The sequence below is a fragment of the Nomascus leucogenys genome, chromosome 20 (genome assembly GCF_006542625.1).
Source record: "Nomascus leucogenys isolate Asia chromosome 20, Asia_NLE_v1, whole genome shotgun sequence".
NCBI classification, from domain to species: domain Eukaryota; kingdom Metazoa; phylum Chordata; class Mammalia; order Primates; family Hylobatidae; genus Nomascus; species Nomascus leucogenys.
In genome coordinates this window covers 13,913,524-13,985,612 of record NC_044400.1, presented here as the reverse complement: position 1 = coordinate 13,985,612, position 72,089 = coordinate 13,913,524, and the positions used below count along the sequence as shown (strand labels likewise).

The following is a 72,089-nucleotide window of genomic DNA, read 5'->3' as shown; positions in this document are numbered from 1 at the left end:
TAACTCAGGAGAGAGATATGGGCTTAAATTACCAAGGTCTAACAGGATGGGAGACATGAGGCTTGTTGAATAAAATAAAAAAAAGGAGTAATTCAACATACATGATGGGATTTGAAGATTTTAATTCATGTCAGAATTCTTTCTGGATTCCAGCTTTGGCTGCAAATTTCATAAGAAATCGTTAAAGTATAGATATTTGTAGTTAAAGGATCTCGACGGACAAGACATACTGTGGTCTTTAACCCCTGTGCTCCAGAAACTTAGATCCCTGGTGTTCCAGGCCAGTGTTCTTTTTATCCTGTTTTATCCCTGCTTAGGCCTGCAAAATCGAGAATAAACAGGGTTTCTTCCTTCAGTGGAAACAGGGTCACAAGCCACCAGGTGGCAGTGGTCGTTAAAAGTGGATATGAGTTACAGGACAAGAATATTCTGTACTCCTTCCTCTTTTCATTCTGGCCATATTGGAAAAGTTTTTCATGTTCTAAAATTTCATGAACATCTCCAGCTGGATCCTACTTTTCTACCTACTTTTCTATGGGCAATGCCATTCTTTCAGTTTCTCAAGTTCGTGTATTATTTACCTTTCTCATTATTTATTTTTTAATCCAATTACTCTGCTTCTTAACTAACGCATTGTTTTTATCACATGAATTTTCTCAAATACTTGCAATGGCTTCTTAGCACTACTTTGTTCTGGTAAAGTTGCTGTGAAGTTGTTAACAATTGCTTTGTAGTTAAGTAGTTTTCAAGCTCTTCAGGCTAATAACCAAAGCTCATACAACCTAGACCAATCCACCTTTACATAAGCATAGAATCGTGTACTGTTGTACATTGAAAGTACTTAGTAAAATTTTTAGAAATTATAAACTTACAAATTTGTAGTAAAATAATCACTACACATAAAATAATAAAATATGTAAATATTATTCAAATCTATCAAAATATATATTTAAAATATCAATCATTGAAATGGCATATAATTGATATTTGTAATTATAAATATACAAATTTATAGAAATGAAAATATAAGGGTTTTGGCCCTTATATTTTTTAACACCAATAAGTCACTTAAAGCTGTCGACTGAAAAGTGAAATAACAGGCACTAAAACTTACAGAAATTATGGTTAGGTTTATTTTGAGCCAAGTTTGGGGTCCTAAGCCTGGAAACACAGACTCAGTGCAGACTGAGAATGAGCCTCCAAAGTAGGTTCCATGAGGCACAGTATATAATTTCCTAACAGAAGGATGCAGGTGGTACAGAAGGTGGGAGAAGCAGGGTCAGGAAGCAGCAGTTACATTCCTGTGATTCTGAACGGTGCTCAGTGACACTATCCATAGGTGATATATATACATAAGGTGCACATGCAGTTGAGCGGGTAGGGAGTAAGGTTAGGCATCTGAGGGTCTGGTACAGGGTGAGTGATTCCATCTTGTCTTTGTTCTACCTCTGATACACATGTTTATAACCTGTACCTGTTGGTGAAATACTTAACAAACTCCAGTTACACAGGTAAGAGGTCAAATTTAGTTTATAGGCCTAGGTTTTATTACCCATGTGCCTGACTGCAACCATCACGGCCACTGTTAAAATTTTCTTTTGATTTTTTTTTTTTTTTTTTCTGACAAAGCCTATAGGCCCTTGAGGTTTAAAGATTACACCTTATAAAATTTCAGCCAGGTACAGTGGCTCACGCCTGTAATCCTAGAGCTTTGGGAGGCTGAGGTGGAAGTATGGTGGGAGGCCAGGAGTTCAAGACTAGCCTGGGCAACATTGAGAGACCCCATGTCTAAGAAAATAAAATAAAATAAAATATGTCAGTGTCATATCAGAATTTAACCACAGAGCTGTGGTATAAAACAATACATCATCCTGTGACAAGAGCTAGCTGTTTTTACATAGAATAGACTAGCTTGATTCATTCACATCCAGGAAACAAGCTCACCAACTGATTTAAGATTTTATGCTGACTGTAATAGTTATAATAGTTTCATCTTGTATGTATAGAATAATTTATAAAGGGATAAGGTGATACTTATTAGATCATTTGAGCCTCACAGGTGTCATATGAGGTTGACAGAAGAGTATTATTCCTGTTCTATTTTACAGAGAGAAGAATTTAAGTTCAGCAGAAGTAAGGTATTTGTCCAAGAAGAGATGACTAAGAAGTGGCAGAAATCAGATCTACACTGGGTCTCCAGGATCCAGGTAACAAATAGAAGCAGGACCAGCTTTGGCGGCTGAGGAGACAGTAGACAACTGCTAGGGCCCTTTACTACTAGATCTTCCATGGGAACCTGGAGGACTTGGGGCTGGCAGGTTCTGTCTTGGTAACCAGAGAAAGTCTAGAAAAATTCAACAAGTTTAGTAAAGATAAAATAACTTCTTTCCTGCCACCCACATGTAGTTTCCAAACTTTTTTTTTTTTTTTTTTTTTTGGCATAGCAGAAATCCTTTTTCATGGGAAAACTAAGTTGATCTGCTCTGGTTGCAGGAGAACCCAGGGAGCTGTTGGCTTGGGTTGACTGTACCTTCTCCACATGGCTCCTGAGAGACCTGCAGAATGGAAAGGTTCCAAGAAATACGGTCAGAAAAAAATGGTTTAAAAACACTTGTAGTATTCAGGATCCCTCTTTATAAGCAATAGAAACAGATGCTAGCCCACCTAGGCAAAGAAGGTATTTATCTGAATCCTCTGAATGGTTTTGCTTCACTCATAGCATCACGGGGAGGCCTGGAGAAGTGGACCTGCTGCTCGCCGAACAGAAGCCTGAAAGAGCACCTGGAATAGGTGTGGTGAGGAAAACTCTGTTTCATGTCTTGTGCTCTATTGGGCCTTGGTGCTTTGAGCCCATCCATATCTCTCCCGTGAGTTACTGAGTAATAGAAGACATGGCAAGCACCGTAGCTAAGAAAAGGGGAAGTAATAGGTGGACAGAGTCTCCGTGAGAAGGATAGGAAAAATGAGCAGCCTAAAATATTTCAAGGAATAACTTAAAGAACTGTATTTTTCTGAAGCAACATGGTGACATAGATACATAGTGGCTATTGAGCTTGATTCTGAGAATAAACCTTTCTTCTCACAGCCAACATTCCATCATCTATAATTTCTTATCATTTCCCAAGAGCAACAGGCTTTTTTTTTTTTTTTTTTTTTTTTTTTTTTTTAGACAGAGCCTTGCTCTGTTGCCCAGGCTGGAGTGCAGTCGAGCAATCTCGGCTTACTGCAACCCCCACCTCCTGGGTTCGAGCGATTCTCCTGCCTCATCCTCAAGAGTAGCTGGGATTACAGGTGTGTGCCATCACACCTGGCTAATTTTTGTATTTTCAGTAGAGATGCGGTTTCACCATATTGGCCAGGCTGGTCTTCAACTCCTGACCACAAGTGATCCACCCGCCTTGGCCTCCCGAAGTGCTGGGATTACAGGCATGAGCCACTGCACCTGGCCTAAAATTTCTTAATGTCTTTATATTTTAAATGTTTTTAAAATTTCAATAGCTTTTGGGATACAAGTGGGTTTTGGTTACACGGATGAATTGTATAGTGGTGAAGTCTGAAATTGCAGTGCATCTGTCACCCGAGTAGTGTACACTGTACCCAATATGTAGTTTTTTAATCTCTCACCCTCCTCCCACCCTTCCACTTCTGAGTCTCCAATGTCCATTATACTACTGCATGCCTTTGTGTACCTATAGCTTAGCTCCCACTTATAAGTGAGAACATGTAGTATTTGATTTTCCATTCCTGAGTTACTTCACTTAGGATAATGACCTCCAGCTCCATTCAAGTTGCTGCAAAAGACATTACTTTGTTCTTTTTCATGGCTGAGTAGTATTCCATGGTGTATATATACCACATTTTCTTTATCCAATCATTGGGAGATAGACACTTAGGTTGGTTCCATATCTTTGCAATTGTGAATTATGCTTAATAAACATGTGTGTGCAGGTGTCTTTTTGCTATAATGATTTCTTTTCCTTTGAGCAGATACCCAGTAGTGGGATTGCTGGATCAAATGGTAGGACTACTTTTAGTTCTTTAAGAAATCTCCATACTGTTTTCCATAGAGGTTGTACCAAATTACATTCCCACCAGCAGTGTGTTAGCATTCCTTTTTCACCACATCCTCACCAATGTCTGTTGTTTTTTAACTTTTTAAGTAAAAAAACATTCTTGCAGGAGTGAGATGGTATCTCTTGATGCCTTTCTTAATGCCTTCTGCTGCTTGGAAATTCGACCCTGCCACCTACACATTTCTTTCAGAAACTCTTAGCTCAGAGGTTACCCATGGTGAAAAGCATGATTCATACCTCAAGTCAAACTTCCACATCCTAGTTCCGCGACCAGTGGCAATTCACTGTTCTGGGCCATGGTCTCTTCATCTGGAAAATGCAGGCCATGCAGGTTGATGGAGTATTAAAGAAGTTAATTGAAGATGACCATAAACTATAACACAGTTTACAAATATAAGGTATGATTATTATAATATCCTTCTCTTCTTCTCTCTCTTTAGACTCACAGGGTTCTTGCAAAAAATAAAAAAGAGTGAAAGTATGCCCCTCTCCCACCCACACACACTTTCCCTATGATCCTTTTCCATCAGCACATTCTCCTGACTTTTGGAACATTCCTTCTCAGGTCTGAATTCTTTAATCACCATGATTAATCTGAGGCCTTGGCTCTCAAAGTTGGTGTTTTTCTGTTTGTTTTGTTTGTTTGTTTGGTGTGTGTGCAAAGGAAGAGAAGTCAGGAAATCCTAGCAAAATTTAAGGAAGTGGGAAACTGAGGAGAGGTGGGAAGAAGGAATTAGGGAGGCGGAGGGCTCAGGTTAAACGTCAAGTCTACTGATGAGCATGTCTAACCTAAAGCAAAACTGACACACTTTTTCAAAGTTTCCAAGTTGACAACGTTCATTTTTTAATTCTTAAAAATTTACATACAGTAAAATCCATTCTTTTTGGTGTACAGTTCTAGGAGTTCTGACAAATGCCACTGAGATGAGAAGTCTTCTCCCGATCGAAGGTCTTTTCTCGATCCAATGGTTCGTGGTCTCACGGGCTTCAAGGCACGAAGCCGTGGACTGCAGCGGTGAGTGTTACAGCTCGATGAGAGAAACATGTGGATCCAAAGAGTGTGCGGCCGCAAGATTTATTAAAGTGAAAGCGAAAGTAAAGCTTCCACGTGGTGGAAGCGGACCTGGAAGGCTTGCCGTTTCTGGCTTGGGTGTCTTATGCTTATATCCCCTTATGACCCCTCCTTTTTTCCTTTTTTGGTCCTATAGAATTAGCTTATTTTCTATCCACTTGTGTATTGGCGGGCTTGATTAGTTAAAAACATCAGGCTGCAGCTAGAACTTAAACTCCCTATATGATTGGTTGAAGTTTCAATCCCTTAGCTTGCAGCTATGACTCATTTTGGCTTAGGGGAAAGTCCCCTTAGGGAAGTCCCTATTGACCCAGGAAGTCCAGCCAGCTTAGCCAATTAGTCCCTCATCACCATTATTTTCAGAATGCAGAATGGTGCTATCTCTTCATACAAACTCCCTCTTGCTGCTCCTTTGTAGCTCACCCTCCCACAGCCTTTAATCCCTGAAAGCCACTGATCTGCTCTAGTTCTCTCTTGGAATTTAAAAATTGGAAATGAAAATTTTTTACCTGAGCAGCAGATGTGATTTACCTCTTACCTCAGTATTGCCTGTGCTCTGGATTTTTGTCGTATGTACTTATAGTAATAAAGTATGTACTTATAGTAATAAAGTTTAGAGAAGAGCTATTGTCTTCAGAGCATTCCTATCATTATTTTGGCAAATGCTCTTCTGTCTGGGTGCTAAAGGAAGGTCCTGAGGGCAGGGAGGATATATTGTGTCTGCAAAAATGAACAAGATCTCATAGAAAGGCCATTTTTGGCACAGAATTGCAACCCTGGTCTAAAATTAAAATTGCTTCTCCATGAGAAACAACCTTTATTAAAGTAAGTACAAATTCTTTCAGGAGGATCCCAGGTTTGATATAATTTTTAATTAAATTTCTCAAAAGCTGGAGCTCATTTATTCTTCCCTCTGTCTGCCACCTAGCAGCAAGCTGCAACACCCTGTATTCATGGGGATCTTGCTTTGAATTCTAATTTCAAGTTGAGTTTTCGTACATAATTTTGGCTCATTCCAAATTTACTGAAATTATTTTCTTGAATATCATCAATATCTACTTCCGGCTCACATTTTCACTATGGAAGTCTCCCTGGATATGACTATTAAGAAGTTTGAGCTATATCTCCTTTCAATACTGGATTGCAGTTAGTATTTTAAAACAAATTAAACAAAATGAATTCCCCCCAAAAATTAAATTCCAATATGCATTAATTTCCTATCCTGACTAGAGTTAAAAGGTGATAAAAATGAAACTTAGAAAAATGATTCTAGCAGCAATATTATGAAAAACATGAGCTTTTCACTGTTTATCTGACTAGTAAAAGACCAAATATGTACTGTGAAAAGTTTTAATCAACTTTGACATTTTGTTCCTGGTCCAAACTGAGGGTCGGGCAGCTATCTCTTGTGGGCCAATAATGAGATGCAGATGAATTGGGGAGAAACAGAGTTTTTATTTCTGCAACCAGTCACAGGGAGAAGGCCTGGATCACCAGACCAACTCAAAATTACAGTTTTCCAGAGCTTATATACCTTCTAAGCTATATGTCCACATGTAAGTGTGCATTCATCTAATGTTGTAAGTGATTAACTTCTTTTAATCTGTAACTAAGGCCTGAGTCCTGAAGACCTCTGGAGCCTCAGTAAATTTACTTCATGTAAATGGGTCCAGGTGCTGGGGTGATTACCCTTATTTTGTCTCCTGCAAAATCATGGAGGTTTGGGGAGTTCCCACAGACCTCCAATAGACTTGTTTGTGGAGGCCTGGGGAGTTGCTTCAGACCCACAATAAAACTTTTTTAATCCTGAATAGGTTCTGTTAAGAGTTCCTTTGTTATTTTGTCATGTTTTAAGGCCCAGGAAAGGCCTAAGCAAAACTCTTGGTGGGCGTTTGTTACATTCCAGCCTTTGTATAAGGGTACCGGCTTTTAATATTTAACTTAACCACTCAGTCAGTACTGAAACAGTTGTTACGGAGGCCTGCGTTAGTGAGACCTGGCCTGCCACAATTTCAACCAGCATTTCATTAGGCACCATAACTAGAAACACAGTCTAAAACGGAGCACACATTTGTGAGAGGCAAAAATCACTGTACTTTTAAAAATTGTCTTTTCTTCCTTTTTTTTTGTTTTAATAGTATGGAGTTTTGGAGACAAGATAATCCACAGATCAATTCAGAATTATCAAAAAGCAAATTTTCAAAAATTATTGAGTTGATCTCCATAAACCTTCACCATCTTTGACCCAATCTGCATTTCACTGCTGCTAGAACTACACCAATGGAAGTATTAATTTGGAGTAGTAGAGCAGAGAGGCTTTAAGTACTTTTGGGAACATTATGCCTCTGTTTTTAACCATGTGTTTATTAACTACAAATTTCACTTGATGGCACAAAATGTGTGCCAAATTGATAACCCTGAAATGTATTTTGCCAGAGATCATCTTTGAGCTACTTGAACTGACTGACACCCCATGCATAATGTCTGATTATACAACATCCTGGGAAAGGAGCTACTTCTTCTATAGGCATTGACTATATTTAAAAAGAACTGCTTTGGGAGGCCAACGCAGGAGGATTGGTTGAGGCCAGGAGTTCAAGACCAGACTGGGCAACACAGTGAGACTTCCCAACTCTACAAAAAAAAAAAAAAAAATTTAAAGTAGCCAGGCATGGTGTGTTATGCCTGTAGTCCTAGCTACTTGGGAGGCTTAGGCAAGGGGATTGCTTGAACTCAGGAGTTCAAGGCTGCAGTGCGTGGTGATGGCGCCACTGTACTCAGCCTGGGTGACTGAGTGAGACCCTGTCCCTAAAGACAACAACAACAACAACTCTTAGAGTCCTATGTAGGAAATAATAAAATAAACATTGAATTCATATGCATTTTGTTTTTAATTAGCCATATTGATAAACAGACTTTAATTATTTTCTACTGCCTGAGAACATATGGGTAATTACTTTGATCCCCTTATGTTTTCCAAATTGTTAGTGCATCACAATAGTGTAATCTATGCTTAGAAATGCAAAGTAGCTTTGAATTTGTATTAGGGAAGGAGGAGCACCAAAGAGTCAGAGAATGAGACACATCGAGTGCCAAATGTCTTACAAATGGCATCCTAATTCCAGCCTGAAATATGAGCTGTGTCTCTGATTAACAGGTGTAAACTCAAGTAGTCTTAGAATTTTAGAACTGGAAGTGAATGATGGCATCTAGTTCTCTACATTTGAAGAAATTCAAGGCAACTGAATTAAGTGCTTGCTCAAAGTCACACAGGGAGTTAGTAAGCAGTGTAACATGGAGAGAAGCAGGAGCAGGAGTCGCCCATTAGTCCATCCCTGATGCCCTGTGAGCACAGGAGGAGAAAGGGACAGACAGCTCTGAAATTTTCAGATCTGAAAAGGAATCCCATCATCATGGGACTCCTAATGACCTCCCATTATCGGGTGCCTGCTGATGAGTTTCCCAAAACCCTGATAGATTCCCAAGAAATAGTTTTCAGCCAAATACCCTCATCAAACAAAGTCAGTCTTCTTAAAGAGTTCATGAGTACTAGCCCTCATTGACCTGTAGCTATCATAACAGACATCTTTTGTTTTCACTATTTTATCTGGCATTCAGTGAGTACTTAATACATTCTAGGTATTTTGCTTTATGCTTTTTTTTTTCTTTTTCCACTCACAACAAATTAATTTACTATAGTTGGTGCTTGTTCTGGTTATTGCCTGTTTGATGCTAGATACATTTCTGGTCCTTCCCATCCTCTACTAAGTACTTTAAAAAGTTGAATCCTACAAGTCATATCACCCATGCTTCCTTGCCAACTGGTTTTCAGCTAGTTTTAGTAAAGTGGGAAAATTGGTAGAGATGAGGGGTCAGGAAGAGGAGACACTGGGTACTTCTGGCCATGTCCTGATGTTTCAGGCAGCATCCTCAAGAGTGCTTGTTCTACCTCCCACTATGCAGCTTGAGCTCCAGAACTTTGGTAACACCTGCTCCTACAAGTGGTACAGGTGGCAAGGGCATCCTGTCCTGAGGGCTTGCTCACCTTCCTTGTTTGCTTTTCAGTTCTTCCAACACCTTTATCATGAGCTACACATATTCAAAATTATCTCTGGAATCCTGGACAGAGTTTTTGCCATTTGTATTGAAACCTGACTAATATAGCAATATTGTGTTCATCCCATAAATGAAGGAACTGAAAGTTAAAGAAGTCAACCTCACACCAGAGAGTTTATTACATGCCAGGCACTAGGCTGAAAACTTGATACACATTATTTCTTTTAATCCTCACAAATTTTTATGAGGTAGGAATTATTATCTCTATTTCACAGGTAAGAAAATAAGGCTCAGCCAAACCATATTACAAGGCATCTCAGATAGGAGAATGTTCTAGCCCTGGGATTTGATAGACTATCTATATTTTTTGGTATATGGATCACATACTTCTTCACCAGATGCCAGAGAAGTTTGCTTACCAGAACCCCTCTATTTATAACATTCCTTTTACATGAAGCTTTTCCCTTCACCAGATCCCCACCTCCACACTGGTGCTACCCCTTACGGTGGTCACTGAAGTTTGCATCATCTGTAACATGGACAGTAAGGCAAAAGCTCATTTCATGAATTGTATTATTGTATTTTGGTTTGATTTTTTGTTTTGATAGCTGTCCAGTTCTTGCTCATTTTCCAGGTTCTAAATACTTACTGACCTTTACCTTTGAGAGGAGATCTAGTACTTTCAAGGCGACAAAATTTTTTTTTGATTATTAAATGGAAAATTAGTTCACAGACTCTTTCTTTTTTGTTGTGCCTTATTCTTTGTTCACATCCTTAAATATTTCATATAAGCTTTATATCTCTATAATTTCACTGATTACTCTTTATGTCTTTTAACAGGATTTGTCTGTCCATCTGCTCTCTTCCTTCTCAATTAATTATCCTCCAAGTATTTCGTCTCTATCACAAGATGGTTTGGTTTGTCCCTGATTGGGTATTTTGGGCCTTTCCTTTCTTGTTTTAAGTTAATTAAAACAAAACTATTATAAACTCCACATTAATAAAGTATAATTGAAACAACTAAGTCATTAATAGTAACAAGATATATGGCATTATTACCAGCTGTGTGACCTTCAGCAACTCACACTGGTACATTTGCCTAAAACCATGAAGTCAAGGGGCTGCTTACCCAGAGACTATCTTTAGGTTATCATTTATGATTTATTGACAACCTTTAGATACAGTGGCTCTACTAGCTATGAATATATATACAACTACTTTTAGTTTCACAAGCCCACAAAAATTTATCTTTTTAGAAGACGGAAGGCATTTAACTAGAACTTCAAGAAAACTTAAAGATCATCTCACCTCTCTCATCTTTCCACATTTTTTTATATATGGAAGAAAAAGTTTAGAGCAGATTTACCTAGTAAGATGCTAGGCTTGTATAGCATTCCATTTTCTTGCTTCTTATTTCCATACTTATGAGAAACTTACCTAAGTCTCCTGTGGAATGTACGATTCCTGATGCCTACTATATTTGGCTGAAATTACCAGTCTAATCAAGCTCTAAAATTTTATGTGCTATAATTCCAATCCTTCCTTTGAGACCACAGTTGGGTCAATCTTCCTGATAACTTTCAAATAAGCTAGCAGATCAAGTAAATCAACGAATTTGTATAAAATACTGTCTTCCTACATTCTTGTCAAGTGAAAAGAAAATGTGATTCTTTGACCTATTTGACTAAGATATTTCAACAATATTGCTGTTAACATATACCTATGTAGTGTGCTACTTAGATGATGGGACATAAGAATAAGAAGTTAGACCAATGAGCATGGTGTTCAGAAGACTAAAGACCAGGATGAATAGAAATATCTGAACAATGCTGTGTAGAAGAAAATGGGTCCTGAAGACTTTGCTACTGTTTTTTCGTCTCTTTTGTTCATTTGTTTATTTTTTGGTATACCACATACAGAGGAAGAAGAATGAACAAGGGAAAGCCTTTGTCTTTTGACCTAGCACAGATGGTGTTCTATTTAAAGGTGATAGAAATAACACAGAATTATTCCACTTTCTCTTTGCTCCTATCTTTGGAACATGGAAAATAATCTTCATATTGGAAAGACACAGAGTGGTGAGAGGTAATATGGCATAATTTTTTAAATGAGCCTTGGAATCAAACATTAATTTGGACTGAGGCTCTTCTCTTAGGAGTTATGTGGTCTTAAACTATTTATCTGCTCTGAGTCTCACTTGATGGTGTCAATAGTTCCATCCCCCAGAGTGTTAGAAGTATATAAGGTGCTTTGACACAGTAACAGCTTAATAATTGATATATAATAGGGGATAGATGCCCAAAACAGGTAAGAAAATAAATAAGAATTTTAAATTAGGCAATAATTTAAGGTCTAAAAAAATTACATTTCAATGTGCTGAAAGAACTTATAAAAGTAATACTGATGTCATTGCTGGTAACTTTTGAAAAGTCATGGCAAATGATAGATGTCATAGATTGTTGCTTTAATTTTCCAAAAAAAAGGGAAAAAAAGATTTTCAAGATTCAGTAATTCCAACCAGCCAGCTAGAAGGAAATTCCAGATGCAGTATGGATTATGAAACAGATATTCTATATGCAATTTTAAAAGGAAGTTGTGATTGCTGAAACCAGCACTTAATCAAACACAAATCATGCTGAAAGCAACAAGATTTCTTCTTTTTTTTTCTTTTGAGGGGCTGCAAGACTAATCAGAGAAATGTCATCGCCATGATATATTTGCATCTGAAGAGGACATGTGACAAAGGTTTTATGAATCTTTAATATACTAATGTGCATTATGAATATCCAGAGGAAGCTACTGAATTCAGCACTTTTTAAATTATTTGACCATGGAACCCATTTTTTGCAGAGTAAAATCTGAAAGAAGTTGGGTTGGGCAGAACTTTGGGAAACACTAGTGTATGCCTGGAAAATAAATCTCCACTTTTTATGTAGCTTTGGGGATATTGCATTTATTTTCAAACATCACCTTTTAAAGGAACCCAGACAAACTAGAATCTTTCCAAAGGAGGGGCCAGAGTAATGAATTATATAATGCTATATTGTAGAATAAATAATTAGGAACTATGAAAGAGACACCTTGGGGAGTAAGGTTGTCCTGACAGTTGATTTCAAGTTTCTTAATGGTTGTTAGATGGAGAAAGAACTGGATTACTTCTGTTTAGTTTAAGCAACCAGAAATAGGAGTAGTATCTAAGAATTACAGGGCAGCAGGTTTTGGCTGAATACAAAAATTGTTGTGAGAGTGCTAGTCCTGGGGTTTGACAGACTATAATTCAACACCAGTCCTGCAGTTTTTGGCTACGTGGCTTAATCTCTCAGAAACTTGGTTTTCTCATTTGTAATAGGGGGAAGCTGATGGAGGTACCACAAAAAGTAAATCCTACATTAAATTTGAAAAGATCCATATAATTCCTGGCACATAGTAAGTGCTCAATAAATGGAATTCTGGTGTTATTGGTAACATATAGAGCTACTCAATAATGAAAAGGATGGAGGACATCTGATAGCAGAGAACAACTCAGTACTGTAAATGTTCAAGCATATTCTTAATTATTTAAAAAAGAACTGAAAGTCTACTTTGGGCAACACATCAGGGGAAGTAACTGTGACTCAGTTCCTGTCTTTATGAGCTAAGTCACATGGGGACAAGCAGGGGAGTTAAGGCAAATATGTTAAACAACAATAACACAAGGATGAATGCTTGCAAGAATCTCAGAAATTACGAGTGTGAGTGCTGATTATTTTGAGGGAAATATGGAAGGCTATATGAAAGTGGTAGCATATGAAGAATAGAAAATTTTTCAATGGATGCAGTAAGAAAGGAAGCAGCATGTTACGGAAGGGACTATTATGAGGAGATGCTGTAGGCAAAAAAGCATAGGAATGTATCCAGAGAAGCAGCACAATTTGAAGGGGATATAAATGCAAAACTAGAGGTAAATGAGACACAATTCTGTATAATTACTGGGGGGACTGAAGAATGGATCTTGTACTTGACGTGGGGGTCAGTGGGGAGACTAAATATTATGAGAGAAAGAAAAGAATGTCTTTATCCAAACTTACTCAAAAAAAAAAAAAAAAAACCTTGAAGTTGACAGTGGCAATAAAATCAGTTAGGATCTGTGTGATTCCTAAAGCAGGAAAGCCAATAAAAAAATAACACACTATAGGATAACTGGCCAGCCAAATACAGAAGGTTGAAACTGCATCCCTTCTTTACACCATATATAAAAATTAACTCAAGATGGATTAAAGACTTAAATATAAAACCCAAAACTATAGAAACTCTGGAACACAGCCTAGGCAATACCATGCAGGACATACACATGGACAAAGATTTCATGATGAAGACACCAAAAGCAATTGCAACAAAAGCAAAAGTTGACAAATGAGATCTAATTACACTAAGGATCTTCTCCATAGCAAAAGAAACTATGAACAGAATAAATAACCTACAGAATGGGGGAAATTTTTGCAAACTATGCACCTGACAAAGATCTAGTATCCATCATCTATAAGGAACTTAAACAAATTTACAAGAATAAAAAAAACCATTAAAAAGTGGACAGAGGACATGAATAGACACTTTTCAAAAGAAGACATACATGCAGCCAACAATCATATGAAAAAAAGCTCAACATCACTGATCATTAGAGAAATCCAAATAAAAACTACAATGAGATACCATCTCATACCAGTCACAGTGGCTATTATGAAAAAGTAAAAAAATAACAGGTGCTGGCAAAGTTGTGGAGAAAAGGAAACACTTATGCCCTGTTGGTCAGAGTGTATATTAGTTCAACTATTGTGGAAGACAGTGTGGCAATTCCTCAAAGACCAAAAGACAGAAATCCCATTCAACCCAGCAATCCCATTACTGGGTATATACCCAAAGGAATATAAATTGTTCTGTTATAAAGACACATGCATGTGAATGTTTATTGCAGCACTATATGCAATAACAAAGACATGTAATCAACCTAAATGCTCATCAATGATAGACTGGACAAAGAAAATGTGACATAAGTATACTATGGAATACTATGCAGCCATAAAAAAGAATGGGGTCATGTCTTTTGTGGGGACATGGATGGAACTGGAGGCCATTATCCTTAGCAAACTAATGCAGGAACAGAAAACCAAATACTGCATATTATCACTTATAAGTGGGAGCTAAATAATGAGAAAATATGGAAACATTAGATGGGAACAACACACACTGGGGCCTATTGAAGGTGGGGTGTGGGAAGAGGGAGAGAATCAGGAAAAGTAACTAAAGGGTACTAGGCTTAATACCTGGGTGGTGACATAATCTGTAAAGCAAACCCCAATGAAACATGTTTACCTATGTAACAAATCTGTGCATGTACCCTTGAACTTAATTTTTTTTTGTTAAATAGCACAATAAGTGAAAAATAAAGAGAATCTCAAGTAAGGTGGAAACAGTGGAAATGGAAAGGAAGTCCTCACTGGGATCCACATGAAGAACTAGCTCTGTTGGAGAATATTTGACAGCAGGCAAGGGAGGTGATGGTCTCAGAAGACCAAGTTTCAGTTAAGGGAGGTCTTAGCAGCAGCTTTCCAAGAGAAAGTCACGTCAGGAGTATTCCTCAGCAGAATAGCAAATAGCGACTCTTACTAAACTTTTATTCAATAGGTGAATACATTATTGGCCATTTTTGGTTTTGGTTAAAATGAAACAAAAACAGATAGATGTACACATGAATGAATGAATGATTTGGGTTGAGCTCTAAAGAGAAAAATGGAAGATGGTAATAGAAGCAAAAGTTTGTCAGAGCCAATCTGAGGAGAGGGAAGGCTGGTTGGATAGAGATGTGAGTAAAGAACTAGCAAAGACCTTATCTAAGGATGAGTGAAAGGCAGAGGAGCTAAATCAGGGCTTGGCCAAATAGGGCCTGTGGCCAAACCCAGTCCTACCCACCCGATTTGTGCAGCCCATGAGCTACCAATAACTTTTATGTTTTTAAATGGTTAAAGTAAATTCAAAGACAGATAATATTTCATGACATGTGAAAATGATATGAATCTCAAATTTCAATGTCCGTGAATAAAGTGACGATTGTTTTTGTCATTTTATATATATATATATATATATATTTTTTTTTTGCAGAAGGCACTAGTTTGCACTTTTCAAACATTAGTTATATTATTCTCAGTACAACCCTATGAGATAAAATTCGTTGTTCCAATTTTACTGATGAGCAAACTGCAGCTTATGTTTCAGCCAAAGTCAGACAGCTCATTAAAGGCAGAGTCATCCATGACAATCTGCCTGTCCAGATATTCCACTTTCCCCCAGGGTAAAAACACTGGCTCTCAGAATAGTGAGAACAAAACATAACTTATAAAAGGGAGTTGGGGGCTGGGCATGGTGGCTCACACCTGTAATCCCAGCACTTTGGGAGGCCGAGGCGGGTGGATCACTTGAGGTCAGGAGTTCGAGACCAGCCTGGCCAACATGGTGAAACCCTGTCTCTACTAGAAGTACAAAAATTAGCCAGGAGTGGTGGCAGGTGCCTGTAATCCCAGTTATTCAGGAGGCTGAGACAGGAGAATCACTTGAGCCCAGGAAGCGGAGGTTGCAGTGAGTGGAGATCGCACCATTGCACTCCAGGCTGGGCGATAGAGCAATACTCCGTCTCAAAAAAAAAAAAAAAAAAAAAAAAAACAAAGGGAGTTGGGGAGTGTTTTGAATGCTTAGAGGGCAGCTTGGAAACTCAATTAGAAGAAGGGATGGTTTAAGCAGACGTATTTCTAAGAGACTTGTATGAGTTAACTCATTTGATCCTCACTATTCCTCCATGAGTTGGATGCTATTATTAACAAACCAATATTAGATAAAGGATGACCTTCTTAAAGACCACTTCCCAGGAAAAAGACTGTGTGTGGGTACTCTGAAGCTTTGGCTCTTCTGGTGGGGACACCACTGGGTTTCCAAAGGCTCATCCAGCCAAGCGAAGTATCTATGACCTCGTCTTGTTCGGCGTGCTTAGGGAAGGATTCTATGGACTGGACTTTTACCCTGGCGTCCTGCATTCTTGCTCCAAGACTTCTCTCACCACTTTCATTCCCCTAAATGCAGCTTCTGACACCTTCTAGCTATGAGTTCTTGGGCTCCTCCTCCATGACTTCCTCTTAAGATAATTTCTGAGTTACAACAAATCAGCATTTGAAGAAATGCAGCAGATAAGTTGAAAATTCAAGTGCTGAGGGATGTAAAGGCCCAAAACAATCCCGTAGAAAGCACAGAGGCAGATGACAGTCTTTCGTTAAAGATTTCACTGCTGTAGATTTCTGAGAGTGCTGAGTAGCTATCCTCTTTATCCTGGTGTTTGCCACTTCGAACAGCCACTTTCCCACTTGGAACTTACTTGTGGCTCTGCTGACAAAACAGGAAGTGATTTGAATACAGTTTGTTTTTATGACCTTTCAACCTCAGGAATTTGAAAAGTTTTGGCAGTGGATTTACAGCCTTGCTTAATGCTTCTATTTCTTACAAAACAACCGTGTAGGGGTTAAAGTATCAGTGCAAAGTCCTGTTCAAATACTGACTCAGTAATGAGCTCTGCACGCCAGCCTTTGTGGCATGTTAAATTCAAAACAAGCTTAGCATTTTTTTTTTTTTTTGATAGAAACTGGTGGGGGTGGGGAAAGAAAGAGGGAACTGGGAAGAGAAGGAGGGGAACTTAAACCTTGCTTCCTGCTCTCTTTCTCAGAAAACCAAATATGGCATCTTCCATGAGGAGCTTGTTTTCTGACCACGGGAAATATGTTGAATCTTTCCGGAGGTTTCTCAACCATTCCACGGAACACCAGTGCATGCAGGAATTCATGGACAAGAAGCTGCCAGGCATAATAGCAAGGTAACAAAAGGGACGTTGTTGTCAAAGGGACAAGCCTCAGACTGGCTGTGCGTCAGTGATAGATGGGTCTCGCTCAGCCTCGCAGGCTGGGCACAGGGATAAGGGCGAATTACTGATAGCAGCTCCCCCTCGTCCCCTCCTCTCTGCCCTGCCCTGCCTTTCTCCTGCAGTGCTTTGGTTCCACGTTTGCTTTAAACACTCAAAGGCTCCCATTTGTGCTGTATTTCCAGCTGCATAGAGATAAGCGTTAACTATTTGAAGGCACAAATCCATGTTCATTTGGGAAAAGATAAGATGCTAATCTTCGAACTCAGATTTTTCAGCCCTCCTCCAAATTTTACATCCCAAAAAAGTCCCAGAGGGAGTCTGGTATGCTTTTCATTAGAATCAAATATAAATAATTGCCAAAGTACGATTTGCCCTGAGGATTGAGTGCCTCGGTTCTCATAATATCCATTTAAATTAATTTTCCTTATCCATTGTTATAGTTATCACTCTCTTCCCCAAAATTGTCTTTTTCTTTCAACTTAATATTAGCAATGTGTTCCTTAAAAAAAGAACCATTTTCCCATTATCAGTGAAACTCACTGGTTCCTATCCTTCTTGCAGAGTTCTTTTTCTTGGGTGATTAATGTGTTCAATTTGTGCCAGAGCTGATAAGCATTATGAGAGTAACAGATTCTACATGCTAAAGATAATCAAATCACCTATCTGGGGGTGATTTGCTGTAACTCACTCTACTTCAGGAAATAATAATGGAAAACTGGGAAGAAATGACTATGGATCCAATTTGCAAACAGCAAAGGAAAGTGGTATTTTATCTTTTGCTGAATTTCTCTATTGTAGGGCTGAAATTCTTTCACCAGGGCAGTACCTATGTCTGACCAGAGCAGGCATGATTAGATGTATGTAAAATTTTATTTCCTTTTCTATGAACATGATTCAGATTTTAAATGTTAGCTTTCAAAAAATAGGATATTATATATTAAAAATTAATATGTAATAGGATACGGATGCAAACATCAAAGCAAACAGCGAATATAGGTAACTTCTTACCTAGGAACTAATTATAGTTAACGTCTTTGGGTTTCTTTGCTCATTTCTAAAGTTAAAGGTAATGAGTTAATTTCTCAATTCTTTTTCAGTACTAAAAGTATTTGCTCATGTCTGTAGCTTACCAGATCCTTGGTTTTCTTCAGCCATACACAGTTTGGTTTGAAGAGGTACCGTGGATGGAGATAACATAATCGATGATGAATGATCCCTTCCTTATCTTCAAAGTTTAAATCTAACTGGAAATGTTATAAAATCTGTGAAAGACTGAAGAATTTTTAAGGGCATTTTAACCTTATGTTATAATTTTTAAGGGCATTTTAACCTTATGTTATAAGGGTTTGTCTTATAACAGTAGTATATAGTTAGGAATGATCAGACTCAGTGTCATTTATTTAAAAAGTAATTTTTTTCCTGAAGGTAGTGTTTGAAATAAGATTTAGCTGAAGGACCTTTAAAATTGTTACTTACAGTTGTCTATAAGTTATGAAGTACCAAAATGTGATTAGGATACTCTTTGTGTATGTTAGGTTTGAAATCTTTTAGTTATTTATGGAATTTTCTTTTGTAATTCAAAATAACATGTTATTGTTCTATTTCTTCATTTTGCTGTATTAAAATAGCTAAGTAAGCATGCATATTTCCCACCCTATCATGTCACTATATGTAGTCAAAATTTTGGTTAAATAATTTGAGTGTTTATGTTATTTTGCCTACGTACATATTCTTAATAATTGAGCAATATATTAGACTATGCTTACATTTCCTTTTATGTACAACTTTTTGTTTTCCCTAGAGTTGACTACTGCCTTGATTTTGGTTTCTTTTCTTAGTTCTCTATGTACATATTACTATTTTGATCCCCAAGCAGATATATTAATCTCCTCTCAATACATACAAACATATCAAGGAATCTGTTTATTTTACCCCAAGGGAACAACTTTTCTGAAGCCCTCTGTTCTTTTTTTCAGTTCAGGAAGATCTGTTTTGGCCTGCTATACAACTATTAAGGAGGGAGTTTATTTCACTTTCTGAGAATCATTTTTTTTCTCCAGTATTTGATTCCCTGATTCTGTATCTCATGCCTTTCTTTTCTTTGTTTCCTCGGTCCTTTGTTTCCTGAAGAATTCTTTAAGAGCTTTAAGAGTGAACGAGAGGTAAACTTTTTGAGACTTTGTATGTTTAAAAATCCCTTGGTTCTATGTTCATCGTTTGACTGGATATAGAACTCTATACTGAAAATGGTTTTGTATCATAGATCTAAAGGTACTTTTCCACTGTCTTTTAGATACCAGAATTGCTGTTAACAAATAAAATACTGGCCAGATGTGTTGGTTCACGCCTGTAATCCCAGCACTTTGGGAGGCTGAGGCAGGAGGATTACTTGAGCCTAGGAGTTTGAGACCAGCCTGGGCAACATAGCAAGATCCCATCTCTACACAAAAGTGAAAAAATTAATTAGCTGAACAAGGTGGCATGCACATGCTACTCCAGACGCTGAAGTGGGAAGATTACTTAAGTCTGTGAGATCAAGGCTTCAGTGAGATATGATTGAGACACTGCACTCAGCCTGGATGACAGAGTGAGATCCAGTCTCAATAAGAGAAAAAAATACATCAAATACTACTCAGAATTCTCATCCTTGGCATGTGGAATAATTTTTACATTGTTATGTGTTTTGTTTTCCCTATTTTGAACTTTTTAGAATCTCCTTATGTCTAGTATTCTGAAATTTTAAAATACTGAGTTGTGAAATGGTTCCTTTTTACCCATTTTGTGGGTACTCCCTAGCTATTTCAATTGAGATTCAGATCCTTCAGTTATGAGGAACTTTGGTAATCATTCTTCCCCACTCTTTTCTTTTTCTGGAACTTTTATTCATCAAATACTTCCTGGATTGATTACCTAATTTCCTTATATTTCCAGTTTGCTACAACTTTCCTCTTTCAGCCCATCTATTAATTTTTTACCATTATATTTTTAATTTCCAAGCATGTTTTCTATAGCATTCTTTTCATCATTCCCAGATGTAATACCTTCTTATTCATTACAAAATGTTCCTCTGCTCTCTCTGCCTCTTTCCATCTCTGTTTCTTATGTTAGAGGGCTCCCCAACCACCTAATAAGCCTTGGTTTTCTATTCAATCGAATAATGAGGCACTAAAAGGTAGTCAGATTCTCTTTGTGTAAGTCTGGGCAGGATTTGTTGAGTGAGTAGCTCACTGATGAATCAAGTGTGGACTCAGCTCTTTCCTGGGAGATCCTCAGATATAAAATCATGTTAACTTTATCACTGAGATGATTTGTTTCCTTATAGAGGAATTCTTCAATCCCCTATTTGGGGGTAGATGGTGGGGCAGGGCTTGGGGGCAGGAAAAATTACAGTATATAACTATAAATAGTAAAGTTGGTTATTGTTGTTGCATATAAAACATTTAAATCCTTGGCTAGAAAATAGTAAGTTTTCAATAATTATTTGACATCATTATAATAGGTGAAATGGGATGAATAATAGTATCTAACTCATAGAGGAATTTTAAGGATTCAAAGAGTTAATTCACATAAATCACTTACATGTGCCTAGAATCATAATAATTGCTAATATATGTGGAGTGCTTGTCATGTGCAGATACATTTCTAAGAGATTTACATGAATTAAATAATTGAATCCTCACAACTTCTCCATGAATTAGAAACAGTTATTAATAATCCTAGAAGAGAGATGATATTATTATCTTATTTCACAGAGATGTCAAATAACTTGCTCAAGGTAACATATCAGTAACCTGGGATTTCAACTTGGGTGCTCTGCTTCGTAGCCTCCCTATGCTGTCATAGATGTAAGCATTTTAAAGAATGAACAAAAGGTGTAGATAGAAATGGATGTGTTAGGACTCAGGATTATGAGTTGGAGGATAATTAGAACTGAAGAAGGCAAATCATTTATAGGTGTTCTTGACCCTAGACTTTGCAAGATTCCTTTAGAACCTTACTTCAACCTTTGTTCCCATCCTATGACTGTGCAGGCTTTTGCACTGTAGACAAAACACAGTTTTGTTTACCATCCCAAAGTCCAAAGAAACAAACACCATCCTTTTCCCTTCATGGTTCCCCTATAACAGTCATCTCTTTTCCTTCTCTTTCTTTCATCCTGTTTCAATAGACTCTAGATCTGCTTCCTCATTTTTGAGCTCACTTTTAATCCCATTGCCATCTGACTTCAGTCCTCAATCTTCTTTTAAAACTGCTATTATTAAAGACACTCGTATTGCCAAATTCGATGGAGATTTTTCCTTTTTTAAGTAGTACACTCTGCTGTTTTTGCCATGACGATGGGCTTTCTCTGCCTCCAATTACTCTAGTACCTCTCTGTGCTTTATTTCTTTTCTTCTCTGTCTTCTTTGTATATTCTTCACAATCCAGTGATCTTTAGAAGTTGGTATTGCATCACCATCCACTACTACTCCAACTCTGCAATATCTTTGGGTGAGGGAATCTACTCTTCTAGCGTTGACCATTACTTTATGATGATGATTCTCTAGAATACATCATGGACCCTGATTTCTCTCCTCCCCACTTAAATCTTGCAAATCCAAATGTCTGCTGAATTCATATTTATTTTTTTAAAAGCCCTGACAAAACATAAGCTTGCTGCCAAACTATATTTCTCAGCTTCCTTTTTGGCATCACCCTTTGCCCAGTCATCCAAGCCTGAAACAGGGAAGTCATTGCGCATTCATATTTTTTTCTGACCTCTTCACATCAATCTAACAGCAAGTCCTACTGGCTTATTTCCCAATCTGTCCACTCCACTCTATTGCTAGCACCTGAGTGATAATTCGGGCTTTATTATCTCACATTTCATTTTGAGAGCAAAGTGATATCTGTTTTTTTAATGCCTAGGATAGAATACACATAATGCATGTTTAATAAACACTTGTTCATTAAAAGGAAGGTTAAAAAAAGGAGGAGGAAAGAAGGCAGACATTATAGATGGTGCGAACCACCTGAGCCTTTCCTTTATCTACGATGAGTGGCTTATTATATGACTAGACTCAAAACTCCACTTTTTCTACTCTTGTTCTCCAAACCATATCCAAACAAATGGCATTTTCTACCTCTGAGATATACATACTGCCATTTCCAAGTCTCCCAATTCAAGATTGTTAATGAATAAAACCTATATTTTGAAATATACTCTAAAGATGGCAATATAACTGATATAATTGGGACATTTCACGTTGGCCTAGTTTTCATTCATTGTATTTTTAGTCTGTTCAACTAGACTAGATAATCAGATTTCACAAAGCACCTAACACATTTTTCTAAAACTGCATAATTTTTTTCTTTCAGGATTGGAGACACAAAATCAGAAATTAAGATTCTAAGCATAGGCGGAGGTGCAGGTATGAATAATATATTTTTAAAGTTCATATTTCACTTCAAACATTATGCTGTGTGATGACAATATTGTTCATTTTTTAGGAAGGCCTTTTTTTTTTTTTTTTTTTTTTTGCTTTTGGAAGAGATTGGCTTATTAAAACTAGCAATATTACTTCAACTAACATTAATGCCCCCATAGATTTACAGAGTTTAGGACATTAGCCTTCATTACTATCTCTATTGTGAATAAGGGATGTGACTTGTTCTTTTGATAGATGAAAAATCAAATAGGATAACTTTAAGGATAACTCTTATCCAAAATGATTAAAATACTCACAGAAAAGGAAAATCTCATAATAAGCTTCTTAAGTTTGTGCCACTTAAAGCCTTGTTCATGGACTGGTTACTGTTTTTCAAACTGTTATTGGTCCATGTGAAGATTTGATATGTGCACTGGAGGCTGGGCACGGTGGCTCACGCCTGTAATCCCAGCACTTTGGGAGGCCGAGGTGGGTGGATCACGAGGTCAGGAGATCGAGACCATCCTGGCTAATGCGGTGAAACCCTGTCTCTATTACAAATACAAAAAATTAGCCGGGTGTGGTAGTGGGCGCCTGTAGTCCCAGCTACTTGGGAGGCTGAGGCAGGAGAATGGCGTGAATCCTGGAGGCGGAGCTTGAAGTGAGCTGAGATCACGCCACTGCACTCCAGCCTGGGTGACAGAGCGAGACTCCATCTCAAAAAAAAAAAAAAAAAAAAGACAGAAAGAAAAAAGAAATGTGTACTGGAATATAAACTGATGCACAGCTTTTTTCATTGAGAAAGTCTCACCATGGGGAAAAATATGCTCAACGACAGAGTTAATTTACATTCTTGTGGACTCATTCTTTGAGTGGCATGGGCCTAATATGTTCCCTTCCTCTTACTCAGTTCCAAAACTGAATGCTTAGAATTACCTGTAGCATTCAGATAACTCCTAAGCACCTTTTTTTTTTTTTTTTTGACAGATTCTCACTCTGTCGCCCAGGCCAAAGTGTGCAGTGGTGCAATCTTGGCTCACTGCAACCTCCACCTCCCGGGTTCAAGCAATTCTCCTGCCTCAGCATCCTGAGTAGCTGGGATTACAGGCACCAACCACGGCACCTGGCTAATTTTTGTATTTTTAATAGAGACGGGGTTTCACCATCTTGGCCAAGCTGGTCTCGAACTCCTGACCTCGTGATCCACTCACCTTGGCCTCCGAAATTGCTGGGATTACAGGCATGAGCCACACGCCCAGCCCTAAGCATCCTTTTATAGGCATTTTATAGTCTCATTACTTTTAGATCCAGCGCTTTCATTCTAGGGGAAAATTGAAAGTCTGGAAAGGTAGATGGACACAGGTAACTTGGCCTCCAGTGAACTGTATGATCTTGGCTGAAACATCAGTAAAATGGGAACAATGAATTTTATCTCATAAGGTTGTAGTGAGAGTGATATAGGTAACATTTACAAAGTGCTCAGGACATTCTTATTGCTCCTGGAGGGTGAAGGCTATTCCCTTCTGCAAAAGTAAAATAAGTTTCATCTCAAGACTTTTCCTCATATCAACTCCTGAACAGGGTTTGCTTTATTTTTAAGTCATCTGGAAGTTTGGGTTAATACGTTAATATATAAAATATGTAGATATATTATTTATATATTTATCTTTAGTTATTTTCTTTTGTCTGAGTGATAGTTCAGTAATGGTTACAACTTGATATCAAGTGGACACTATTGTCACTTGTAACTTAATGCCAAGTGATAATCCCTTGAACCTCTTAAGTATAAGTGTTCTAGTGCCCCATGCATGAGTTGAATTGTGGCCCATATTAACACAAAGATAACTAAGAGCTCTCTAATGAAATGAGATCACTGATTTTTTGTTTTTGTTTTTTCGTTTGTTTTCTGAGACGGAGTCTCGCTCTGTTGCCCAGGCTAGAGTGCAGTGGCACAATCTTGGCTCACTGCAACCTCCACCTCCTGGGTTCAAGCAATTCTCCCTGCCTCAGCTTCCCGAGTAGCTGGGATTACAGGAACCTGCCACCACACCAGGCTAATTTCTGTATTTTTTAGTAGAGAAGGGGTTTCGCCATGTTGGCCGGTCTAGTCTCGAACTCCTGAACTCAGGTGATTCACCTGCCTCGGCCTCCCAAAGTGCTGAGATTACAGGCATGAGCCACCACGCCCGACAGAGATCACTGATTTTTAATGTCATTATTTGTTAATTTTTCATGAAATACACTGTGATATAGTGTAATAAGAACTAATCGTTAAAATCATTTTACTTTATTATCATTTTTCACCAAGAAAATAGAAACCAACAAAGACAGACAATGAAGGGGATTGTCATGAACAATACCATAGAGCGTATTTAAGCTAAAATACTTCATTATTGGTTATACTTTAAGTCCCCAAAATTATAATAGTTATGAATTGTCTAAAGAATATCTTATTAATTCATTTAACCAAGACAGTTATTTCCTGTGTGTTTTGGATATGAGTTTCAGGCAACCAACAGGCAATGAGACTATCATTTGATAGAGTCACTTGTGCTTGGACAAGAAGAGAAGCCCTACAAGAAAAAGTAATTAAAAACAATCTCTATCATGGCCAAGTTAATTGACCTTTTAATATAAAGTTAATTGAATTTCTAATGCAAATTTATCCAGATGCTTATAAGCTATCTAGACAAAGGAACATTTGGCCTGCACAGTGAGTCCTTACATAAAGGTGCACATGGAAGCTAATATAGAGAACTTAACAAAATAAAAGGAACAACTCTTGGAGTTCTTCTGGCTGAGCCCTAATAATGTATTAATAACAAACTCCACCTTGGGGAGAGTGTGGGTGCCCTTTAAGGTCACTTTTCCTAAGAAATCAATCAGAAATGTAAGAAAAACTCCAAGAAAAATTCAAGTTATATATACTTAGCTTTCACTACCCAACTAAGTTATATGAAATCAAAAGCAATGCATTTAAAATCGCTAGGTCTAGGTGTCTGTTGCTTGAAAGAGCAGTGTTTTGAGGGGAGAGGACACTCTACTTCAGTTAGTTTGAGTGCTCATGTAGCAACTGGGAGATGGTTATCTAATCACCTATTATGGCCTGACTGCAAGCATCAGGCAGAACAATGCATTACTATACAGCAAGGAACTTTCTATCCTTGCCTTAGAGAAATGGTCTCCCCACATATTCTATGATCTACAGGGTGCCTGAGAGTTTTGTATTGTCCCATGGCTTGAGTATCCTTCCAAATCATTCATTAAACTCCAGTCCCTAGCAAATGAGGCCATTGATCCTGTTCAGTCCTTTGTGCTCAGCTCCTGTAATGCATCTCATAGGGTCCCATTTCTGTCTTAGTTTACAGGTTCTACTACCTCAATTTTCTTTCCTTGTTTGCACAAATAGATAGGCACATGGCTTTGGTGCAAATATTCTCTAAGCATTCATAATGGTGCTACCACTTCTCCCACCGTGCTTCAAAAACACATGAAAGCAAACCAGCTGAAAGCCTTCCTAGATGAAACTGCTACTTTTATACCACTTAATTCTCATGTTTTTTTTTTTTGGGGGGGTGGTCTATTTGATTTTTTTCAGAAACATGAGCAGGGAGGGGATGCACATATGCCCTATCGATTAGCCTCTCCTCTTGAGTCTGGTGTTTGTGTGGAAAGAGTTTTCATAGTTTAAGAGAGAATGTGAGGTTTTTGCAAAGGTGCTTAGCACTTCAGTTTAGAAGCCAAGCAATTATTAGGGCTCTGAGAAATTCAAAAGAAAAGAAATAGATGGCAAACTCTTTGAGTCATCTACCATATCAATAAATTATACTGGTAAATAACACTGTTATCCATAGATTACACATTCTAATGTTAGGAAAATGTATGAAATAAATATTATGTGAACCCAATAGGAAGAAAGAGAGGAAAACAAACCATGAACAGAAAAACAGACCATGTAGCTTTTACAGAGAACAAACTCGGAAGTGTGAAGTTATACATGTATGTTTATGTATATGAGTTTGTGTGCTTTCATGAGACACAATGAGTGGCCAGAATTGCTTTATTCCGGGTCTTGAAGTATTCATGTTGTTAATTTCTGCAATTGTTTTTAGGTTTTGAGAGTAATGCATATATTTTAAATCTCATAGAACATGCTTTTGGGTCCATCAACATTGGTGCTTCCTTAAATTAAACCTCTTGATGGGAGTTTTCCTTATTACTCAACTTCTAATGAGTGTTGTCTTCATGCTAGATGGTATGTGGGAAAAAGAAACTCATATACTTTTTGGTAAGAGAGAATGCTATTAATTTACAGTGCATATATTTATACCTGAAAACATGTTCCAGAAAGCAGTCACGGCCAATGTGTTCTCCTTGCTCTGGGCTCTGCTTAAAGGATAATCATTTTATCTGTCCCACTGTTTGGTTCTTATGTTCAAATGCCAGAAAGTTTTTTAAGAGTTAGACAGAACTATAACTCAAATAATCATATTTAATCCAGCTTCCTACTTCTATTTTCATTAACCTATTGTATACTAACTCAACCACTATACCATTGCTATACCAATAATTTTATATGCGTTTATAGATAATTTTTTTAACCCATTCAAGCAACTCATATATGAAATACAGGTGTTATCAACCCTCATAATATTTTTTGTAATAATTTTTCTGACATATGTTGAGAGCAGTTTGATGGTTCTCCTGTTCTGCAGCATATAGACACCAGCATTTCTACAGAGGTTAAAACCTAGAAGAAAATTTAGAGACCATCAACACTCTCACTTCACAAATAAGAAACCTAGGGGCCATTAAGGCAGAACAAAACCCAGATCTCTTGACTTTAGTCCAGTCCAACAAATTGTACTAAACAGATTTAATAGTTAATTCTTAACCTGGTAAAGGAGAAAGTGTCTGAGACAGCTCTCAATCAATTTAGAGGTTTATTTTACCAAGGTTGAAGATGCAACTGAGAAAAAGAGACATAGGTTGCAGTAGCATCTGTGATCTGTGCTTTTTCCAAAGAGGTGTTTGAGGGCTTCAATATTTAAAGGGGGAAGAGCAGCAGGAGAGAAGGAGGAAAGAAAAAAATAGGGAGGGTAGGGAGTGAGGTAAGTGGTCACTTTCTTGTGAGGGTTTGATTAGTACTCACTGAATCCACATGTTATATGTAAAAGGAGTGGGGCCACCTGGAAAAATAGTGGCCCTCTGTCATTGCACCTATCTGTTTAGGTACAAAAGGGAAAGCAGTTTTTGTGTGACCCAGTTCTCAAGTGTAACTCTTCCTTTTAGCATAGTGAGTTTGGAGTCCCAAGACTTTATTTTCCTTTCACGGGAGAGATTAGGTACTTAGCAATGACTAGCTATTTGAAAATCTAACCTTATCAGATTATTAACCTTGTCTCCTTTCATAAATAACATGTTAAGGTAACACAGAAGCTTAATACTTTAAGCTGAATGGATGGCAGTAGAATGAATGTAATTCAAGTAGGAACTGGGAGATCCAGTGTGTCAGGTTTAGAAACTAGGAGGTGGCAGGAAGCAAAGGTTAATGTTTACCAATGATCCATAGTAAGCCAGCAGTACAGATCAACAAACTTAAAATGTGTGAGAAAATACAGGGAATTGAGGTATTTTTTGCTTGGAAAAAAGAATTTGATTGTGCTTATTGCCATTTTCGTATATTTTCTGATGGGCAAACAATAGAATATTTGCCCTCAAAGGCCAATGGTTGAAAGCTTCAGAGAGTGATTTCTTGGCTCAGTGTAAGAGCATGTTGGCTGGGCCTGGTGGCTCACGCCTGTAATCCCAGCACTTTGGGAGGCCGAGTGGGGCGGATCACCTGAAGTCAGGAGTTCGAGACCAGCCTGGCCAACATAGTGAAACCTGGCTCTTCTAAAAATACAAAAATTAGCCGGGCATGGTGGCACATGCCTGCAATCCCAGCTACTCGGGAGGCTGATGCAGGAGAATCTCTTGAACCTGGGAGGAGGAGGTTGCAGTGAGCCAAGATCGGGCCATTGCACTCCAGCCTGGGCAACAGAGCAAGTCTCCGTCTCAAAAAAAAAAAAAAAAAAAAAAAAACCTGTCCATAAATAGAAAATAACTTCCACTCCTTGGGAGATAAAATGTTATGTCATTCTAGTGGTGTCAGCATAGGTTGGAGAAATACTTTACAGATATGTTATGGAAGGGACTTAGGCACTGATTTCTTGTGTGTTTTGGCTGTCAAACGTGCTTTCAGTCTTGAAATCTTGTTTTATGAGTCACCTTCTAGAAAAGAGGTAGGAATTTTTTTCGGAGTAGTGTGGCTATTACCATGTTTGTTGTATTGAGGAAGTGGTATTCTAATGGGGTTTCTAGACTGCAGACAACTTTGGGAATGGATTTTAATTGCTTATAACTAAAAATGAGTAAAAACTAGTACTTATATGCAGCATCATAGCAGTTAACTCCTTTACCAGAAGGATATAGATTATAATCATAAACTAATCTACAAGATTTAGAACTGCTTTAGATAAACACAGTTATAGTTTGGGGCATCATTTTATTAAAGGCATTTGTTAAATATATGATTAAAAATAAAGTATTCTTCTTAAATAATTTTACCAAAATAGCTTACCCCATTGTATTGTATTTAAAACTTTCAGTGAGCATTGAGGTATTGTTAAAGACAGGTAAGTTACAGATTCGAGAGAATGGAACATAGTGTTAGAACACTGGAGTGATTGTCATTAAAAGCAGAGTGAACAAGATTGCTTTGTCTAATTCAATAAGGTTAGAAACAGCAAAACAAGGGATAATGAACCAAGTGAGGACAAAACTATCATTGCAGATTAAATGACTGTATACTTACAAAAGCAAATAAACTTAGTTCTAAAGCCTTAGAATTAATAAGAATGCAGCAATGGGCTTAAACAGGTAAAATAGAAAAAAAGCAGTATGGTAGGTTCTCATTTTGTTTTGTTGTTGTTAACGTTAGAGTGTTTTCCATTCCCAATTCTGATTATTTACAATCTACCTAAAAGTCCATGGCATGTGTTTATCTGTAATTTTGCTGAAGGACAAATTTGTATCTTGCCAGTTTTTGTGCCACTTTGGTCTGCAGTCTCTTAATCAGTGAACAAGTTTCCTCGACAGTCACGCTGAATAAAACTTTGCAATTTAATATACACAGTCATGCAACTCTGGTGTAGGTGACTTGTTGTTATTTTCATTTTATAGATAGTGAACCTAATAATATATGCCTGAAGGGGACTGGGGGGCATTGCAGGGATTGAGATCAATTCCCTGGGTCTCCTTCAGCTTGATCTCTATTAACAATAACAATCTGAGAGAAATGACGAAAAAATATTTGGTTCACTAGCTAATGATATATTTTATTCAAAATATAAAAAATTTATTTAAAGAAATTTCAAATGTTTGCTAAGAATAATTCAAAAAGACTTAAAAAGCCAATAACATATAATACTGATGAGGTTATAGTGATATGGAAGTTTTCATGTGCAAAAGGTAAGGGTATGAAATTAAAATTTCCCTGAAAGTAATTTGGCATTATATAGCAAGAGCAGTTCCGATTTTCATCTAATATGCCCTGGCCTGGCCCTGCTGGTTGTTAAAAATATTGAAATTCTTGATCAACAGCTACTCTTCTTCCACATTACCACAGCCCCAGATACTGCTTCTGTGCTTTCTCCTGGACATCCCACCTTGCCTCCCCACCCCGCATCTCCAGGGCTCCAGCAATTGGCCTGGCCTTGCCAGTCCAGGAGGGCTGTTAGGACTGTGCTACAGTTCCTCAGCCTGCATCCTTTCTGAGCACCTGCCACCCTTGGACTTGAGCTTTTTGTGGTTGTTCTTGTTGTTTATCACTGTTTTTAAAAATATCATCACAGATTAAGAGTCTTATTCCAATCATTAATTCCCATTATGGAAATTAACTTTAAAAATTAAGATTTTTGTGCAAAAATTTATGGCTCATTTTCAGTCTCCTTATAATAGGAAAATATCTAAAACTATATATGAGACTGATGATAGTCAATTTTAAGTATATTTACATGTGTATATATTAACTATACTATACTATATATAATTATATAATATATAATATATTATATAATATGGCATATAATTATATAATATTACATAATTATATAATATATACGATTATATAATATTACATAATTATATAATATATATGATTATATAATATGGTATTATATAATACTTTATAATTATGTAATATAGTATAATTATATAATTTAGTATTCTATAATATAGTCTTATATAATATATAGTATAAAGTATACTCCATATTACATAATTATAATAAGTAGTATACATAAAATAGGTAATCTATTATATTACATATAATAAGTAATATATAATATATAATTGGTAATACATTATATATTTATATCATATACTATATAAGCATACTATATTATATAATATAGTAAATTGTATAATATATAGTAAGTTTATATATGTTATATAGTATAGTTAGTATATCTATTATGTGTTATATATAGTATATAATATATAAAGTATAATTTATGTATATATAAGACAAACTATATGTAAAATTATATATTCACATATAAAATATATCATACAAATATAAATATATTTTATATAAATGTATACTTTTATATATTTATTTATTTATTTGTTTGTTTTTTTGAGACGGAGTCTCGCTCTGTCGCCCAGGCTGGAGTGCAGTGGCGCCATCTCGGCTCACTGCAAGCTCCGCCTCCCGGGTTCACGCCATTCTCCTGCCTCAGCCTCCTGAATAGCTGGGACTACAGGCACCTGCCACCACTCCCAGCTAATTTCTTTTTGTATTTTTAGTAGAGCCGGGGTTTCACCGTGTTAGCCAAGATGGTCTCGATTTCCTGACCTCGTGATCAGGCCTGCCTCGGCCTCCCAAAGTGCTGGGATTATAGGCATGAGCCACTGTGCCCAGCCATATTTTTATTTTATTTATATTATATATGAAATATTAATAGTTAAATAAATTATTTCACATGTCCATTTAAGAGAATATAGTATAGCCACTACAAATAACACATTAAAATAAATTTTGATATATTCATAGTTTAACACTCAAGAGAAAGGCAAAATAATTTATATACATAATAATCTCACCTAGATAGACTAAGAAAAAAATTGATTTGATCAATGGAGAAAAATAAAAGTTTAGGAAGCAGTGAGATGTTTCTTTTCTACTTTTTACCTTTCTCTATGTCCTGAGTTTTCTGCATTGTTAATTTTTAGCCAGAGAGAGAAAAAAACAAAACTATAATTTTATATACGAGAGATGATGGTAAGGACTAGACCCCCGGCCTCTCCTTCATCTCCTTCATCTCCTTCAGCTGAACAGCTGAAGCCCAAAGCACTACTTCAACAAGTGTATTTTCCTGACAGTTTTTCTTCCGAAGATTTTGATTCACCTGTAACAGGTTTTTTTTTTTTTTTGAGACAGAGTTTCCCTCTGTCACCCAGGCTGGAGTGCAGTGGTGCGATCTTGCAAGCTCCGCCACCCAGGTTCATGTCATTCTCCTGCCTCACCCTCCCCAGTAGCTGGGACTACAGGCGTCCGCCACTGCGCCTGGCTAATTTTTAAATATTTTTTAGTAGAGACGGGGTTTCACCATGCAGGATGGTCTCGATCTCCTGACCTTGTGATCCTCCCACCTTGGCCTCCCAAAGTGCTGGGATTACAGGCGTGAGCCACCACGCCCAGTCCTGTAATGGTTTTATACCTGTGCAAATACTTAAAGAGCAATCCCAGCTATGTTGTAGATAAGCAGAGCTTTTCTTCAGAGCCTATAGATTCTTAGTGCCTAGCACCGAGTATACTTCAGCTCTGAGGACAGTGAGGATGTTGCTGATCAAGAGAATGGTGGCTATCCTCTGTCTCTTGAGGTATCTGATGTATCTTTTCTGAGTTTTCCATCAAATATCTGTACATTTCAGTCTTCAGCACCCTTTGAAGCATTTTCTCTAAGTTTGTGTTTTGTAGAACATTTTGGTTGCATGACTTTTCTTAGACTTCCTGAAGTTGCAAAACCCTCAGGCAGTAGATTTCCTGGACCAAGGGCCAGAAGACACGTGAAAACAAATGGCAACACCCTTTTGACTAAGAATTTATATTTATAATCCCCTTCTTGAAACTCTACAGCTATTTTAATATTTTATACTCATATTTTCATATAGACAGAATTGCTTCAATACTGAGGTACCCAGGGGGTTGAAGGGAGATAGAGAGAGAAAGAGAGAAGTAAAGAAAAGAAAGGATCTTGTCAGGAATCTTCTATCTTTCGTATTGCAGTTCACAATCAGATTGTTCTTGCTCTGGCTGCAAACCCACAGCTGAAATTATTTTTCATCTCCGAGCACGGAGTTATAAGAGCAATCACTCTTCCTAGAAACTATTTTTTTCTGCCTGATATTCTAGTAGAGGGAACAAAACTGATAATAATCTTAATGCAACATGTAATAGAATTAAATTTTTCCTGCTGATAATATATATTTCCATATGAGAAATGAAGCAGGGATAGGCTGAAATCGAATGGCAGGAGATATGGCTACAGTCTTTAATCCCCTATTTTCTTGACCTGCAGATTTTCTCATTCGGGGAAGCTCCAGGGTTCTCAAGTGGAATTCGTGTTTCATTTTGTGTAGGACCCGTCAGAAAGACAAGCCAGGCATGAGGATACATGATGAGCGCTCTTCCGACTTGCCATTTGGAGCTGCCCGTTTAGAAAGCAAATCTTCTTTTCCCTCATTCCTAGTTTCCTTCATCCTCTTTTAAGTGTCACCTTTTCCATGAAGCCTACTTGATCACACAGTTGAAAACTGCAAAGCCTTCACACCGCAGCTTCCCCTTTCTTCGTTGCTTTGGTTTTCTCCGTGGGACTTCTCACCATCCGTAAAAATTAGGTGTTTTTGCCTGTTTTATTCACTGCTACATCTCCAGTGGTTAGAACCCGACATTTAGTGGGTGCTCAAAAATATTTGTTGAAGTAATATATAATAACTTCACTTTCTTGAGTAATTACTATATATCATGAACTGTGGTAAATTATCTCCATATAATGCCTGTAATCTTTACAACACCTCTAACCCTATAGCATAAACCATGTTATACCCATTTCACACATATGCAATTTAAAAGACAGAGAGACCTACACATTTGCATAGGATAATTCTAGTGAATAAGAAATGTGGGTTGTTTTGTCTGTCTATATAGGTTTCTTCTTATTATTATTATCACTATTTTGAAACAGAGTCTTTCTCTGTCACCCAGGTTGGAGTGCAGTGTCGCGATCTAGGCTCACTGCAACCTCCGTCTCTCAGGCTCACGTGATTCTCGTGCCTCAGCCACCCGAGTAGCTGAGATTACAGGCTCACACCACCACGCCCAGATAATTTTTGTATTTTTAGTAGAGATTTCACCATGTTGGCCAGGCTGGTCACGAACTCCTGGCCTCAAGTGATCCACCAGTCTAGGCCTCCCGAAGTGCTAGGATTACAGGCAGGAGCCACTGAGCCCAGCCTTAATTTTTTCTTTTCACGATTTTTTTCCATTTTGAATTAAATGTCTTTGGATTTTAAAAAGTGCAACATTCCTCTGCTATCTTATTAAATGTATCCTTGAACTTCAGGGAGTGGAGAATAGTTGTCTGGAAAATGAGACACTTGCTTTTCTTTGTTTTTGAACTTAACAAGTTCCACATTCAGAAATCTCAATTATATGCCCTTCATTGAATGTAAGTGTGATGCATTTAAAATACAGCTTGTGTGAAAGCAGGATATTATAACCACAAAAATATCTGACTTTAAAATTAAATACTCGACATAGCCCAGAATGGAGACATGGGAATTAATTCTATGGCTGTGGCAGATGTGAGGGACAGGGTGGTACCAAAAATTGAGATTTACAAAGAAGGAGATTTTTAATAATTCAGTTTTCATTAACTTCCCAAATCAAAAAGCCAGCATATTCTGTTTGGTAGGAAATTACACAGGAGTGAAAAAAAAATCCACAATTCAGCTGATTAGAAAACAAGTTTTCATTAAACTAAAATTTATTACATTTTTAAGAAATTTATAGCCAGCTAGCTTCCAAAAATTTGCTCATCGATATTGCTTAATAAAAAGGGTTTTCTTTCCCTTTATATGCTGTAATAACATAAACTACCTAAGTGCTATCTATTTTGGAAGCTGAATCATAGAGCGGCTAAGTGTTATGAAGGCTTATTATTTTCCACACACTTTGCTAGCCACTTGACATACGTAATCACATTTTATTCTAATGGAAACTCTGTGGGGGCTTCCTTTAAAAATGAAAGAGCTGAGCTTCAGATATTTTGAGGCTCAGATGGTTTAAGATGCATTTCATCAAGTAATAGATGGTAGAGCCGATCTCCAAGCCCAGGTCGGATTTTTCCTGAAGCGCATGATTTTTTCCTGTTACCACAAAACCTCATCCATAAATATCATGCAGAACCTATGTAGTTGCTCATTATAGAGAAAGTTCTAGAGCCTAAAGTAGTGTAAAGTAAGTGACCCAAAACCAGGAAGAGAGCTAACAGTAGAATACGCAGACTCGCCCAAGGGGTATATCCTCCACATCCTCCACAAAGTATTTCCTGCCCTTCTCCTTGGACTCAGCCTCTCCTGTCCTCACTACAGTCACTAACTCTGCCTTTGTATTTTCACTGTTTGCCCTGAAGAATTCCATTATACTATTGTTATAATTTATTGCACTTAATGTGTTTTATGTTTCCCATTACCAATCTGTACATTTTTATTCTCCTATTGTATATTTTTATACAATATACATATAGTGTATACAATATATATTGTAGAGAACAAAAAAAATTCCTCCTCAACCCTCATGAATTCTTAGTTGGGATGGGTCCCTATAACAAAAGATAGATTAATAAGAGAGAAACAAACATGTTTACTAACGTGCAGTGCTCATGACACGGGATAAAACTCCAAGGAAAAGTAACTCGAAGTAGTGGTTTGGAACTCTGGCTCATAGAGCACCTTCAACAAAAAACAATAAATTTGTGGGGAAATGACAGGACAAAGGAAAATTATTTTAGGCTTCCAAGGGAGGGAAACTGTGGGAAAGTAAATATATGGGTAGAAAATACGAGTAAGCTTGTTTGCAGATTCCTCTGGTGCTGTCTCTGGGCCAGTAAGAGTTTAGAGTTGTCTCCGGTAAAGGAGAATTTATATCCTGCCCTTAGGCAGAAGAGCAGGAGGATAGGGAAAATTTTCCTTCCATTTGCTACTTCTTAATTGCCTTTAGCTCAAAAATAATTTTCTTGTCAAAGAGGTAGATGTCGAGGTGACGTATTCTGGTTTCCCTCAATATATTACTCTTTCTTGCATTGTCACTGAGTACTAAACCCTGAAGATTACCTGTATTGCTAAATATTGATCTGATCTATGGATTCTGACTGTTACAGAATACTGAGTGTTGTGCATCCACCACAATTTTTCTGCCTTATAACTTTCCATCTAACCCCCTTCTATCCCAAGCAATGCTGTAGTGAACGTGGTTCAATATCTCCTTATCCACCCATGTGAGAATTTCTTTGGATTATGCATTTTTATTACATTCTCAATTCAGAACTCCTGAGTCATAGGTTATGCATATATTTAATTTGAATAAGTATTACCAAATTAGTCCCCATAGTGGCTGCTCCAGTCTGTATTCTCAGTGGCCTGGTTGAAATTTCTCTATCTGAATATCCCTGGCATCACTTAGCATTCTTTAGCTTTCTGATGTTTTGCAAGTCCAACAAGCATCAGGTGATATTGTATTGCCATTTTAATTTTCATCTCTTTAATTATTAATGAGTTTGAGCAATGTCAATGTGCCTATTAACTTTTTAAGAAATTATCTCTATAAGCCCAACAGTGGGCATTTCCTGGCATATAATGGATCCTTAGTGGATGTATGATTGAAAGAAAGACATTATAGCATGCAAAATTCCCAAATTAGTCTCAGGCTTTGATTTTTGGTACTTGTTGGTTATCTTGAAATCTGAACAATAAGTAAATATTGGAATTAAGTTTTTGAGTTAATTAACTACATTAATCAGTTGTCCTGATTTTACAGTCGAAGATTGTTGATAAGTTTAACATAGGGAAATTAAACTTAATAAAACATAAAAATAACATTTTTTAAAAGTTACCATATGATGTAAGGAGTGACTGTGAGTTATATTTTCCCATTTTGTAGATGAGCAAATGAGTTCAGGAGAGATTTAAATACCCTATGAAAAGTATGCAGAATACGGGTAGCACTATAAGGATAAATAAAAAAGATTGGGCCATTTGGCTAGGGCCGGCATCAGTTAATTATAATCATTATGTGATTAATAAAACATTTGATATACCAGCAATCATGTCATGAAGTTCTATTCTCTGCTTTTGAATAGTAGCAAACTAGGATTATAATTTTATAATGACAGACCAGTTTAAGATAGAAGAGACATGACACATAAGACTCTCAACTTCTCACTATCTGCCTAAAACGTGCATGGACAAAATTGGTGTGTGCTAAAGGCAGCGTCACAGGAACCGAAACTAAAAACAAAAAAAAGGATTAACAATGTATAAAACCACTCTAACTCCATCCCTTGACTGCCTTGGAATCTCAAATAGCAGAAATGTATGTCCATCAACAATGCAAGTGGAAGTGTATGTCCAATTTAAAGCCGTGTCTTAAGAATAGGATTTCACATAATGTGCTAGCTGAAGAGTAGAGGGTTGGTAGAGCTTTTGTTAGGGATTTTCTTCCAGCCTATCTTCACATCCTACCCTTTAAACATGCTTTTTAAAATGTAACAGCAGAGCACCTAGAAAACCTATTTTTCCAAGTTGTGACTTCTCTCTTTCCTACATACTTTTATTCTTCTAGTCATCCAAGTAACTATCTTACTAGTAGCAGTATGTGAGTCTGTCTATGCATTCATGCCTCCATCTAACCAGCTGTCTACCTACTTATCCATATTTTTTAAGCAATAAAAATTTCATTTTATAGCCTCTTTTACTAGTGCACTTGCCCAGAACAGAAAGTCTCCCACTCAGAAGACCAGTTCTTTGAGTCACCAGATAAAGTTCATATATGATATAAGGTAGTCACATCTTCAGTATACTAACATTTACTATAATACAGCAATGCCTTTTAAAATCAAATACACGTGATTTTACAAAACCAAATGTAAGCCTCCAGGATGTAAGAGAACAACTTGCATTATAAAGTATCCTTGAACCCAGGAGGCAGAGCTTGCAGGGAGCCAAAATCACGCCACTGCACTCCAGCCTGGGCGACAGAGTGAGACTCCATCTCAAAAAAAAAAAAAAAATTACAATTAAATAAAGATGTTTAATTAGATACTTAGTGGTAAATGTGGTACTAGTGTTAGTGGTAAATATGGTAATTAGCATAGAGAGGTTAAATGATTACAGTAAGTTAAAGGCCAAATTATTGCTAATGTGAGTTGTTTCATATATGTTGATAAATGCCTTGAGATAGTCACTTGCATATAAAATAATAACAGAATAAATTTAGACCTATAGTAATTAGTCAGGGTTCTCTAGAGAAGCAGAACCAACAAGATTATATATATATAATATATATACAATTTATATATATACCTTAATATGTAAAATCCTTATTAGCTCATGTGATTATGAAGGCTGACAAGTCCCAAGACCTGCAGTTGGTAGGCTGCAGACCCAGGAAAGCCCATGGTGTAAGTTCTAGTCTCAAAGCTAGCAGGCCTGAAGGCTTGAGACTCAACAAGGGCTGATATTTCAGTCTGAGTCTGAAGGCCAGAAATGACCAGTTCCAGCTCAAGCTATTCTCTTCTGGTCTTGGATTGATTGGATGAGGGAGGGCAGTCTGCTTTACTCAGTCTACCAATTCAAACATTAATCTCATCCAAAAACGCCCTCACAGACCCACCCAGAATCATGTTTATCCAAATATCTGAGCACCCCATGGCCCAGTAGAGATGACACATAAAACTAACCATCACAGAAAGGCTTTCTAATTGGGAGATGAACACTTCAAAAATAGTTAATTTGAATAAATTTTTATAGAAACATTTCAAATTATAGATAAACAAAAAAAGAGAATTAAAAATAACCTATAATTCTATCACTGTTAGATAACTCTTGATTTTAATTTGGTGCATATCTTTCTAAACATTGTATATTGAAATGAAGTGCTCTGTGTCCCATTGATTTATGCTGATACATACTTGGATTTGCCCAACTTTGCTAAAATTACACACATGGGATCAACTGAGAAAATCAGTTACATCATCATCACAAGCACAGACTGAAAAGTCATTAATTTGCCTTGCTATTCACAAAAGGGGAGAAAAGAAAAAAAGAAAGAAAATACTATGATATGTTTAAGTAGAGTTTGTTTAATCATCAAAATTATTTTTCTATTTGTCACAGAAAATGCTGTAGACTTTGTTTCTTTAGGGAGAAACATTTAATGTCATTTCTTAATAGGGCTTTTGTTAACCCAAACAGCTGTTGGTGTGTGTGTATCTAAAGGCCTCACGAGGTCAAAAATAAGTAGTCTTCAATCATCAGAGTTATGACCAAGCAATGGTCATGAGAGGTCACATGTGGGAAGAGACTGACTATAAACTGAGCATGTATTGCCCTACTCCCCTTAAATGCCATTTTCTGGATCTCAAGTTTAAGATTCCTAGAAAGTTTTGCAATGTACAATAAAAGTAAATTGTTGCCTTCCACATTTTTTTCACTGACCCCTGAATTTGTTGAGAATTTCTGAATTATTTGACTCAAGTCTAGTTTACTTTCTGCCATTATTTTGACACATTAGTTTAGCTTGTGTTCTCTCTGAAAGCATTTGTAAGGCACTTCATACTTGATACTGGAACATAGTCATAACATCGTGGGTCCTTCTCTGAAGGATTCAGTTAGAAAGGACAATGGCCACTTTTTTTTTTTTTTTTTTTTTAACTTTGAATTCTTATATTGATGGCTCATGGTTCTAAAGAGTATAATAACCCCTCATATGCCTGCAATGATTAATGATCAAACCAGCTCAGTTATTCAATCCAGCATTTTAGTATCCTTAGTTCTTTTTAACAAACTTGTTGGAAGCAAGCCTTTGCTAGTATATCATATAAATGAAGAAAAGCAATAATTTAGATCAGGAAAGACAAGTGTGTTTTATCTGTGTTGCCAAATCCAGTCAGTTGATGGGTAGTTAGTGTCTCGAGGATTCTCGTGCTGCTTCTGGGCTCTGTGGGAAAGACCACTAAGACTATCAGCTATGAGTGGTAGAGTTTTAGATGTGTAGGAGTTAGCCAGTTGAAGTGAAGAAGTGAGGGAGAGCTTTTTAGGCAGAGGAGAAAGCATGGGAGAGGATGGTAAATAAAGAGGGTAGAATGCAAGCAATTCAGGGCTCCTGGAGCCACAAAATTCAGAATATAAAACTGTGAGTGATGAGAATAAAGACCAGGCCAGATAGTCTATGTTTAGTGGAGCAGCTTGACCTTCATCCATTTTATAGTCACTAGAAGATTTTAAGCAGGGAAGTGATGGGTTTGCTAAGCAGGGTTTAAAATGGTTATCATGGTAAGTGCTTTGAGGAATACAAGACCAGAGGTAGGCTGACTTTTGAGGATATTATTGCAGTATTCCAAAGATGAATAACCTTGGTCTGAATAAGGGCATTGCTAGTAGGGACAGAATAGAGAAAGCAAACTTCTTGATGGCCGGGAAAGGAAGATAAAGGAAGAAGAAACTTTGAGTGATGATGGATAGCAAACAGCATGGGTGAATGTTTCAAGAAAAGATAATACTTTAAAACTAAATGTTAAATGGTTAAACAAGACTATAATACGACAGATCTGAACTATTGACCCCCCCTTTTTTTAAACAGGCAAGAAGATTATATACATCTTTTTGTTGGCCGGGCGTGGTTACTCACGCCTGTAATCCCAGCACTTTGGGAGTCCAAGGTAGGCAGATCACCTGAGGTCAAGAGTTCGAGACCAGCCTGACCAATATGGTGAAACCCCGTCTCTACTAAAAATATGAAAATTAGCCTGGCATGGTCGTCCGTGTCTGTAATCCCAGCTACTTGGGAGGCTGAGGCAGGAGAATTGCTTGAACCCAAGAGGTAGAGGTTGTAGTGAGCCAAGATCGCACCACTACACTCCAGCCTGGGCAACAGAGCAAGACTGTCTCAAAAAAATAAAAATAAATATTTTTGTCATTGTTGTTTTATTTTAAAGACAGGTTTTTTAAAAAAGAAGTTTAGAGTTTGCAGATAAATTAACAGCAAGGTACAGAGATTTTCCATACAACTCCTGCTCTCAAGCATGCATCGTCTCCCCATTATTTATATATTCCCTCCCAGAATTACAATCTGCTACAATTTATAAACATCCATTGACATATAATTACTAGAAGCTCATAGTTTACTTTAGGGTTTACTTTTGGTGTTGTATTCCATGGGTTTAAACAAATGTATAGTGACATGCATCCACCATTATAGTATTATACAGAGTAGTTTTACTGCCCCCAAAATTATCTATGCTCCACCCCTTCACCTCCACCCCTCAGCCCCTGGCAACCACTGATCTTTTCACTGTTTCCATAATTTTGTCTTTTCCAGAATGTCATCTAGTTGAAATCATACAGCATGTAACCTTTTCAGATTGGCTCCATTCAGATAGTAATATGCATTTAAATTTCTTCCATGTCTTTTCATGGCTTAGTAACTCATTTCTTTCTTGTACTGAATGATATTCTATTGTCTGCATGTACCACAGATTTTTTGTTTGTTTGTTCTTTTACTTATCAGTTTATATGCTGAAGGACACAACTTGGTTACTTCCAAGCTTTGGCAATTACGAATAAGCTAATAAACATCTATGTGCAGATTTTTGTGTCACTATAAGTTTTCAACTCCTTTGGGTAGAAACCAAGGAGCTTGATTACTGAATCATATGGTAAGATTATGCTTAATCTTTTAAGAAACTGCCAAACTGTATTCCAAAGTGGACCCAAAGTTACCTTTCCCACCAGCAGTAAATGAGAGTTCCTGTTGCTTCACATCTTTCCCAGCATTTACTGTCATTAGTGCTCTGGATTTTGGCCCTTCCAGATGTGTTATGGTATTTCATTAATGTTTTAATTTGCATTTCATTGATGGCATATGATATATTTATATATTTATTTGTCATCTGTATATCTTCTTTGGTGAGGTGTTTAGGTCTTTGGCCCAATTGTTAATTGGGCTGGTTGTTTTCTTATTGTTGAGATTTAAGAGTTCTTTGTATATTTTGGATAATAATCCTTTATCAGATATGCTCTTTTCAATTATTTTCTTTCATGCTTGTCATCTCATTCTCCTGACATTTTCTTTTGTAGAGCAGAAGTTTTTAATTTTAATAAAATTCAGCTTATTAATTACTTATTTCATAGGTTATGCCTTTGGTTTCTATTTAAAAAGTCATCGCCATACCCAAGGTCATCTAGGTTTTCCTCTGTTATATTTTAGGAATTTTACAGTTTTATGTTTTACACATAGTTCTATGATTCATTTTGAGTTAATTTTTGTGAAGGATGTAAGGTCTGTGTCTAGATTCATTTTTTTCACAGGTGGGTATCCAGTTGTTGCAGCACCATTTGTTGAAAAGACTATCTTTGCTCCATTGTATTGCCTTTGCTCCCTTGTCAAAGATCAATTGACTATATTTATGTGGGTCTATTTCTGGTCTCTCTATTCTGTTCCACTGATCTATCTGTCTATTCTTTTGCCATTACCAGGCTGTTTTGATTCACATAGCTTTATAGTAAGTCTTGAAGTCAGATAGTGTCGGTTGTCCAATTTTATTCTTCTCTTTCAATATTATATTGGAGATTATGGGTATAAATTATTTTTTAAAAATACATATCTCCTATTTCTGAGGGATACTGAAAAGCAAATCATGTAGAATACAATGTCAAGGAATATTTTATTTTATGATTTTATATCTTATGGATATGTATATATACACACATATATTTATACGTATGTACATATATATATATTCTGAGGGAAAATCTCAAATATTTTCCTCTGTTCTCACACCACAGCAATCAACACAGAAGACTTCTGTGACCAAATGCATGAGTTTTTTTTCTCCCGACACCAAGCAGCAGATACCACCAGGTATCTTCCAATTCAATTCAATTCTGATGCTGTCTCCCTGAAAATAATGTCAGATCCCACAGGTTGAGGGCTCAGTCCCACAAGACTGTCCCCTTTCAGACACCAGTTGCAAGTTTGGGCCTCCAGAACTTCTGGGCAGCCAGCTTCAAGTTGAGGTTTCCATGACCCCTCTTTGGGTTTGATTAATTTATTAAAGTGGTTCACAGAACTCAGGGAAACTGGCTTACATTTGCTGGTTTATTATAAAGGATGTTACAAAGGCTACAGATGAAGAGATGCATAGGGTAAGGTATGAGAGAAGGTACACAGAGCTTTCATGCTCTGCCTGGATATGCCACCTGCTAGGAGCCTACACATGTTCACTATCTGGAAGCTCTTCAAATCCTGTTCTCTTGGGCCTTTTATGAAAACTTCACTGGACAACCATGTAGTAATGTGATTGGACAAAAAGGTTATAATCTAATGCTGATAGGCTGAGTGGGAAATCCGGTGAGGCCTATCTGTTCATATTCTTCTTGACCTCTCTGTGCAGCATTAATTCCTCTAGGATATGGGACAGGACCTCCTCTGAAATGAGGTCTTATGACCCTCAATCACAAAGGTGGAAACATGTTATAGTCCTGCCTTGTGTAGGTGAAAGGTTTTCTGAGGTCTGCTCCTGAGGCCAAAAGCACCATAACATTATAATAAAAGACTATTAACAAGGGCTATGGGAATCATAAGCCAGGAGCCATAGATAAAAACATATATATATATATATATAAAATAATATCACACACATATATCGCTATATGCATATACACGCATTTCTATAAAGATACATATACGTATGTAAATAGATAGAAGTACATATTTATATAGCTAGATATAGATATAGATAATTGTATTATTTCTTACATATATATCACAGTAAGAAATACTATACCTATTATAAAAATAACACCGGGCGGGGTCAAGATGGCCAACTAGAAACAGCAGCGTTTGGAGGCTCCCGTTGATAAAAAAAACATAATAAGCTTGTGAATACTTCACCAGCAACCAAGGCATCCAGATTCTCTCATCAGAACTGACTAGGAGGTTGTCATGACCCACAGAGAGAAAGAAGAACAGTGTGGTGTGGCAGCCCACATGAGAGCCACATGGAGTGGGGGAGCCCCCTGCCCCCAGCCAAGGGAGGCAGTGGGTGAGGGTGCTTTTTCCACAGAACTGTGCAACCCACAGATTGGAAGATCCCACTCGTGAACCCACACCACCAGGGACTAGCATCCCAACCCAGGAATGCACAGACTCTTAGCTTCTCAGTTGGAAGGAATCTGCTTAAGCCTACCGGACTCCTGGAGGGAAGGGTGACCAGCACTGGCTGTGGCTGCCTGCTGTCAAAGCTATTTGAGCTCTTTGGGGGAGGAGCAGCAGTCAGCACTGGGATTTGCATCTGCCTAATACAAAGCTCCCTGGGCAGGGGAAGGGAGGCATCCATCTCTATAGCCCCAGGCTGTGCCTTTCTCCTGCTGGAGACAGGGAGGCTGGATGTCCCAAGACAGTCCCAAAACAGTCCAACACACCGGCTTTCAGTCTGTGGCCAGAGTGCCTCTTCAGGCCTGACCCTGACCCATCTTTCTTCATTGGGTGAGGCTTTCCCCCTGTAACTCCAGTAACACCAGCCAGAGGCTCAGGGACAGATCCTGCATCTCCCTGGTCCTGTGTTCCTAGGGGGAGGGATGGCTGCAATCTCTGTGGACCAGCCGACTTAGCCTTTCCTCCTGGTAGGTCTGAGGAATCCAGGCAGCCCAGACAAGTGGGTTCCCTGCAAGTGAGGCACTGTGTTAAACAGGTTCTGTTCCCCATGCCACCCAACTGGGTGAGACCCTTCAATAGAGGTTGTCAGACACCATATACAGGAGTGCTCTTACTGGCATCAGGCTGGTGACCCTCAAGGTCAGAAGTCCCAGAAGAAGAAGCAGGCACTCATCTTTGCTGTTCTCCAGCCTCTTTGAGTGACATCTCCCGGCACAGGAGTGAATCAGATAAATAGGTCCTGAAGTGAACCCCCGGCAAACTGCCACAGCCCTACAGAAGAGGGACCTAACCAATGAAAGAAAAACAAACAAGCAGAAACCAACAACAACAGCATCAACAACAAGAACAACAAAAAGTCTCCACAAAAACCCCATCCAAGGGTCAGCAGCCTCAAAGACCAAAACTAGACAAACTCATGAAGTTGAGAAAGAATCAGTGAAACAATGCTGAAAACCCAAAAGGTCAGAGTGCTTTTTCTCCTCCAAATGATTCCAACGTTTCTCCATCAGGGTCACAGAACTGGAGGGAGGATCAGATGGACAAATTAACAGAAGTAGGCTTCAAAAGATGGGTAATAAAAAACTACACTGATCTAAAGGAGCATGTTCTAACCCAAGGCAAAGAAGCTAAGAACCTTGATAAAAGGTTAGAGGAATTGCTATCTAGAATAACCAGTTTAGAGAGGAGCATAAACAACATGATGGAGCTGAAAAACACAGCACGAGAACTTTCTGAAGCATACTCAAGTATCAACTGCTGAATCAACCAAGTGGAAGAAAGGATATCAGAGTCTGAAGACCACCTTCCTGGAATAAGGCATGCAGACAAGACTAGAGAAAAAAGAGTGAAAAGGAATGAACAAAGCTTCCAAGAAATATGGGACTTCATAAGAAGACCAAACCTGCAATTGATTGGAGTACAAGAAGGAGACGGAGAGAATGGAAACAAGCTGGAAAACACACTTCAGGATATTATCCAGGAGAACTTCCTCAATCTAGCAAGACTGCCAACGTGCAAATTCAGGAAATACAGAGAACATCATTAAGATACTCCACAAGAAATTCAACCCCAAGACACATAATCATCAGATTGAAGATTGAAATGAAGGAAAATTGTTAAGGGCAGCCAAAGAGAAAGGCCAGGTCACCTACAAAGGGAAACCCATCAGACTAACAACAGACCTCTCAGCAGAAACTCTACAAGCCAGAAAAGATTGGGGGCCAATATTCAACATTCTTAAAGAAAAAAAAAAATTTAACCTAGAATTTCATATCCAGTCAAACTAGCTTCATAAGCGAAGGAGAAATAAAATCCTTTCCAGACAAGCAAATGCTGAGGAATTTTGTTGTCACCAAGCCTGCCCTGCAAGAGCTCCTGAAGGAAGCACTAAACATGGAAAGGAAAAGCCAGTAGCAGCCACTGCAAAAACACATCAAAATATAAAGACCAATGACACTATGAAGAAACTGCAACAACTAGTGTACAAAATAACCAAATAACAGCATGATGATAGGGTCAAATTCACACATAATGATACTAACCTTAAATGTAAATGAGCTAAATGTCCCAATTAAAAGACACAGTCTGACAAATCGGGTAAAGAGTCAAGACCCATCAGTGTGCTGTATTCAGAAGACCCATCTCATGTGGAAAGACACACATAGGCTCAAAATAAGGGGATGGAGGAAAATTTACCAAGCAAATGGAAAGCAAATTTAAGCAGGGGTTGCAATCCTAGTCTCTGACAAAACAGACTTTAAACCAACAAAGATCAAAAAAGACAAGGGCATTACATAATGGTAAAGGGAACAATTCAACAAGAAGAGCTAACTATTCTAAATATATATGCACCCAATACAAGAGCACCCAGATTCATAAAACAAGTTTTTAGAGACCTACAAAGAGAAGTATACTCCCAGACAATAAGAGTGGGAGACTTTAACACACCACTGTCAGTATTAGATCAATGAGACAGAAAATTAATAAGGATATTCAGGACTTGAACTCAGCTCTGGATCAAGTTGACCTAGTAGACATCTACAAACCTCTGTACCCCAAATCAACAGAATATACATTCTTCACAATGCCACTTGGCACTTATTCTAAAATCTACCACATAATTGGAAATAAAACACTCCTTAGCAAATGCAAAAGAACTGAAATCATAACAGTCTCTCAGACCACAGTGCAATCAAATTAGAACTCAGGATTAAGAAACTCACTCAAAACCACACAATTACATGGAAATTGAAAAACCTGCTCCTGAATGACTCCTGGGTAAATAATGAAATTAAAGCAGAAATCAAGAAGTTCTTCGAAACCAACAAAAACAAAGAGACAACGTACCAGAATCTCTGGGACACAACTAAAGCAGTGTTAAGAGGGAAATTTATAGCACTTAACTGTCCCCATCAGAAAGCTTGAAGATCTCAAGTTGACACCCTAACATCATAAGTAAAAGAGTTATAGAGGCAAGAACAAACGAATCCAAAAGCTGGCAGAAGACTAGAAATAACTAAGATCAGAGAAGAATTAAAGGAGATAGAGACCCAAAAACCCTCAAAAAAAAGAAAAAAAATCTATGAGTCCAGGAGCTGGCTTTTTGAAAAAATTAACAAAATAGACTTCTAGCTAGACTAATAAAGAAGAAAAGAGAGAAGAATCAAATAGACACAATAAAAAATGATAAAAGGGATATCACCACTGACCCCACAGAAATACAAACTACCATTAGAGAATATTATAAACACCTCTACACAAATAAACTGGAAACTCCAGAAGAAATGGTTAAATTCCTGGGCACATACACCCTATTAAGACTAGATCAAGAAGAAGTCGAATCCCTGAATATACCAATAACAAGTTCTGAAATTAAGGCAGTAATTAATAGCCTACCAACCAAAGAAAGCCCAGGACCAGATGGATTCACAGCTGAGTCCTACCAGAAATACAAAGAGGAGCTGGTACCATTTCTTCAGATACTATTACAAATGATTGAAAAGGTGGGACTCCTCCCTAACTCATTTTATTAAGCCAGCATCTTCCTGATAACAAAATCAAGAAGAGACACAACAAAAAAAGGAAACTTCAGGTCAGTATCTCTGATGAATATCGATGGGAAAATCCTCAATAAAATACTGGCAAACCAAATTCAGCAGCACATAAAAAAAATTATCCACCACGATCAAGTCAGCTTCATCCCTGGGATGCAAGGCTGGTTCAACATACACAAATCAAAAAACATAATCTACCACATAAACAGAACGAAAGAAAAAACCACATTATTATCTCAATAGATGCAGAAAAGGCCTTGGATAAAATTAAACATCTCTTCTTTTTAAAAACTTTCAATAAACTAGATATTAATGGAACATATCTCAAAATAATAAAAGCTATTTATGACAAACTTACCCAACCAATATCTTATAGAATGGGCAAAAGCTGGAAGCATTCCTGTTGCAAACCAGTACAAGACAAGGATGCCCTCTCTCACCACTCCTATTCAACATAGTATTGGAAGTTCTTGCCAGCGTAATCAGGCAATAGAAAGAAATAAAAGGTATTCAAATAGGAAGAGAGGAAGTCAAATTGTCTCTGTTTGCAGACAACATGATTGTATATTTAGAAAACCCCATCATCTCAGCCTAAAAACTTCTTAAACTGATAAGCAACTTCAGCCAAGTCTCAGGATACAAAATCAATGCGCAAAAATCACAAGCATTCCTTTACACCAACAATAGACAAACAGAGCCAAATCATGAATAAACTCCAAATCACAGTTGCTACAAAGAGAATAGAATACCTAGGAATACAGCTAACAAGGGATGCGAAGGACCTCTTCAAGGAGAACTACAAAGCATTGTTCAAGGATATAAGAGAGGATGCAATCAAATGGAAAAACATTCCCTTCTTATGGATAAGAAGAATCAATATTATGAAAATGGCCATACTGCCCAAATTGATTTACAGATTCAATGCTATTCCCATCAAACTATCGTTGACATTCTTCACAGAATTAGAAAAAGCTATTTTAAATTTCATATGTAATCAAAGAAGACCACATATAGCCAAGATAATCCTAAGCAAAAGGAACAAAGCTGGAGGCATCATGCTACCTGACTCCAAACTATACTACAAGTCTACAGTATCCAAAACAGCATGGTACTGGTACCAAAACAGCATGGTACTGGTACCAAAACAGACATATAGACCGATGGAACAGAACAGAGACCTCAGAAATAACACCACACATCTATAACCATCTGATCTTCAACAAACCTGACAAAAACAAGCAATGGGGAAAGGATCTCCTATTCAGTAAATGGTGCTGGGAAAACTGGCTAGCCATATGCAGAAAACTGAAACTGGACCCCTTCCTTACACCTTATACAAAAATTAACTCAAGATGGATGAAAGCCTTAAATGTAAAACCCAAAACCATAAAAACCCTAGAAGACAATCTAGGCAATACCATTCAGGACATAGGCATGGACAAAGACTTCATGACAAAAATGCCAAAAGCAATTGCAACAAAAGCCAAAATTTACAAATGGGATCTAATTAAGCTAAAGAACTTCTGCACAGCAAAAGAAACTATCATCAGAGTGAACAGGCAACCTACAGAATGGGATAAAATTTCTGTGCTCTACCCATCTGACAAAGATCTAATATCCAGAATTTACAAGGAACTTAAATGAATTTATAAGAAAAAAACAAACCACTGCATCAAAAACTGGGCAAAAGATATGAACAGACACTTCTCAAAAGAAGACATTTATGTGGCCAACAAACATATGAATAAAAGCTCAGTATCACTGATCATCAGAGAAACGCAAATCAAAACCACCATGAGATACCATCTCATACCAGTCAGAATGGCAATTATTAAAACATCAGGAAACAATAGATGCTGGCGAGGCTGTGGAGAGATAGGAACACTTTTACATTGTTGGTGGGAATGTCAATTAGTTCAACCATTGTGGAAGACAGTATGGGGATTCCTCAAGAATTTAGAACCAGAAATACCATTTGACCCAGCAATCCCATTGCTGGGTATATACCCAAAGGAATATAAATCATTCTACTATAAAGACACATGCATATGTATGCTAATTGCAGCACTATTTACAATAGCAAAGTCATGGGACCAACCAAAATGCCCATCAGTGATAGACTGGATAAAGAAAATGTGGTGCATATACACCATGTTATACTATGCAGCCATAAAAAAGAATGAGTTCATGTCCTTTGCAGGGACATGGATGATGCTGGGAGCCATCATCCTCAGCAAACTAACAGGAACAGAAAGCCAAATACCGCGTGTTCTCATTCGTAAGTGGCAGTTGAACAATGAGAGTGCATGGACACAGAGAGGGGAACAACAGATACCAGGGCCTGTTGGGGGTTTGGGGTGAGGGGAGGGAACATAGAAGACAGGTCAATAGGTGCAGCAAACCACCATGGTGCATGTATACCTATGTAACAAACCTGTACATTCTGCATGTATATTCCATTCTTTCTCAGAAGAAATTTAAAAAAGCACAGAATATAAGTGCCTATGAGCACAGTGGTATCATTTATTGTCCAATGTAGGGTACTTTAGAGAGTGAATTGGAGAGAGTAGGTAAAACAATTAAAATTATTATAATTTTTGAAATTAATATGTATTAAACAAGTTTCTCATATTAGTAAATTTATGAAATGTTCTTTTTTAAAAACTACTTCCAAAACATAATGATATTTTATTAAAAATGAACAAGTTAGGACCAAAAGACAAAAGCACATGGACACTGAGACAACAGGGATAAAATGGAAATGTCCCTGACAAACGAGTATGGTCGCCCTACTTATGAGGTCAGAAATAGATTTTATGTTCTAACTGACTCTTAATGAAATAGTTGCATTATCACCTCTTCTTAAACTTAATTTATTTTTGCTAGGAATCCAGCACCCATGAGCTTATACTCTAGAGGCTGTTACGCAAACCAGTGGTTTCCGTATGTCAATTGTGACTCTAGCATTGTGTCTTCTATCAGTGCCCCAGGAAGAGGGACTGCCTGGCTCTGAACATGTCCCAGGCTGTGCTAGATATATTTTGCCAACCAGGCCAACCTGAAATGTCTAGGTCCATCTTTGGAGGAGAGCTCGTCAAGCCCTGAGGGGATATAATTGCATTTCAGTTATCTTTTTCAAAATTTCGAATTTGAGATCCTCACAATCGATAATTTTTCATTTAAAATGTATGGCTAAGTTAATATGAGGCAAGAACAGAAAATTTTGGTCTCTAGTCTTTTGGGGGCAAACTGGAATCTATTTCCCATTAGCCCACAGCTATTTTTATCAGCCTTTTGTCTTACTTATCTTTTTTTCCCTTCAAAATAGTTGCCGAACAGAATAAAAGGCTTTTCATGTCTTTTTAGCATTTGTTATCTTTCTACTTCTTAGTTGAATTAGAAGAACAAACATTGTAGATTTAGACAAATGTGACTTAAACTTCAGGTATATCAATATCCCTTGAATGTCAACATACTCAAATCACCTAATCCAGTTGGGAATATTAATATCATGGAACTTGCTGTCAGGATTAATGAGATGTTCCAGGTAAAAAGCCTTGCACAGTGTTTGGCAAATAGTAGGTGGCCAATAATAAATGGCCGCTATAGTCATCAGTGAAGAAATACAGATTTCAAGTAGGTAGGGCTGGCTGTGAAGAAAATTGTCACATAAGTGACTTCATACTCTATTTCAGCTTCCTTCCCACTCTCCCTCCTTCCCTCCACACACACCATGTACGCCATCTCCTATTGCCAGTACTTGGGACTCTCATATGCCCCTGGACCGCTGTCTTTTCCTAGTTTAGCATCTTCTGTTCCTGGTTTATCTTCCTCATCTCTTTCCTTCCAGACCTCCCAGTCTTATGACCTCTGCTTTTGCTTCCTGCTATGTGCAACCTTGGAAAGGTTCTGTTAATGTCATTTATGCCAAATGTTAAAGACTAACATCATTTTCCTATGCTAATCTTGCCAGGAGGCATTTCCATTTTAATGAAGGTCAACATCATAACCTAATTGAATAAAAGTGCAAAACATAAGTTAGAGGCATCAGCAATAGGGAGAAAAGAGATATTTTCAAAGAGATGGACTCAAGATAACAATAAAAATAATGAACAGCTAACATTTATTCAGTGCCAACTTTATTTTGCACTGTGCATTATTTGCATTACCTCATTTAACCCTCACAACTAATAAATTAAGTACTATTATTATTTTTATTTTTCTAATTAAAAAAAGAAGCTTGGAGAGGTAAAGCAAATTGCCCAAAGTCATATACACCAAGTAAGCGAAGAAGACAGGTTTAAAACTCAAGTCCATCTGACTTATTGTCATCTCTCTTATACTATCCCTTACAGGCTGAATTTTCACGAGGGCAGGGATTCTTGCTCAATATTCTAAGAAATCTAGACTGCTAGTAGTTCCAAATATACTCTTCTATTTTCTGTGTGTGCGTCTGTCATCTTGTCCCCTGTACCTGCAATCCTTCACTTCCCCACAGTTTCTGGGCTAACTCCCACTTACCCTGGGAGTGACAGAGTTCATGAGTGATCTTCCCCCCTGAAGCACCATCATTCTGGCATCATCTCTCATCCTCTCCTCATATGTTCTCTTTCCTCTTCCTAACTTGATTCAACTGAGCCAGGGCTATTTCTGTGTCTGTGTCACAGATAATAGTGTTTATGAGGGCAGATATCTGACATGTTTTTCTTCTTTATTTTACCTGACATATGCTTGTACCCTTTTTTTAATCTGACATTTTTTTTTGTATTCTTCTGGCCTAGCCTACTCTGCCAGTTCTGAGGTGCATTTTTTGTCATGTTTTAATACCTCTGATATTGTTATGCTCTCCAGTTGATCAAATCTTAAAATTATAATTGACAGTGGCTTTTTTCTAACTTGGTGAAACAAAAATAAGGGTTAATTTCCTTCTACAATCAACAGCATCTTTGATTTGATGAAATATAGTGATAGATGTTAAAGATCATATAAACGAATGGATGGCACTCACAGCCCTCCCTGAGTCACATTACTATGCCTACTTAGAACCTAGCTGTTCTGCATCACAGGCATCATGGCAGGGCAGCAGTTGAACATTATTCTTTATTTATGCTAGGCTTTCCTAGTAAAGGTAGGGCAGATAATAAATCAGCTAAAATTGTTTTTAATCATTTCTTGCTGGAAGGATGTGACCTGTCCCATATGTTTATCTTCTAGGTGAAATTGATCTTCAAATTCTCTCCAAAATTCAGGCTCAATACCCAGGAGTTCGTATCAACAATGAAGTTGTTGAGCCAAGTGCTGAACAAATTGGCAAATACAAAGGTACCTATAACTCCTGGTCCTCTGCACCAGATCCTATCCCAAAAGACTTAACTCAAATTGTTCCCTTGAAGGATTAATAATATAGTTACTGTGGTATGCTCTTCACAAGCTTATTGGGAGAAGAACTGAATTAGTTCTTGGCAGACATGACTAAACATCTCGAAATGTGAACAGTGAATAATAAACTCCCTTTTCTATTGATGCTTCATCCATTCCCCAGTTGTCATCAATGATTACCTTTTGATGTTTATGCTTAGGTACAGATTCATTCATTGATCCAGAATTATTTAAACCAACCTGAAAGAGCTTTTGTTTAGTGGGTTACAGTAAAAGTTCACAAACTTTTCCTGGCAAAGGCCAAATAGTAAATATTTTAGATTCAGAAGGTCAATCCAGTCTCTGTCACAACTAATCAACCTACCATGTGCCACAAAGGCAGCCAAAAAAAAAAAAAATAGGTAAACTAACGAGCATGGGTATGTTTGAATAAAACTTTGTTTGTAAACACTAAATTTTGAATTTTGTATCATTTTCACATATGAATTAGCATCCTTCTTTTGTTTTTTTAAATCATTCAAAAATATAATGACGTGAAACATGAATGGCAGTGACACAAAGTCAGGAAGTAGAACAATACATGTTTTTAGCTTGCAGTTCATACAAAAATAAGTAGCAGGCTAGATATAGTCCTTAGACTGTAGTTTGCCTACTCCTGAATTATACAAACATATCATGTTTCCAATTCACTTTCCATTGATAAAATTCACCAGTTGACCCTTCATTAATACTAAGACAATATAACCTATGTCTGCCCAGGGTTCTTGTAATTATTTCTTACTGACTGTTTCTTTCACCTCTAATATCATTAAATACTAGAAAAAAAAAAAAAGCAGTGTGAACTCTCTGGTCTCCCAGACATAAGAAAGAAAAATGTTCTTTCTATCTGTTTGTATATAACATTGATTGCATTAAAATTCTAAATGGAAATGGGTTCCACATTTGCAATTAAAATTGATGGTGTGTCACCTCTTCTCTGTATTTTAGAGCTTGTAGCCAAGACATCAAACCTTGAGAACGTAAAGTTTGCTTGGCATAAGGAGACATCATCTGAATATGAAAGTAGAATGCTGGAGAAAAAGGAGCTTCAAAAGTGGGACTTTATTCATATGATTCAGGTAAGAAATGTGTATTATAATATATACTCAGAAAGAAGACTTTTCAGATATATATATAATGAATACCTACTATTCTAACTTTTAAAAGAAAAATGAAAATCTTCTGATTTCTAATTTTACAAGTGACCGTGATCTGCCCAAATAAAGGATAAAGATGTTTATTATACTAAGATTCTCTTTAACATTCAAAAAACCAGTTTTCTCTAATCAAAATACCTCTATGATTATCCATTTTAAAAAATGTTGGCTTAATTCTTATTTCTTTTTTTGAGATGGGAGTCTCGCTGTGTCATCCAGGCTGCAGTGCGGTGGCATGATCTTAGCTCACTCTAGCCTCAACCTCCTGAGCTTAAGCAATCCTCCCACTCTAGCTTCCTGGTTAGTTAAGACCACAGGTGTGCACCACCACACCCAACTAATTTTTTATTTTTTGTAGAGATGGGGTCATACTATGTTGCCCAGGCTGGTCTTGAAATCCTGGGCTCAAATGATCTTCCCATTTCAACCTCCAAAATTGTTGGAATTACAGGTGTGAGCCACTGCACCCAGTCTTTAATTTATTTTTATATCATTGAATGTTTATATAGAGATTTGAGAATGATAGCATCATAACATATTCTCTAGTGGCTCTAATGGTTTGGGTGGACCAGTGTCCCGGAGTGTTTCTCTAGTGGACATATGGTCGAAGGGGCAGATTAAATGATGCCTCACTTCAATAAATTTTTACTTCCTTCATCCAGATCCAACAAACTGACTCATACATGTTATAGAAAGGGAGCGACTATTGAGTAGATAGCATGGGGCTGGATTTCCAGAGATAACTAATATTTCTGAATAGCATAAGGGATGTATGGATTTTGGAAGTTGGTTACCATAGGGAAATGTACATATTTTGGCAATACCACTTGATTAACAACAAAACACTATTTTTCTTCCTGGTCTACAATGATAGTCATCCCAAAGGAATAAACTTATAAGAAGTCAAAGGAAGAAATACTCCAATTTTGTCACATACAGGCAATTCTATGTCTCTGCTTCTTTAGCTGATGAAATCTTTTGCCTGTCAGGTAGTACTTATCACTGTCCAGGATGCCAAGATATTTCTCTACTAGACTTGCTTTTGTTCCCACTTCCTCACATAACTATTTCATAACTCCCCTGTCTCCTTACTACTCCTGCAGTCTCTCCCAGACCATTCGTTCCGAACTGATGACCCTACTTCATAATGTATAGAGAAAATAGAAACTACCAGCTAGAAACTCATTTTTTACCCACTAACTTTGCAAACGTAACTGCATTTGTGCATCATCTCCTTCTTCCATCTTATTGCAAAAACCTCCTCTTATCAAAAACCACTCCCTCTGCTTAACCCTGGATCCCATTCTTTTCTGTGTTATAAATGTTGTGATTTCAGGAATCAGCTTCTCTTTCCTATTTCTCTTAAAACTTCCATGTTTGTTCCTTCTTTCTTATAGCAACTCTGTTTCCCTCTGCATCTCTATCCTGTTCCTCTCTCTCCATCTCTGTCTATGCCCCATTTTTCTGTGCAGCGTCTCTGCCTCTCTGTTACTCATTATAGTCCTCACACTCTCATGATACTTTTACAACCTCACTGTCAATTCAGAAAATTTCACTGTCTTTGAGAAAAATTTAAGGTATATTCTACGGCCCACTTCCACATTTCTAGCCAAGTCATATTGTAGATTGTTAGCGATCATATTGATTCACTATAGTTGGGTACCTGCCTATGGTCCCTGTGGTGGAAAATGTGGAGTGTGGCCCCTAAGGCACCAAGAGCCATCCACAGGTCAGGTCCATTTTATTTCATTCATTCATATGAAAGAGGCATAGCTAAAGTACTTTACCTTTGTGCAATGAATTCTCTAAGGACAGGCTATATGGAATATTGAATTCTTGTCCAACAAAGATGAAGATGAGATATAAGAAGTGTCAGATTAAGAAAATGTGGCACATATACACCATGGAATACTATGCAGCCATAAAAAATGATGAGTTTGTGTCCTTTGTAGGGACATGGATGAAACTGGAAAACATCATTCTCAGTAAACTATCGCAAGGACAAAAAACCAAACACCGCATGTTCTCACTCATAGGTGGGAATTGAACAATGAGAACTCATGGACACAGGAAGGGGAACATCACATTCCAGGGACTGTTGTGGGGTGGGGGGAGGGGGGAGGGACAGCATTAGGAGATATACCTAATGCTAAATGACGAGTTAATGGGTGCAGGAAGTCAACATGGCACATGGATACATATGTAACAAACCTGCACATTGTGCACATGTACCCTAAAACCTAAAGTATAATAAAAAAAAAAAAAAAAGAATTTTGCTTTTGAAAAAAAAAAAAGAAGTGTCTATGGGGGTGGGGTCCAAAGATGCAAGCCATGGGGAAAAATTTCCCACTGTCAATGCATAAGTTCAAGCTCTGTGTTGGGTAGAAAGGCCTGTACTTCACTAGAGATTGATCCAGAATTATTAAAAATGGGTGTCCTGACCCCTAAGCACCCTGTGACCAAGCAGATAACCTCATGCTTTATTTAGTCCAACTTCCTACAGAATCTGTCATCATCAGAGCCTGTCACATTTTCTGTGAATTTAAAAAAGCATCTGTGAGCATATGGAGAAGCTAGTGCAAAGGGCTTAATTGTAAAGTAACGTTCCATGAAATGGGGTCTGTTTTTATGGTGCCGGAACCATTTTCTCCCAGAAGAACTGCAATTTACGAATTATAGAATAGGCATAGGATTCATGTCCCCGTGTGGAATGGTGACTAAGTGTCTCCAGCTATAAATGTCTGTGCTATGGAAGCCAGAAAGAGTAAATTTAAAACCATTTGACTCTAGTCGAACAAATACCATACTTTTCCATTTCCCCAAATATTTTCTCACATTATTGTTCTATGTCTTCATGCAATGTCTTTAATCTTTAAATTTCTTAAGTGTTTTCTTGGGTAAAAATTCACTCAACTAGAAAATCAAACTTTCTAGGAGTATCTAGCCCAAGCAATAAAGACTTCAACATAGAGAAGCAGCTCATTTCTCTTTTTCCTCCTTTCTAGATGCTGTACTATGTAAAAGACATCCCAGCTACCCTGAAATTCTTCCATAGTCTCTTAGGTACCAATGCTAAGATGCTCATTATTGTTGTGTCAGGTAAGTTATTTTCATTTAGCCTGAATTTTAAAACAGCAATAATACGTGTATACATGGATTCCTGTGTTTGAAAGAAGCTTATATATTTTGTCTTCATTATGAAATTCTTGCCTTGGCCTCTAATCATAGCCAATTAATTTTCACAGTATTAGGGAAGTCATTCACAACAGTTCTCAATTTAGAAGGTATAGTGGAATTAAACATCTGTTTACTTCTTTCTTTTGGGAAAATATGTCTTTGTCTTCTATATATGAATCCTTTTTATATAGCTTAGAGTAAATTCAACTGATAAAAGATTTTAAATGAGACTAAAAATAGGAAACATTTATTTTACCTACTTTGTGTCATTTGTTTCTTTTCCCTCTATGATGTTTATTAATAAATAAAGGTTTAAATATTTCAGATGTCATCATTTTTAATTGACTTGCATTCTTAGAGCCATGACCAACACTGCTTGCTATAGGTTTTTTCAAACACCTATCAAAAACAGTTCATTTGTTTTGTTTTGTGTTGGTGTTTTATCTTCCAAGGAGGCATGTGAGCATGTCCAGTTGCTGCCAGGGATTTAGTAAGTATCACACAGAGAACACAAGTAAACATTTTTAGATAATGAAACATCGACATTGTTGAGGACAATATTTATTACTTCTTTCATTCAGCAATCTTTATGGATTGTCTACCAGTACTTACGGGTTGATTTTAGATACACAGCAGACTCTGTCTTCCTAAGGTTACACCAGACCCCATACTTGAACACCGTTATGTCACAAAAATTGATTTGTTCTTAAATATGAAGAATTGCTTTAAAGATGGCAAACATGGTTATAGCTTGTAATCCTGGGTTTGACCTTATGTGAAAGTTTGGCAATAGAGAGCTCCTATACACAACCCCTCCTCCAAGAGAACATTTAGATATACTATTTTTATTTCTAGTTTAGTTAAAAATACTCATTTATGTGGGAGAGGTCTCATTTCCCATTTAGAAGGGCTTATGGAAACTGGACTCATCCTACTAACCTCTCTCTGAGCTAGTAAAGCACTATGAACTGCATTTAGAACTGCAGAGTAAACTCAGTTATCAACATTGTAGGCAGCCTGTTCTTGATGATATTCATCAATCATACAGAAAAAGTATTGTAGACAGAAATAACAATTCATTGAGAAGTCATGTATTTTTTATCTTAGAATATATTTCATCTGAATGGTAGGTCTAATCTCTTATTTATATTTGGTTTATTCTAACATATTTTCAGAAATTAAGTATCTGAGCACCCAGAAGTTAGCTTTCTATGAGTATATATTACCAGTAAGACAAAGCCAGCCTGAAGTTTAGAAGGGAGCATGAATAGTCCACAAGTAACTGAGAACTGATTAAGTGCCCTTATGGCTACAATATTCTGCTGGCTGTATCATGAATGAATTAATTGATGATTATTGGCATCAAGAAATTTGAAGACCAAAATAAACCCGATGAAATGTGTTGTATGTTAATACATGGTGCAAGAATACTGAGGCACTTCTAGCTATGTGAATTTGGTCTCTGCATCTCAGTTTATTCAAGGGCTATTTCTGGATAACCATATCTGCATTATATTACATCTTTTCATATATGTGGTTCATAAGTACCATCTGTAAATAAACATTCATCATTAAAAAATCAAAAGAAAGGGAGTAAAGACTCAAAAATCAGTTAGCTTTTTTTGAAAAGTATTTTTAGTCAAAAATTATTTAACCAAAGTATTTGATGATGGAAATGTTTTATTCACTTTCTCAATATGCAGTTAACAATTCTTCATTACTGCTTATAGCACAGGAGACAGCTGTTCCAAAGAGGAAAACATTGTTAATAGACGTAAGAATGCAACGAATAACATTTGACAGATTATTAAAGAGATTCTGATGATCTCCTTCCTTTACCATATCACTTCTTCTTAGAAGAGATTTACACAGCTATAGCCATCCATTTCTTCCTAAAAGAAAAACCACTTAGCAAAAGTAGCAGAAAGATTTCGATATTTTATTTGGGGTTTTCTATGTCTCTCTCTCCTAAGCCTAAGAATGTCTTGGCTTTTTTTTGCCTCTATTTGTCAGAATGCTAAGAAAATAAACAAATAAAATATAAGTTAATTTTTTAAAAACCTACTTTTCCCAATAATGATTACTTTGCAGTGAAAAATAATTCTATCTGAAAAGAGAAATAGAATTGTGAAATATGTTGATCATTGTCATCAATTTAGTATAACTGGAATGTCCCCAGATTCTCCAGTCCTATGGGCATGTCATACTTAACTCTTAAACATCCAGAGTAAATGACGGAGCTCTCATTTCAAGTAACTTGGGTAATCCATCCCCTCATCATCACTCCTTTACTCCTGAGGGTTCCTGGGGGTCAGACTTAAATGCTCCTGGTGATTGCCATCCACTGCTTGCTCCAAGTTCAACTTTTGATTTCTTCTCTCCAAATCTTGCATGTGCTGCAGCCACCCTTTCTCATCTTGTTTCACACTGCCTTAAACATGGACATTGTCCTACCTCCTTCCTTCTCCAAAACACCATTCTTGCTTTTGACAGACGTTGAGACTTGTGGGGGCAATAGAGGAACAAAGAACAGAATTCAGCATTAAGGTCCCACCGTGACTCTTTTCCTCACTTTTGCTCAATCTGGACACACTTCCGTTGAATCTGCTCTCATAACTTCTCTCAGTCTTCCCTCATATCCTCTTAGTTCAGTGCTAAGATGCCACCTCCTCATTTTCTATTGCAACCCTCTTTTTTAACTTTTATTTTAAGTTCAGGGGTACATCTGAAAGTTTGTCACATAGGTAAACGTGTCCAGGGGGGGTTGTTAAACAGATTATTTCATCACCCAGGTATTAAACCCACTACCCAATAATAATCTTTTCTGCTCCTCTTCCTCCTCCCACCCTCCATCCTCAAGTAGACCTCAATGTCTGTTGTTTCCTTCTTTGTGTTCATCAATTCTCATCATTAGGTCCCACTTATAATTGAGAACATGCGGTAGTTGGTTTTCTGTTTCTGCATTAGTTTTCTAAGGCCAATAGCTTCTGGCTCCATCCATGTCCCCGGAAAAGACATGATCTCATTATTTTTTATGGCTGCATAGTATTCCATAGTGTATATGTATCACATTTTCTTTAACCACTCTGTCGCTGAAGGGTTTTTAGGTTGATTCCATGTCTTTGCTATTGTGAATAATCCTGCAATGTACGTTTATGTGCATGTGTCTTTATGATAGAATGATTAACATTCCTCTGGGTATATACCCAGTAATAGGATTCCAAACTATACTATAGTGGGGTACAATAACCAAACAGCATGATACTGGTACAAAAACAGGGACATAGACCAATGGAACAGAATAGAGAGACCAGAAATAAGGCCGCACACCTACGACCATCTGATCTTTGACAAAGCTGACAAAAACAAGCAATGGCGAAAAGACTTCCTATTCAATAAATGGTGGTGGGATAACTGGCTAGCCATATGCAGAAGATTGAAGCTGGTCTCCTTCCTTATACTATATACAAAAATCAACTCAATATGGCTTAAAGACTACCTAAAACTATAAAAACCTGGAAGACAACCTAGGCAATACCATCCTGCACATACGAACAGGCAAAGATTCCATGACAAAGACACTAAAATCAATAAAAACATTGGCAAATGGCATCTCATTAAACTTAAGAGCTTCTGTACAGCAAAAGAAACTGTCAACAGAATAAACAGACAACCTACAGAATGGGAGAAAATATTTGCAAACTATGCATTTGACAAAGGTCTAATATCCGTCATCTATAAGGAACTTAAATTTACAAGAGAAAAACAACTCCATTAAAATGTGGGCAAAGGACATGAATAAACACTTCTCAAAAGAAGACAGAGATGCGGCCAACAAGTATTTGAAAAACAGCTCAACATCACTGATCATTAGTGAAATGAAAATCAAAACCACAATGAGATACCATCTCATACCAGTCAGAATGACTATTTATTAAAAAGACAAAAAATAACAGATGCTGATGAGGTTGTGGAGTAAAAGGAACACTTACACATTGTTGGTGAGAGTGTAAAGTGGTTCAACCACTGTGGAAAGCAGTATGGCAATTTCTTAGAGAGCTAAAAGCAGAACTACCAGTTGACCCAGCAACCCTCTAATAGAGTAGTTTAATTCCCTTTTGTTTTATTTCTTTTTTTTTTTTTTTTTTTTTTTTTTTTTTTGAGATGAAGTCTTGCTGTCGCCCAGGCTAGAGTGCAGTGGCGCGATCTCGGCTCACTGCAAGCTCCGCCTCCCAGGTTCATGCCATTCTCCTGCCTCAGCCTCCCGAGTAGCTGGGACCACAGGTGCCCGCCACTGCGCCCAGCTAATTTTTTGTATTTTTAGTAGAGATGGGGTTTCACCGTGGTCTCGATCTCCTGACATCGTGATCCACCCGCCTCGGCCTCCCAAAGTGCTGGGATTACAGGTGTGAGCCACCGCGCCCGGCCCCTTTTGTTTTATTTCTATCACCTAGATAAACCTGTGCACAAATGAACTTGTCTTAACAACAACACATTTCCCTGAGATAATTTTGCCCCCCTCAGTGTATGATGAGGGTGATGGTAGTTTCCTATTTAAAAAAATAGCAATAGTTGCTTTGTTATATTGACATACCCAATAGAAATATATTGGTCAGCTTTTGGAAAAATAGATCAAGTCTAGTTTCCAACATTGGGAACAAATTTGATCACAAGAAATTTCCAATCAGACATTTTCATATCAATGTCAGTGAACACATATAGGAATGATCCACATAATCATTACTCATTGTTTTCTTTCAATGATATAGCTTCAAATCCCTATCTGCTAGACTAGTCAGTGGATACAAAACAAGTTTGAGAAACTTCATCAGCTGAGGTGTTCCATCTACATCCCTCCTTACCCCTGTTTAGGAACCATTGCCTAGTTTGCCTTCTCCACCAGAACTATAATTCTTTAAACCCCATTTTTCATTTACTCAACAGATTGAAACATTTCCTAAAGTTGAAAATTTCTCCCAGAACTTGGAATATCTATACCACATTGGTTTATACTAAGTTCTGTTTTTATCAAGATTCTTTGGGTCACTTTCTCAATGGAATTTGCCTCATAATTACCTAAAGGGGAAGATGCTTCTGTGTATGTTCATTTGTTTCAGGGTAATATTGTCATCCATAGCTGCTCTCCAATGCAAAAAACTGAGTACTCATGGTATATAGGGAGGCAGATAGGGAGATTCATCTCTGTTCCTAGATCTTTGTAAAGACTTTGGCACAGAGACAATACTCAGTAAATATGTTTTAATTGAACTGAATAATTGTTTATTATTTCTGCCTTATGATATCAGAACTACAATAACCTCTGAATATACATCCAAAAAAAGAGAATATATTTCAGCTAAAACTGACTTGATGAAATCAGAGAACACAGGAAGTTCTGGATATCTGCAGATGGAGTTTAATAAATAGGAATAAAAGGCTCAATAAAAAAGACACACACACACACACACTGCAAATGGAAGCGGCCAGACAAAAGCAATAAAGAACAAACAACTAAAACTAATTAGGGAAAGAAAAAGAAATTGAAATCAGAATTAGATGACAAAACTTACTGGTCAGCTTTTGGAAATATATGTTGCTTGATGGAAATCAGCCTTTTCTCTGTGTTTCTAAATATCCATTACAGAATTACTCCAACTCAAGAGATAGTCATTTAGTGATAACTAGTAGAAATTCCTGATAATGGAGATGAAATAAATTTGATTTGAGGATAAAAAAAGAAGAGACATAAGAACAAGAGAGTTGGATTTCTTAAAAAAATGTGGAGTATCCCACACTAAAATGATATCAAAGAAATGTTTTTTTCTGCAAATGTTATAGCCAAGCATCGATTTGGGAGGGTTGCTATTTAAAAGGCAGCCTGTCTGGTTAAGGGAGATGAGCCAGAAGATCACTGAAGCTTTCTGTCTGTCCTCTCCTTACCTGAGTAAGGAAGGAGGCAAATCATTTTGTGTTATTTTTAGTGCAGTGAGAAAAAAATAATCTGGTTTATATCATGTTGAAAACAAAAGTAACACCATATGTTGTACCCACCGAGAGCCATTATGATAATACATCAGTCGGGAAGTGCATAATTGCTCAGCTCAGAAATGGCACCGAGTCACAGCACTGACACCAGCAAATTTTCTGCAATTAGTGTTTGGTTCTTTTTTCTCTGCCAGGTTAAAAATAATAATAATGATGATGATAACAGAGCCTCTCTTCAACCACTGAAATGCTGATTTTCTTGTAATGTCTTGTTTGCCGGCAAACTCTTATTTAGGAAGACAATCCACTGTCTTTGGAATAAAAGATTTTGTAATAAATACTCACAATCCTCATTTATTTTCATTGAACAGAGGTTTTATTCTTTCTGCTTCATTCCAATTCCACCTTCTCCTAGAACATATCCTGCAGTTACCTCTCCCTCTTCTGAAATATAAGTAGAACATCAGTTATCCTAGGCTATTTATTATTTAGCCTATTATTTGTCTTGGTTCATCTCTTGAGTTTAATTAAATCTGGGAACTTTAGCTTAATCCGTGCATGAAAGCCAAGGGTCTTTGAGCATTCTATAATCTTATGCAGAACTGTGTGGGTATGTATTGTTTGTGTATTTTTCTGGAGAGTCAGTTACTCTCACTAGATCATAAAGGGGACTTGGTAACCAGAAGTATCTCAAGACATTTAATCCTAGAAGCACAAAGAAAGTATAAGTTGTCTCTTATATTGCTTTTGCCAAATCCAGTTTAACACTTCAGTAACGTTAACTATTGTGTCATGGTTCTAAGGGTCTTTACTTTATTAACTCAGTGAATCCTTGTAGCAGTCTATAAAGGGATTATATTATCACCCCCGTTTTACAGATAATAAAACTGAGACACAGGTTCATAAAGCTGGTAAGAAGGAAAGCTAGGCTTCATACTCAGGCAGTTGGGTTTTAGAGACCATGCTCTAAATTGTGTATTACCATTACACAATAATTCACTTAAATTATCTCATGTAATGCTTGTAGTTGTATTCAAGGTAAGTTTGATAATCCCCATTTAACAGATGAGGAAATTTAAGTTCTGAGAGGCTACATAACAAGCCTCATCTCATTCATAAAGCATCAGAAGAAGAGTTCAGCTCATGTCTGTCTCCCTCAGATAAGGTATTCGGTAGCTTCTCTGCAGGGCTAGAATTTCAATTAAATACTATAAACATTGCTAAAAGGTCTTCTAAACTTGGGGAAAATATTTATAGAAATCCACCTAGTTATTGTCAGTCCAAAGCAGCGTATTTTTTTATATAGGGATGAGAGTAAAAAATCATTGATTTGAGTAAATCATCATTTACTGTGCTTTCTTTCCATTTTAATTTTTACTGTTAAACATTCTTGTCTGAATTCCAGACTAACAACTACCTTCCTCATATCACCACCTGGATGTCCAGTAAGTATCTCAAATCTATATTCCTGAAACCAGAGGCCTCATGATACAAAACTGCTCATCCTTCATTCTTCTCCTCTCCAACAATGGCAACTCTGTCTTCTCAGGCGCCCACACAGAAATTACTGGGGTCATCACTGATTCTTTCTTTTTACCCATATCCTACATCCAAATTGCTGGCGAGCCCTGTTGGATCTAGCAGTATAACACATAAAAACTCCCACCACTTCTCTTCACCTCCCAGCTCACTGGTCTGTGGGACCCGCTTCCACCTATCCCCCAGGTGATTACAGTAGCCTTCTCGCTGTTCTCCCCACCTCTGCCTTTATGCTCCAGTACTCTCTTCTCATCAGTGTGGCCAGGGTGACCTTATTAAATGTCTATTTAGTCATTCTAATGTGCTGTTCCATACAGAAACCATGTTTTAGTAGTGAAGTTGAAACTGAAGTTAATTTAAATGAATGAAACTTAAAATTCAGGTCTTCAGTAACACTTGAAACTCAAGTCCTAAGCCACCTTTCAAGTGCTCCATAGCAACAAGTGGTGAGTGACAATCCTGCTGGACAATGCAGATATAGAACGTGTCCATTGGTTCAGAAAATTCTATCAGACAGCATTACGGTGGTTTCCCATTGAGCCCTAAGTGATCTGGTTCCTTCATCCACTCCCCACCCCTAATCTCTCCAACCTCATCACTTTCCCCTCTGCCCTCACTCATTCAGCTCCAGTTTCACTGGCTTCCTGGCTAGTTCTTTAATGGGCCAAGTATCATCCTGCTTTAGGTCCTTTGCAGCTGCTCATCTCTCTCCTGGAGTCATCTTCCCCCTGATATCTCCATGGCTTGCTGTCAGGTCTCTGCTCAAATGTCAGGTTATTAGACAGACTCTGTGACCACCCTAGTTTAAAACAGCAGCCCATCAAAGTCTTTAACCCTCTTAGCATTTACTCAGATTACTTTTTCATCTAGCATTTATCACCATATATTTACTTATTTTTCTCTCTCCTCCCATACTCCTTGAAATATGAGCTGCACAAAGGACAAGATTATTATTTTGTTCTATTCTAAGCATCTAGTGTACTTTCTGGCAGACTGCAAATGAAAGAAAGAAAAAATGAAAACATGAATTGTGTTTTATTGCACAGGAAGCAGTGGCTGGGACAAGCTGTGGAAAAAGTACGGATCACGCTTTCCCCAGAATGACCTCTGCCAGTATGTCACATCAGGTGACCTCACTCAGATGCTGGACAACCTAGGGCTTAAATATGAGTGCTATGACCTTTTTTCCACCATGGACATATCTGACTGCTTTATTGATGGTAATGAAAATGGAGACCTGCTTTGGGACTTTTTGACCGAAACCTGCAACTTTAATGCCACAGCACCACCTGATCTCAAAGCAGAGCTTGGGAAAGATCTACAAGAGCCTGAATTTAGTGCTAAGAAAGAGGGGAAGGTTCTTTTTAATAATACTCTGAGTTTTGTAGTGATCGAGGCATAACTATCAATCACAGAAGTATATTCAAAAATTATATTTTGAACAACTCGGATCACTCATTTATTTCCATATTAAAATCACAAACTCATCCATTAATGTAGATAAAGCACCGTTTGGATATGAGATGTAGCAAATTCCAAGACATTATTGGGCTTCCATTTGGAATCATATGGGATACTGCTGGTCTTATCCTGTCCCTCCTCCAGGTAGAGAGACCACATGCAGGCTCAACATAACATAAGCTAGAAAAATTAGACGACTGAATTTCTATGGCATATTGATAATAAAATTCATTCCATTTGCTGATTGTCTGAAATTTTCTAGAATACTAATAAAATATATACTATAGATTCTTCATTAGTGAAGTATGCACTTATCAATACTTTGAACACAAAGCCTGTGTTACTGATTTGGCCCTTTTGTGAAGAAACATTTATCTTTGTATGTTCTTCTGTTGTACTTTCTATCTTACTTTTATTAATTTTTAAGAGTAAGCACCTTTAGAATATTAAAAATTAATTCTTTATCACGTGTTGTCATTTCTTCCCATTGTGTTTTCTCTTCTAATTTTATCTGTGAATTAATAGCTTTTTGTTTGTCTTTTTGAGATACTGAAGTTTTCTATTATATTCAGCCAAAATTTTTTTTTAAGTCTGGGCTTCTGACACATTTTAAAGGCCTTCTAAAACCAAGGTTTTAGAATACTAACATTTTATCAAAATAATATTATAGTTTTGCTTTTTTTAAAAAATGAAATCTTTAATATGTTTGAAATTTAGATAAGTATAAACAGTGAGAACTGTTTCCCCTCAAAATAATAGCCAGATGTATAAAAAAAATTATCAAAGAACAAAAAAACACAAAACTAAAACCTGTTCTAGCTTAAAATGCACCTTTTACCAGATTTCTAGGAATTGGGTAAATGCAAGGTTCTAGAAAACCTTCAATGCGTTTTGATACTTTATAGTTTCTTCTGTCACTCTCAAGACCTCCTATAACACCAAGAGTCATCTTTGGACTGTAGGATTTCAGGGGGGTTTTGAAAACAAATTTGATGTTTCTTATTTTTAATAATAACCTCTGTCATTTTTGACGTAAACAGTACATATCTTTAGCTAAGTAAATAACTAATTTAATAATTAATAAATAAATATTTTAAGTATGTAAATAATTAGTACTCCCTGTCACAAACAAAACAAAAGTAAGGTTTTACTAAACAGCTCATGAGCCCTCATTCTGCCAATGAGGAAGCCTTCAACCCGGTGTGATACTCACTCTTTCATGTAATAGGGCTTCCATGTAATGCTGCCGTATAATCACTTTAAAAAGTTAAACGACCCCTCTCGATCACCTAGTTTATCCCTAGGGAATACACCGGCATAGAGAGCCTATTTACACTAATAAACTACCAAGCTTTGTTGTTCATAATAAGTAAAATGGACTTGCATTGCTCTCTTTTTTTGGACAACTTCATCAATGCTTTTTGAATTATACGCTTCAACAAATGAAACGACAGTTATCCAATCAGGTTCCTGAATATGAACACTGAACCATTAATCATACTGATATGTACTACTGACAAAGGAAATCTGTGAGGCACACATGATTGATGGGTATGGAGCCATGAAGACCTTGAAGAGCTTCACCAGAAGTATGGAAATCAAGACTTTACAGAGTCTTTTGTATAAAGCACACGTGCAAAAACAAACAAAAATAGAACTAACAATGCTATATTGAAAGATACGAAAGAATTGCAATCCATAGATTGGCGTTTGTAAACATGGCCTTTTTCTTGTCCGCATTAAACCCTTAGTATACAAGGATAAATAAATTCTCACCTGCTTAATTTTAGTGCAATTGAAACACACAAGCCTTTTTAAAGAGAGAAATTAGAAATTCCCATGAAAACCTACTAGTTAGCAATGGGAAGCTGTATAAATTCAAGGGATAAACCTATCCCTGTTTTCTTCTTGCACTGTATGATAGTACCAAAATTTGGGACAGTCACATACTGACTTTTCAGGTTTGTTCTTGTGTTTCAGAAAGAAGTGCTCAGCGTGAATTTGGAATGTTGTTTGATGTATCGTTGTGGATCTCTCAGTGTTTAACATGGTGCCTTGCATATGGTAAATGCTAAGTAAAGGGGATCAATGAATTATTTCCTTCTCAAACATTTATCTTATACCTTGTGTGTTCATATTATTATTATAAACAGAGCTCAAGAAACCCAACAAAGTTACGTGTTGCCAGTGTAAACCTTAACTTATTTAGGACTCTTTCAGACACTTTTTTGCATGTATTGTTAGGGCATATTGCCAAAACCCAAAGAGAAAGCATGATGTGGAGCACAGCATTTTAGGGCTTGATATTTGCTTATTATAAAAATTGGTGACTTTTTTATGCCCCTGCCATTCTGGGCCATAAAAGTTAAGTAATTTCTAATGCACATCCATAAAAAGAGATGCAAAGGCCATAGGAGAATACTAGATCTTAAGTCTGTGGAACTGCACAGACCCAAAGGTATATTTAACCTATTTTAAATGTTTGTTTAATGAGAATAGCTGGCACATAATACTTTATTACTGAAATCATATTTATATGTGTCACCTCATCAGAATGTTACTTCTAAGAAAATGTGAGCTTCTTGCGAAGTCCCACAGTGGAGTGAGTGGATTAAAATAATCTTGTTAAATAAAGCTGTAGAGGCAGACTTACTGGGTACAAATTCTGGTTGTATTAATTACTCACCAAGTGACATTAGGCAACTTATTTTCTCTCTATTCTCATATTTCTTCATCTGCACAATGAAGTGAATCATAGTATCTACCTCAGAAGATGGTTATGAGAAGCCCAGGAGTTAAGCTTCATAAATATGCACATAAAGTGTTAGACTCATCAGGAATACTCAAAAATATTAACCACCACTGTTACTAGTTACTCATGGAAACTCAATACAAAATGCAGAGTAAATAAAAAGTTTAAGGAAAATCACAGCTAAGGCCAGAGAGCTAGTACTGGTAGGAACTGACCCAGTTTCTGACCTTGCAATTCTTAGCCACAGGAAGATGGCCTCTGTGTCTTTCAGAGCTAAGCTGCTCCTCCAGGAGACTCAAGGTGCCATCAGGATTGCACCATCCCAGCCCCACCTTAAGGGATCTGCCTCCCTTAGCCATCCATGCTCTAAGTGCCTGTGCTCAGTACTATGTGAAATGGCCCCATCTCAACCCTGCCTGATGAGACTATCCAGCTGGCACATGGATAGAAACCTATAGGCGGAAATTGATGAAACAGTTTTTCTGAAAATTACGAAATGCATCCATTAAAAATTCTCTTAAAAATGTGAAATTACAAATCTGGGGCAATGAGACATTCATTCACTTATTCGTGATATATACAATTAATCAATATTTATTGAGTACCTCTTAGGTGTGAGGGAGTTTTCTAAGCAAAGGACATATCACAGCAAAACAATAACAACAACAACAACAACGAAGTTCCAGACCTCATGGACCTGATTTCTAGTGGGTGAAATAGACAAAAAATAAATATATGCCAGAGAATGATAGGTGGTATTAAGAAAATAAAAGTAAATAAGGGGAAAAAGAGTACCAGATGGGGTAATATTAAGTGGAGTGATCCGGGAAGCTCTCTTTAAAAGAACAAGATTTGAACAGAGATTGAAATGCAGTGAAGGAGCAAACCACGCGTAGAGTTGTGAGAAAAGCATTTGAAGAAGTACAAATACAAAGGCCCTGATGTGGAAATAAGCTTTACATACCTAAAGGATAATAAGGAGGCGAGGTGGCTTTCTATAGTAGCTGAGCTGAAAGGTCCTAAGACAGATTCAAGTCTAGAGTCGCCACTGTGGGCCACATGTGGGAGGACCTCACTGGGATGCCATGGTTTGAAGGTAAGGCATGGAACCAACTTGCAGAGAGAATGAGAGATGCCAGGAGTGTAAGACCACATGGCCTTTGAATGAGAGATGAGCTTTGGCTGTCTCAAGGAAGGGTTCTTGCGATTTCTATTCCCATCTGTGTCTAACCTGAAAACAAATGCCATTTTACTCCAGGCGTCCTTGTGGGTGTCTGCTTCTTGCCTCCCAAATGTCTTAGGTAGAGCAAAATAGAAGATCTTATTTGGTTCTTACCTCATGAATTAGAAAGATTATTTATTATTATCCTATTTCATAGGTGAGGAAACTGAGATACTAATACATTGAATAATTTAACCCAGCTCCCAAAGCAAGTTGATAACAGGAAGTTAGCCAAACCCTATACCTGCCAACTCACACTGTATGTCTACATATTGGGCAAGTTAAATATGTGATCTTCATTCATCTTAGATGCAGAGTATGACTTCATAGAACTAAATCACCTTTGTCCCCAAACATCCACTTGTACATTGAAGGGGATCTGATTATAAAAGGGAAGAAGAAGCAATCAGAGGATCAGAGTACTATGAAAAAAAATCACTTCCTTGAATAATGAGATAGTACTCTTTCTAAATACTACGCTTCACTAACAAGTTGTAAGCTTGTCATAAATATCTGATTTTTCCATCCCATTGCCTTGACTTTTGCCTGTATTTCTCTGCCTCACCTCCTACCAGGTCCCAGACATCACCATTTTCAGTTTAAATTATCTGTCATCCATACCCTAGCTCCCCTATGATTCATAAACTGTGCAATACACATCCATAGTACACGATCAACTAATGCAGGATCGTTAAAGCTAAGGATCATGTAATCCATTTCTCAGTGTGATATACACCATAAAAAGGCAACTGCAGTAAAAGGGGGAGTTGATTTAAGAGGCTCCCTGGGTAACAACAGTCACAATTTCTAAGTGTGCCAAAAATTAATTAGGGTTCTGAGTCAGATTATAGTAATCTCTGTGGCAACGGATTAATAAATACAGCAACACACTGTTATGGAGGCTGCACTGACACATGGGGATACTCTATATAAGCAGTGTCTTTCCATGATCATATTCTTTTCTTGAAGAATTCTCTGTGTTTCCTGGTTTGTCTTAATGATACTTGAAGGACTTTGCAAACAACCTGCTCAGGAGAGAAAATGTCGAAATAAATCACAGGGGCCATGAGGTATAGTCCAAGCTTGGTGAGTGCTCCAAAGACATTTGCTATAGAAGATGCAGGAAAGTGTCAGTACCTTTATTTATGTTCTACAGCTAACTAATTTCATGCTAATTTCATTTCTATACTGTGATTCCTTTTTCTGCATGTGTTGATATATGGGTTTCATGAGTTAATTCTCTGGTTTTCAATGCAGGCAGACTGGACATAAATCCCAGGGTTTTGTAGAAGAGGCAATTGCTCCATGCTGCTTATTATCAGCACGAGCACATTGCAGCCTTAGCTTATTTATCAAGATATTGCTGCCTCATGCTGCACATTTCCCAACAGACTTCATCTACCCCACAATAGCCTTTAATGGAAGGTGCATTACCCTCCTTGTGGTTTGTTTATAATTACTTTTATTTCTCCAGGACTGATTGGGAGAAGAGTTTGGACTTATTCCTCATTGTATAAGTTACCAAGGCAAGGAAATTAGCCAGGGCTTACTGCTCCAGTAGAAGCCTCATGGGATGGATTTGTTTGGGCAAGGTTGGCAACTTATGAGTTTCCCATCTGTGTGTCCTAGGAATGATGGAGCAAAAACTGGCTCTTCAGCTTGGCTGCTTCCCTCTGTTTTCTTTGGCCATTCTAATTCATAGTTTTCAGCTTGAAAAAGAGTTAATCATGGAGGAAGA

At 37.4% G+C, this 72,089-nt stretch overlaps 1 protein-coding gene across 3 annotated transcripts; it reads left to right on the top strand.

Annotated features, from left to right (window-relative positions):
* The first annotated feature begins 16,768 nt into the window (after positions 1-16,768).
* HNMT (histamine N-methyltransferase) lies at positions 16,769-68,571 on the top strand. 3 transcript variants are annotated; one of them, XM_030801272.1, is made up of 6 exons: positions 16,769-17,089; positions 22,496-22,548; positions 52,855-52,962; positions 54,007-54,137; positions 57,221-57,314; positions 65,963-68,571. In XM_030801272.1, exons 1-6 carry the CDS (start codon positions 16,953-16,955, stop codon positions 66,316-66,318), a joined length of 879 nt encoding a protein of 292 aa, XP_030657132.1. In that variant the 5' UTR covers positions 16,769-16,952; the 3' UTR covers positions 66,319-68,571. The 3 variants fall into 3 exon arrangements, with proteins under 3 accessions (XP_030657132.1, XP_003267662.1, XP_003267663.1); XM_003267614.2 differs by lacking the exons at positions 52,855-52,962; positions 54,007-54,137; positions 57,221-57,314; positions 65,963-68,571 and adding an exon at positions 33,171-33,634 and having other exon boundaries at positions 16,776-17,089; XM_003267615.2 differs by lacking the exons at positions 22,496-22,548; positions 52,855-52,962; positions 54,007-54,137; positions 57,221-57,314; positions 65,963-68,571 and adding an exon at positions 19,431-19,781 and having other exon boundaries at positions 16,884-17,089.
* Positions 68,572-72,089: the final 3,518 nt, after the last annotated feature.

What these genes read in the sequence shown, in the direction of transcription:
- HNMT (XM_030801272.1), top strand. Translation starts at nt 16,953, where the DNA reads ATGGCATCTTCCATGAGGAGCTTGTTTTCTGACCACGGGAAATATGTT. An exon ending in CTGCCAGGCATAATAGCAAG is followed by an intron (nt 17,090 to 22,495) that starts GTAACAAAAGGG and finishes TTTTTCTTTCAG; the next exon opens with GATTGGAGACACAAAATCAG. An exon ending in GCTCATTATTGTTGTGTCAG is followed by an intron (nt 57,315 to 65,962) that starts GTAAGTTATTTT and finishes TTTATTGCACAG; the next exon opens with GAAGCAGTGGCTGGGACAAG.